Source organism: Glycine soja, chromosome 8 (assembly GCF_004193775.1).
Source record: "Glycine soja cultivar W05 chromosome 8, ASM419377v2, whole genome shotgun sequence".
NCBI classification, from domain to species: domain Eukaryota; kingdom Viridiplantae; phylum Streptophyta; class Magnoliopsida; order Fabales; family Fabaceae; genus Glycine; species Glycine soja.
This window is the reverse complement of record NC_041009.1, coordinates 46,262,663-46,333,297: the sequence shown is the minus strand read 5'-3', so window position 1 is coordinate 46,333,297 and position 70,635 is coordinate 46,262,663. Positions and strand designations below refer to the sequence as shown.

General features: G+C 32.8%; 8 protein-coding genes and 1 pseudogene across 11 annotated transcripts in view; 5 read left to right on the top strand and 4 right to left on the bottom strand.

Moving 5' to 3' along the window:
• Positions 1-1,998, top strand: part of LOC114423688 (U-box domain-containing protein 9-like) — a 3,579-nt gene extending 1,581 nt beyond the window's left edge. The window contains exon 2 of the mRNA XM_028390533.1: positions 628-1,998. Coding sequence (XP_028246334.1) covers positions 628-1,713 — 1,086 coding nt within the window. The 3' untranslated portion in view covers positions 1,714-1,998. The remainder of the gene's footprint in view (positions 1-627) is intronic.
• A 2,745-nt stretch (positions 1,999-4,743) lies between these two features.
• Positions 4,744-6,118, top strand: LOC114424241 (pentatricopeptide repeat-containing protein At1g74600, chloroplastic-like). Its single transcript, XM_028391087.1, has 2 exons — positions 4,744-5,500; positions 5,889-6,118. Exons 1-2 carry the CDS (start codon positions 4,744-4,746, stop codon positions 6,116-6,118), a joined length of 987 nt encoding a protein of 328 aa, XP_028246888.1.
• Positions 6,119-7,067: 949 nt separating this feature from the next.
• Positions 7,068-11,795, bottom strand: LOC114423686 (adenylylsulfatase HINT3). Of its 2 annotated transcripts, none has more exons than XM_028390529.1 (7): positions 11,354-11,795; positions 10,025-10,080; positions 9,187-9,244; positions 8,239-8,323; positions 7,803-7,858; positions 7,631-7,684; positions 7,068-7,538 (listed from the first exon to the last, which is right to left on the bottom strand). In XM_028390529.1, the coding sequence occupies exons 1-7, from the start codon at positions 11,549-11,551 to the stop codon at positions 7,404-7,406; spliced, it is 642 nt and encodes a 213-aa protein (XP_028246330.1). In that variant the 5' UTR covers positions 11,552-11,795; the 3' UTR covers positions 7,068-7,403. The 2 variants fall into 2 exon arrangements, with proteins under 2 accessions (XP_028246330.1, XP_028246331.1); XM_028390530.1 differs by having other exon boundaries at positions 8,257-8,323; positions 11,354-11,792.
• Positions 11,796-15,595: 3,800 nt separating this feature from the next.
• Positions 15,596-17,743, top strand: LOC114423684 (serine/threonine-protein kinase OXI1-like). The gene is made up of 2 exons (XM_028390526.1): positions 15,596-16,216; positions 16,755-17,743. The coding sequence occupies exons 1-2, from the start codon at positions 15,801-15,803 to the stop codon at positions 17,674-17,676; spliced, it is 1,338 nt and encodes a 445-aa protein (XP_028246327.1). The 5' UTR covers positions 15,596-15,800; the 3' UTR covers positions 17,677-17,743.
• Positions 17,744-24,519: 6,776 nt separating this feature from the next.
• Positions 24,520-26,993, top strand: LOC114423685 (cytochrome b561 and DOMON domain-containing protein At4g12980-like). Its single transcript, XM_028390528.1, has 3 exons — positions 24,520-25,282; positions 25,992-26,246; positions 26,480-26,993. The coding sequence occupies exons 1-3, from the start codon at positions 24,650-24,652 to the stop codon at positions 26,789-26,791; spliced, it is 1,200 nt and encodes a 399-aa protein (XP_028246329.1). The 5' UTR covers positions 24,520-24,649; the 3' UTR covers positions 26,792-26,993.
• A 6,987-nt stretch (positions 26,994-33,980) lies between these two features.
• LOC114423687 (ras-related protein RABA5b) lies at positions 33,981-37,657 on the bottom strand. 2 transcript variants are annotated; one of them, XM_028390532.1, is made up of 3 exons: positions 37,129-37,657; positions 36,980-37,035; positions 34,169-34,527 (listed from the first exon to the last, which is right to left on the bottom strand). In XM_028390532.1, the coding sequence occupies exons 1-3, from the start codon at positions 37,460-37,462 to the stop codon at positions 34,507-34,509; spliced, it is 411 nt and encodes a 136-aa protein (XP_028246333.1). In that variant the 5' UTR covers positions 37,463-37,657; the 3' UTR covers positions 34,169-34,506. The 2 variants fall into 2 exon arrangements, with proteins under 2 accessions (XP_028246332.1, XP_028246333.1); XM_028390531.1 differs by lacking the exon at positions 36,980-37,035 and having other exon boundaries at positions 33,981-34,527; positions 37,129-37,624.
• A 2,091-nt stretch (positions 37,658-39,748) lies between these two features.
• LOC114423683 (ubiquinone biosynthesis monooxygenase COQ6, mitochondrial) lies at positions 39,749-47,926 on the bottom strand. Its single transcript, XM_028390525.1, has 10 exons — positions 47,766-47,926; positions 47,533-47,644; positions 46,238-46,337; positions 45,725-45,868; positions 44,020-44,078; positions 42,297-42,364; positions 42,163-42,214; positions 41,478-41,651; positions 40,734-41,333; positions 39,749-40,188 (listed from the first exon to the last, which is right to left on the bottom strand). The coding sequence occupies exons 1-10, from the start codon at positions 47,771-47,773 to the stop codon at positions 39,973-39,975; spliced, it is 1,533 nt and encodes a 510-aa protein (XP_028246326.1). The 5' UTR covers positions 47,774-47,926; the 3' UTR covers positions 39,749-39,972.
• A 920-nt stretch (positions 47,927-48,846) lies between these two features.
• Positions 48,847-49,715, bottom strand: LOC114423584 (annotated as a pseudogene).
• A 12,253-nt stretch (positions 49,716-61,968) lies between these two features.
• On the top strand, positions 61,969-63,377 carry LOC114423681 (EPIDERMAL PATTERNING FACTOR-like protein 9). Of its 2 annotated transcripts, none has more exons than XM_028390522.1 (3): positions 61,969-62,437; positions 62,825-62,886; positions 62,983-63,271. In XM_028390522.1, exons 1-3 carry the CDS (start codon positions 62,152-62,154, stop codon positions 63,163-63,165), a joined length of 531 nt encoding a protein of 176 aa, XP_028246323.1. In that variant the 5' UTR covers positions 61,969-62,151; the 3' UTR covers positions 63,166-63,271. The 2 variants fall into 2 exon arrangements, with proteins under 2 accessions (XP_028246323.1, XP_028246324.1); XM_028390523.1 differs by lacking the exon at positions 61,969-62,437 and adding an exon at positions 62,444-62,679 and having other exon boundaries at positions 62,983-63,377.
• The last annotated feature ends 7,258 nt before the right edge of the window (positions 63,378-70,635 follow it).

The following is a 70,635-nucleotide window of genomic DNA, read 5'->3' as shown; positions in this document are numbered from 1 at the left end:
TTTATTTTGGAATTGTTTTACATTTGCTGTCAATGGAAGTTCAATGCCAAGTACTTTTTGTTTGATTTGCGGAATTTCTGTGATCTTCCCTCTATTTATGTTGTTAGCTTTACTGCATTCATGTTTCAAATGTATGTTTCAAGAAACAAAAAAGAGGAAAAAGAAAAAGGAAAAGGGCAATTTGATGATATGCCTATGATAGCCATTGTGGATGGAAAGAGAAAGAGTGGGGAGGTGAAAAAAGAATAATATTCTCTGTTCATAAATGTGATTCTTGTGAGTGAGTGAGTGGCGGTGGTGATTGTATCTTTGTGTAGAACTTTTGACTGGTTTTCTCAAAAGGGAATAATTAAATTCTAGTGTTCTTGGCCTTTTTCTTTTTCCAAATTAGTACAGTGATGTCTTCCACCACCGTGACTACCTTTTTTTTTCCCTTTCTTTCTGTCCTAAGCCTTTTTCTGTGCAATGATATTTCTGAATTCTGATTGGTTTTGAGTGAATCAGTGATGGTTTGGAACAAATTTGAGATTGTGCAGATATTTTCCCTGTCTAATTATGAACAATGATTCATTTTGTTTCCCTCTTTTGGTTGCTAATATGTAGCATCGTTTGGTGTCAATTATGCAGACATATGACAGACCTTTCATTCAAAAATGGCTAAATGCTGGAAATAGGACTTGCCCTCGGACACATCAAGTCCTTTCACACACTGTGCTTACACCAAATCATCTAATAAGGGAAATGATTGAGCAATGGTCTAAAAACCAGGGGATTGAATTGTCGAATACTGTTCAATATATTGATGAGGAAGGTTTAAACGAAGCCGACCGTGAGCATTTTCTTTGTTTGCTTAAGAAAATGTCATCAACACTTTCTGATCAGAAGACGGCTGCAAAAGAACTGCGCTTGCTGACAAAAAAGTATCCTTGTTTCCGGGTACTCTTCTGTGATTCTGCAGATGCCATTCCCCAATTGCTTAAGCCAATTTGTGGCAGTGATTCTTTTGGTAGTGTTCACCCTGATCTCCAAGAAGATGTAATCACAACACTCCTCAACATCTCTATTCATGATAACAACAAAAAGCTAGTGGCTGAAACTCCTATGGTAATTCCTCTCCTTATGAGAGCATTGAGATCCGGAACAATTGAAACGAGGAGCAATGCCGCAGCTGCGCTTTTCACTTTATCAGCTCTCGACTCAAACAAGGAACTCATAGGGAAATCTGGAGTTTTGAAGCCGTTAATTGACCTCTTGGAAGAAGGGCATCCCTTAGCCATGAAGGATGTTGCTTCAGCAATTTTTAACATATGTGTAATGCATGAGAACAAGGCAAGAGCCGAGAAGGACGGCGCAGTGAGGGTGATTTTGGCAAAGATAAATAAGCAGATTCATGTTGCTGAGTTACTAGCTATTCTTGCACTGCTTTCAAGTCACCAGAGGGCTGTTCATGACATGGGAGATCTTGGAGCTGTTCCTAGCTTGCTGAGGATCATCAGAGAGAGCTCATGCGAACGCAACAAGGAGAATTGTGTAGCAATCCTTCAAACCATTTGTCTGTATGATAGATCAAAGTTGAAGGAAATAAGGGAAGAGGAGAACAGCCACAAAACAATCTCTGAGCTAGCAAAGCATGGAACATCAAGGGCTAAGAGGAAAGCTAGTGGAATTCTTGAGAGATTGAATAGGGCTGTTAATATCACACACACTGCATAATGTCTCTTGAGCCCTCTCTCAAGGTACATTACATCGTATATTCTGCATTTGTCTCCAGAAACTCTAAGTTGTTTAAAGTTAAAATCAGTCAGAAATTCTGTCTCTTCACCAATTTTTGTACATTCTTTTTTCTTAACGAAGTCATTCTCATGTTCATCAGTTAGTGACCAAATAAAGTCATGTGCTCTGTCTCTAAATTATTCAAAATCTTCTACAGGACTCTCCAAGGATGTTTGGGCTTAAAACTTTTGGTTATGTTTATAATATATTATCTCTATTTTTACTTTGCTTAGTGTTATGGAGAAGATCATTAAGATAGAAAAAAACTAGTTTAGTGAAAGCCTTTATGGTTTCTTACTTTCATGGTATCACTGCATTGCACCTGTTTAACTAACCATGACAAATGCCAACTTGTACAATGCTTAATCAATCACGTTCCTTGCTAATAATGATGAATAGGGGGGAAAAAAGGATCACTGGCAATAACTAGTTTCATACTTCCAATTCTGGAAATTTGGTTAGATAGAATAATTTGTAAACCTATTTTATTTTATTTGTCAATGTAACAACACAATTCTATTATTTATTCATTTATTTCTTAGCTAATTCTCTCCTCCTGAGAGATTGAGCTTATCTATACTGGCTGATTGTTAATTTATTTAAAATAAACATTTTAAATGGATCTTAATATCTTAAGAGATTAATCCTAGGATACCGTGAATTAAAAAATGATTTAATTTTAAAAATAGTATAAATAATTTTTTTAGACCATAAGTATCCATCGTTGGTGGGATTTGTCTAAGAACATCAGTCTTAAATCAAATTGCAAATATCATAAGACAACTTGTTGTGATGACCACGAAATAAATCATGGCTGCTACGTAGGTAGGTGGCTGAAATTAGAAAGGTATCTCTTATTCCTCTTTCCATTGGTAATGGTTGTAAAAAGAATGGGAGGAAAGATCCATACGCAGCAAGCAACAAAGAAAAGGATAAAAATGTGAAAATGAATGGAAACAATATCACTTCACAAGTCACAAGGGACCAAATTTACTTAGAAAAACAGATTGAAAAAAACAAAATGATTGGAGAAAATATCACTTCACGACTCACAAGGAATCTATTTCTCTCTTGTTTCCATTTGGTCTTAGTTCATGTACAGGACATAATATAGAACTCATCCAATCAATGGGTACAGGAATAATTGACATTCCCTCACTTAAGTTCAAGTTAGATTTATGTGTGGATGTAAATTATACTATAAACCTGTTGCAGTCTTCGTCTTTATTTACGTGTTTTAAAAGGGCAATTCACCATTGAAATAGATTTGGAAGAAGCTCACGAGGAGGGAAAACAAGAAAAATGAAAAGAGAGAATATAATGTGGAGTTTAAAATTCAAAGGTAGAAGAGAAGTTTAATAAGAAATAAATTAGAGTGAGAATAAGATAAAATAAACATGATGAAGTTTGTGGAACGGGTTATGATGGATAAAGATTTTTTTACATGGGTACTGAGACTTTGGATTGGACAGATTTTCCGTGGAAGATAAATGTCATGTATGACTCATATTTTATGAGCGAATAGATGCTTGAGCAGAGAGTGTGCAGTATGGTACAGGAATGATAATATGATATTGCAATATGTATGTAGGTTTATATCATATATACTGATATAATCCTATTTGCTTATAAATAATAGAAATAATCCTTCTACTCCAAAGGATGTAAGCACTTAGTGAAATTAGTTAAATCTCGTGTCGGTGTGTGCATGTTGTTATTCTATTTTAGAATTTTGGTTATTATTATTATTATTAATAAATAATATATAAATTGTGGTATGAAAGAAAAGTTGTGCTAAATGTTGGATTAAGGTGGAATTGTATCTCTTTTATTTCAGGTAGTCAAAATGTTGATTCTCAATTTGCAATTCATTTATTATTGAATGAGGATTTCTTTTGTAGTATAAAGGCTTGATTTAATTTGGTGCTCAAATTATTTTAAATGATTTAATTTGGTCCTCAAATTTTAAAAAAATTAATTTGATTATCAATTTTTTAAAAAGTGAATTAATTTGATCTTTAAATTATTTTAAATGACTTAATTTGATTCTCAATTTCTTAAAATTTTGAAAATGAAATGGATTTATTTTTAAATAATTCAATTTAATTTTCAAAACCAAATTGATTCTTTTTTAAAAATTGTTAAATTAATTTGGTCCTTAACTTAATCCCGTATTAGGCACCCAAAGACCCATTCCCTTATTATTTTTTTTTTTTTTAACGTGGCTCATAACTTTCACTCATTGACTCCCTTTTTTAGCCCAATTTTATTTAATACCCATAGGTACTTTTATCATGCCACTTAACATTACCAAATTACTTAATTAAATATTCTATAATTTTGGATTAAGAGGTCAACCCATTCATTTGGGTCCGAATGCCCCTTTCCAAGGCATTCGAATTTAACTTTTAAGCCATGAAGTGAAATACCAATATTTAATTCTCTAATTAATCAAACTTTTTACCTTATATGGGTTGTTTGGCTTCAGATTTTTTTCCCCCACAAATGGTAAGGTGATTAACTATAAGTGGTGAGCAATGTTATGAAACCTGATTCAATTATTGGCCCGGTGGAAGTAGTGGTCAATAATCCAACCAGTGGACCATTAATTAATACAGTTTAATCTGATATATATTAAAAAATTCAAAATTATAGATGAACTCTTTACTGGATTTGTACTGCAAATCCACAGATATGATTGTTGCCGGCAAGCTGTTTGATACAACTGTTCTTCCAAATCTAGTTTCTTGGAACACCATGATATCTGGTTTTGACCATAATTAAATGTTTGAGAAGTCATTGGAGATGTTTTGTAGGATTCGTTTGCTTGGGGTTGAGCCTGATGAGTTTAGTTATGGGAGTGTTCTTTCGGCCTGCTGTGCTTTGCGAGCTCCAATATTTTGCAAACAAGTTTATTAACTTGTTATGAAAAAGGATTTTCTTTCCAATGGTTATGTTCAGACTCGAATAATGGATTTGTTTTCCAAAAATTGCAACTTCAAGGAGGCACTAAGGTTTTTCTATGATGCTTCAAGCAATAACGTGGCATGTTGGAATGCTATTATTTCGTTGGCAGTTAAAAGTGGAGAACGCTGGGTTGCTTTGAATCTGTTTCGTGGAATGTGCCATGCATCTCTAATGCCGGATAGTTATACATTTCCAAGCAATCTAACAGCATGTTGTGTGCTTAAAGAATTGCATATTGGGAGAGGAGTTCATGGGTGGGCAATCAAATGTGGTGCAACAGATGTCTTTGTGGAGACTGCTATTGTTGATTTATATGCAAAATTTGGATGTATGAGTGAAGCTTTTAGACAATCTTCCCAGATGCAAGTCCATAATGTGGTCTCCTGGACTGCTATAATTTCTGGGTTTGTCCAAGAGGATGATATTATTTTTGCACTAAAGCTTTTCAAAAATATGAGAGCAATAGGGCAGGAGATAAATAGCTATACTATGACTAGTGTACTTTCTGCATGTGCTAAACCAGGGATGATTAAGGAGGCAGGTGAAATTCATTCCTTGGTATTAAAATTAGGGTTGAATTTAGATGCTAAGGTTGGTGATGCTTTAGTCAACATGTATGCAAAAATAGGAGAAGTTGGACTATCTGAGTTAGCCTTTAGTGAGATGAAAAATATAAAGGATCAGAGCCTATGGGCAGCCAAGTTGTCCTCTTTCACACAGAACCAAAATTCTGAAAGGGCAGTTGAGTTATTCCTTGTGTGTAATGTTAGGACTTAGGACAAGGAGTGAAACCTGATGAGTATTGTATTAGTAGCATGTTAAGTATTATGAGCTGCTTAAGTCTAGGGTCACAGATACATGGTTATGCTTTGAAGTCTGGGTTAGTCACTGGTGTTTCCGTTGACAGTTCACTTTTAACAATGTAGTCAAAGTGTGGTTGTTTAGAAGAATCTTGTAAAGTTTTTCAGCAACTTCCTGCCAAAGACAACGTCTCATGGACCTCCATGATTTCTGGTTTTGCAGAGCATGGATGTGCAGATCGAGCTCTTTGACTATTTAAAGAAATGCAATATCAAGAAATTGTACCTGATACATTATCTTAATCTCAACTCTAACTGCATGTTCTAATCTTTGTTTCCTAAAGACAGGTAAGGAAATTCACGGTTATGCTTTCCAGTTGGGAATAGGAACAGACACAGTTGTTGGTGGTGCACTTGTAAACATGTATACAAAATGTGGAAACTTGAATTTGGCGAGTACAGTGTTTGATATGCTGCCCCAAAAAGATGTGTTTGCTTGCTCTTCCTTGGTCTTGGGATATGCCCAAAAGGATCTAATTGAAGAATCATTTTTGTTATTCCATGATATGCTCGACTAATGTAACAGTTGTTGGTGGTGCAGTTGAATATTGCCCCAAAAAGATGTGTCTGCTGTGCAACCCTGGAATCCCCTGCTACATAATGCCTCAAACAAAATATTGCAGCTTCTAATTAAGTGGCTGTGGTTGTAGTGTGGGCGCAGTCTAGGTACAAGAGGAAGACAGAGTCTTGGGAGAGTTCTTACCCAGGGAAAATCTTACAAAAGTTAATGTAATGTAATCTCCTGCTATTTTAACTCTCCTTTGTGGTGTTTAATGTAACTTATAGTGTGTTTGGATACCATCTAGAATCAATTCTAACCCCCCAAATCATGGTGAAAACCTGAAAAAATTGAAGCAACTATTTTTTGCTTTGGCAACGTGGTTTTGGAATTGATTTTGGAAAAATTGAAAGCTAATCCAAGCACGCACTTAATCTTCTTTCTTTTTTTAACTCTACGGGGGTTTTCTAGATTTATTGCTTCCTAACTTGTAGGTTGTAGCAATGACATGGGATAAGCCACCCGTGCATGCAAAAAAAAAAACACCCATGGATTTGCCAATACGACTTTCTTTCGACTCTTTACTACTGAATATCATCTCGTCTTTACCAAAAGACCTATCTATGTTACAACGTCGTTAATTCACTGATAAGTTGTGGGATATGTCTAGCATGTTTCTATTACACGTCACACACAAGAGTGAATTGCATGTGCAAGAATTTATTTGCAACATCTTTTCATCCTTTATTTTTACATGGTTCAATTACATATTGGCAGTTGAATAACGCAAGTTTTCTTCCAACAAATCTTATGTCACATTTCTTTGGAAGTAAATTGGGCAAATATGCTCCATAAGGAACACATAAAAAAAAAATAGTTCATTATGTGGGTGAAATTGATTGAAACTTACGTCTGTGCAGAGAAAAGCACGAATTTGGAAACTTTGATATCACAAATTCACAATTTTGAGCTTAAGAATATTGACATAGGGAATTATAGAAATGTATTCTTCTAGTAAAAATCCTTCTTTAAAATATATAACCGATAAATAAAATTTTTAACTGTACATATAGGCACATAAATAAAAGAGAAATTATGCATGTACATTCAAAATATCTGACATAACCCTCATATTCGATAATTGAGTAGTTGAGAATTTTCTGGTTGGGTTTAAAGCAATGGTTAATAAATCCCAACTACTCAATTTTTGAACTTGAGTGTTACATTAGATTATTTTTATTTGCATGTATGATTCCTCTAAATGAAAATATGAACTCATAAGTTACAACAGATCAATAATTCAACTAACTTTTACTTGAACAAAAACTTTCATTCTTGCTGTCCTGGCAAATGTCGGATGGCAATAACTGCTTCTGAATACGAGCTGCAAGCTGAGAAACTTTCTCATCCTCTAAATTAAGGCGTCGCCTTAGCAAACTCTAAAAACAAGGAATTTTATTATTGATTAGTACTCCCAAAACATAATTATATGTATCTCATATCAAACTTTGAAAAGGAAATGAAATATTACCTCAGAAGCCCATAAGCAATCATATGCTTTACGAGGAATTATGTGCATATGCGTCTGAAATGTACATTTTATGGCAAAATAAGCCACATTTCAGAATTAGCAGTGATGTAGAGGGAAAAATAAATGTATGATTCCATAAAAGTGCAAGTGACAGTATGATCTAAAATCTTACATGATATATTACTTGGCCTGCAGCTGCCCCATTGTTGACCAACAGGTTGAATGAACCTGCAGAGTTCAAAACATCCTATGAAACTACATTGCATGAGATATAATGTTATATAAAAGTATCAAAATAGTAGATGATCAAAAGAGCTGATATGAAAATGACAACATGCAGGGTAATTATAATTTTCTCCAAACAAACAACAATAACAAAAGCTTGATATCCTTCATTAAAATGGATAAACAACCAAAGATTCATAGAAACCACACAATGAATCAAGAATCTAGTAATGCACTGAAGTTAATGATTTTTCCTCATTGTTGCTAGAAAAGCCATAGTAAGGTATCCATAAGATATCTACAGGCAGGGTTTCAAATTTTATTTATTTTTAAATCTAAGCCATATAAGATAACAACACATAGCAGAGTTCAGGTAAATGTACAAGTATTGAAGTACATACTGCAGCCAGTAGCCTTCATGATTGCATTGCTAATGAAGGGCACTTTTGAACACATTGCAGCTACCACCTGTATCATAGCCAATCAAGCTAGGTAAATAAGAGCACTGATACATGTTTGACAAATGAAATAAATAAATCAATCAGGACACATGCCTTTAACTTAATAACTAGAGAGAGAACACCTAGCAAAACAACATAACAACCAATCATGTTTCAAGACAGGGACAGCACAAATTCATATTTGTAACGTGCAGCATTTTTGGGTAAATAAACAGGGACCATTGTTTCATATTTACAAAATATTTAAATTGATTAAACATGCAGGTACACCACTTTGCAGATCTTACTATTGCACTTTACAGTACAGAGCAACAAATTTAGCAGAGTTTTCAAGCTTGATGAAATTGAAAAGAAATGCTGAAACATTCATTAAATCAATAAGATATGAGCCTCCATTATTTGGTTTCTTTGTTCATCCCTCATCATCATGCCCTATTTATGCATTTTCTGTCTCATCACTAGGATCTTGTGTTTAAAATCAGACATCAGAGACAAATGAAGAAGATCCTATTGATGCAGATTATAAAGTACCACAAGGTTCACAATCATTTCAAAAGAAAAACCACCTCACTTCTCACAGTCACTACCTTAGGGATTAGAATTACAACTTAAACAAGTTATTTCACTGATTAAGTAGAGATACCAGCAAACATGCATGTTATTCTTTAACTTTAAACAATAATAAATATGCCTATCTTCATTTGCCTAATTATTGATAACACAAATAACATAAATCACAAGAACCTGCATAAAAGAAGTTCTCCTTATGGAGAAAGAATTTACTATCGACTTAAAATTATAGTGTAAAATCAGTAAAGAAGTTACAAAATAATAAATTCAATCTTCTTGTAACTATTGAAAATTACTTACTGATGGAGGAGTGGCATCCAGTGAAGGGAAATGAGATTTTGGGATAATGAGAGAGTGCCTAGTAAACACAATGTAGAAGTCAGAAGTAGATAAACAAAAAGCACACCATGCAGTATAGTTGAAAAAGCAAATGGAATTGGATTGTACACTTGTAGGCAAACATGATTACCATTTACCAAATCAAACAATATGCCATTGACAAACTATGAAATTATCCAACATTCATCATATTTAACCATGGCATTCAAAATGGATATTTCAGAATTCCTCTAAAAGACAAAAACTTTACTTCACTTTCCTCTTACTTTTCTACCAAATTAAATGGCACGGTTAAGAATATTTTGTTTTGAAATGTATCACTAGAAAAAGAAAAGGCAGTATGGCATTTTTGTAATTAACTTGAAATAAAAACTACCCATTTATTTACTCTTCTTCCCTTTTTTCTACCCATTTATAAAAACTATCCTACTCTGTTCTTCAAAATTTTGTTCATGATTCTATTCTCTTGGGATATTATTTTGCTTAATGAATTATTATGATAGATAGGCTTACCAGGCTAAGTAGTTTTTGTTTATAGTTTGTGTACCAGCCATGGCTTCAAATTGAGTTGTGACATGAAGGGAATGTAAGGCGAAAAATTACAGGCATCAAATATTAACTGATAGAAGCACTACTAAGTACTAACCTTCAATGTCACAACGCAACTACAAAACTGAAAATACATGTCTCTTATTCACTCCATGTATAACCATATGTTCATAAAATAGTGAAATAACGAAACACAATGCCTCACAATATACCTATATGGAATTGCACCTAGAGACATATGATACCTTACCCATGACTCAGTGGACTTGTATCCAATATGCAGAGGCACATGTCATCTTCATAAAGCTGTTAGTTTGACAAAATAGTAAGAAAAGCAGGGTCAAATTATGAGAAAACATGGATAAATTGTGTACCAATTACTAGAAAAGAGTAATGGCAAAAAATAAGTACAATGATTGAAAATACATACATATTTGGATGGAAGAACTACAAAGAGCATGATTCACAATTTCAACTAATTCCTGATGTCTAAGCATTAAAGCAGTAAAAGCTAAGGTAGTCTAGTCCTATAAAGTTACCACCATGCAAAACACCCAAGGAAGGGTTAAACCCATTATCCACCTCTGTAGACTGTAGTACGTAACCTTACCTTGCATTTGCAACCAGGTTAAATCCACAATTAAACCTCACCTCTAGGTCACATGTTGGCAAGGCTCCTTTTGCTCAAAGGCTCAAAGCATCAAGCCGACAATGGAAAAATCTAGTTTGATTGTGCAATGCTCAAAAAACTTTTGCTTGAGTGAGTACTTGTATTTCAAGTGTTTATACTTTTAATCTACAAAATTCCATCTCTAAATCCTTTTCATAATAGCTGTAAAATTTTCAAGTTCTTGAAGCAAGGTTTCAATTATTCCAATTCAATGATGACTCTCCCTCCCCCCCTCTATAATTTGTTGAACAAATCACACTTCAATATCAAACTCCAATCCATGATGACTCTCCAATCAACAAAATTTTGAAACATTACCACAACCCCTACTGGATTAACTGACCTTGTTCCATGTTTCCAATTTATAATCAATAATATTTCATTCCATCAATTAAGGCATCTATAATTGCATAGCATCTATAAAGCTTGCACCATCAGGCTTAGCTATTATTTTTCTAGCAACATAGTGTTACTGTTAACACACTCTATTTATTCTTGTTTTGACGACAACATGAGCCAGTAAATACATTTAGTGCTGCTCATGTAAGTTAAACCAACACATCACTGAGGGCAATTGGTTTAGCAGCTTTAGAAAAATGCAGAACCACCTACAAGTCTATAACATTTGCAGAAGAGAAAAAAATCATCACACTTACTATGCATCAATAATACAACACGTGCTCCAGCTTTTCTAGATCAATAACATCAAATTTCTCCTTAAACGATAATTATGTCAATGATTAAAATCAACTTAGTGCAAGGAAACGGTAACTCAGGATCATTTTAATCTCAAAAAACATTAACTCTGTAGGTTCCGAAAACCTTTCGTGCAACAAAATGAGGGTTTTATTGCCTAATACTAATCGTTGACCAATATTCCAAATTTTCTCCAAAAAAAAACTGGTGTACCTTGACAGCTGGTGATTGGTCACGGATAATCTTGCAGAAAACGCAATCGTTTTGCAAAGTGTGGTTTTGGGTATCAGAATCAGAAGCACAGGCCGAACCCGTAAGAGAAACCCGTGGACTAGAGGGAGGGTCCGGTAGTAAGCGGGTCGGGTTGAGGTGGGCGCACAAAACGGCAAGTCGTCTGGCTTCAACGGACATCGTAGCTTTCTGAATCAAAAAGGCTATCTATGTATGGTTTTGAGCGAGCGAAGGGGGCATTGCATGGTGGTGTTTGAGATTAAGATTAGGGAGAGGAAAATGCAACGATGAGTAAGTAATAGTATGATTCGTTGTTGGTTTTTGGAGTTTTGTGTTGAGTTGGTGTGCACGCACGGCTCGGCTTATCCACACGCGGGGACGATAGATGTGGTGTGGTGGGTGTATGGTCATTGGTCAACCATTCTTCCTCCTCCTATCTCGTTCAGTCCTAAGTCATATGTCAATGTCAATCATCACAATATTTTCTTAATTACCACTGTTAACCATTATTATTTAGGACAAAACTTATAAACACTTCATAAGTGATGTTCTCCTATAATAACATATCACATGCCAATGTTAAGTGAACAAATGGACAAATATGTTAGTTTATTTCCTTATTCTTATTTCTGTTGTCACCTATGTGAAAAGGGTGTCCATTTAGTTACCCATTCTCTCCCTAAATTTGCTTATCTTTTCTTTTTTATGATTTTGTAGAAAAAAAAATGTCAATTTACTTACCCAATCTTCCTCTAAAATTTGTTTCTCCTCTCTCCTTCATGTTGTGATAAAAAAAAAGGTGTCAATTTAGTTGCTTTTTGTTTAACTCATAGAATATTTAATCTTATCCACATTTTTAACACTCTAAAGGAAAAAGGGTCAAGACTAATAATGATTATGTATTTGAATTTTGATGGTACATATTTTCTTATTTTTTTAATTTGAAATCATTGAAAATTCCTCTATTTTTTCTTTTGCTATTCTGTTATTATTTTAAAGGTGCACGACAATGTAAATTATTATTATTTTTTCTCTTAGAATGCGAGTCTTTTTTTAATTAGATATTATTTGTCTAATAATGTGAGCAATTCTTATATACATCTTTTTTATTATATTTATTTAGTGATGTGTTCATGAAATTGTGAGTTGCAATTCATGAATGAAAAGTGTAGCATTCACAACTTGTTATGTTCAAATGAGTTTTGCTAAAATTAAATTACCATACCATCTTGTATTTACAACTTGTTGTATTTACAAATTGTGGTACTCCATTTAAAATCTGTTGTATTTAATATATTTTCTTATTCACAAATAAATTGAAGGATAACACTTATCATGAAGTGACTCAAGAAAATATAACCCCATATGTTGGCATGGAGTTCGATGCAGAAGAACATGCATATAGATTTTATAATATGTATGTTGGTTTCATTGGTTTTAGCATTAGAAAAAGATTGGGTAAACAAAAGCAAGTTGAATAAAGATGTTGTGATACCTTAGAAATTTGATTGTTTTAAGAAGAACTCGCAAAGATATCAGGACTAGATGTTTAGCACACATGGTCATTGGTTGAGTGTCAAGTGGAAAATATATGGTTACATCTTTTGTAAAATACCATAATTGTGAGCTTGCAACCCCCTAGAGCAAGCATAAATTACCATCATAGAGGAGGGTTCCTATTGCTGAAGTTGAAATGGTGAATTGATCTGGTATACGCCAAAAATTAATTTTTGAGTTAATGAGTCGACAAGTTGGAGGAAGAGAGAATGTTGGTAGCACTGCTAAAGATATTAGCAATCATTTGAGCTCTAAGAGGATGAAAGAAATGGAAGAACGTGAGGCATACACCTTATAGTTGGGTCACCCTTGAGAATCAAATGTCACAACCCATTATTCTTATGGTTGAGACTTGTGCAAGAGAACTCAGGTGTGTGAGCATCTGGGTTGTGCTCAAATCGAAGACCCTTCAAGAAATGAGTTCAAGAGAGGGGTGATATCAAATCGAAGACCCTTTCAGAACCACACAAGAGAACTCGAGTTGTATCAAGTAGAAGTAGGAGACAAAGCGACAATGATGCCAAGGTTTTCGAAATGGAAATTTGGGGAATATGAAGCCAAGGTTTTCAATTTTGGTTGGATTTGGAAATTGAAGACGAGAGAGAAATGGTGTTGAGCATAGGTGTGATAGAAATGAGGATAACAAAAAAGACTAAGGAGACTGTGTTTATCTGTTTGCTCACTTAACATAAGTGAAAAAAATAGTTCATGTGTTATGTTATCATAGAAGAACAACACAAACAATACATAAAGTATTGTTTATAAGTTTTGCCTTATTATTAAACGAATAGGGTGAAAGAATGTGAATTGTGAAGTAAATATAAGTATTATTGTAAAAAAAGAAATATAAGTATTTATTTTCTTTTAACTAAGTTTGTTTGCTAAATGAAATGTTAAATGACAATTAAATAATTTTTAGTGGGATAACTCATGTTCAATTCTTTTTTAATACACAATTTTTTTGAATTAATAACAATCACGTATTACGAGCAAAATTAAAACTAATTTATGATTGAATGGGTTAAAAGACACACCTAGTGTTGATAATGATGGAGACATAAAAGACATTTTTATCCTATTTTCCATTCTCAGTAACTTTTTTTTTTCTTATACATTGATGAGAGCATAATTTTTAGAATAAATTATATTGATCTCCCTTGAAGTTTAGACTTATTACATTTGATATCCCTCCATTTTTTTTTTACAGAAATCCCCCCTGATTTATTAGCTTTCATAGCACGGACTACCCCTCGCCTCAAAACTTCTTAACTCCGTTAACAGAAGCACACATGCTACTGGCACATGGGTTTTTGTTTTTTATTTTTTCTAGAAATGTCCCCATCCCCTTTCTTTATTTGCTCATGATTTTCAAGCACATGAAATGGAAGCCACCATCCAAAAATAGTCATCCCCTGTTAAACCTTGATTTGGAATTCACTTAAAGACTATTAACGAAATAAATTATAAGATAAATTTCAAAAATAGATCAAGATAGGCAATGAAGAACGTGAATAAAAACATATCAAGTTCAATACAATACAAATTCTTCAAAACTTGAAAGATTAAAAAAAAAAGTCATTTGCTCAACGTAAATTTCTTCAGTGGAATTACAAGAACAAATGAAATGTGAGACTAGTTTCTCAGTGAGTGTATTAGATGTTTTTATATATCTCATACTCCATGTGAATATCCACTTTTATCCAGTATCTTATTAAAAAAAAGTATTTTGAATTTTTTAAAAGAAAATAAAAAAGAAACAGAAAAAGAAAAAAATCGGAAAAAATGTGATAGGACTCACTCAACAAATGAAATGAGATGCAGTTACAACACAAAGTTTGTTATTAAACATATCATGGTGTAGTGGAAAATATGTTGGTCATATTCAACAAAGTGCCATAGTCATTAAGCTGAAATTTGTCTATAAAAGAGATGCCGCACTTCACAATGGAGGACGAAAAAAATTGGGAGAAGGCAGAGAAAGAGAAAAACGAAAAGAGAAAGAAAAACTAAGAATGGAGGAAGAAAAAAATTGGGAGAAGACAGAAAGAAAAAAACAAAAAGAGAAAGAAAAACTAGCAATCACAGAAGAAAAAACGATGTGTGGTGTTTAAGTGGGTTCATATTTCAACCAATCTTTCTAGCATTTTTATTGTTTTTGATAGATGTATGTTCTTTCTATCTTGTCCCTGCGAGTTATTTTCTTTTGATAATATCTTTCAATATAGGAAAAAAAATATTTGATGAGGACTTCGTGTTTTAATAAATTTATCCGTGCTCCTCGTCGTAACTCCGGTTGGGACACTCCATAGATAAACCAATAGCAGATTACAACGAAATAGGTACAGCAACAAGCCAATAAAAAAACTATTCGAGAACATTAAAATTTGAAAGACTACAAATCTAAGAACCCATAGAAGAATTGAAAAAAAAAAAAAACCCATGAAAAATGATTCATGCTCTCACAAATATATATTTGATTTTTAAGAAAAGGTATTTTAAGCAATGACGTTGTTCAGAAGTTCCTTTTTAACATTTTGGTCTCATGTTTGAATGTTTCCTTGTTTTGTGTAAACAATCTTCTTAAAATAGACTCGTGTGAGATTTTGAAGTTTGAACGTCCCCTCTAGATTCCCACGTAATCCTCAACTCTTCTAGAACCATGTCGTTGCGCAAAGTTCCCCACTTTCCACACCCAACGTCCCAATAGAATCCCGCCACGTCAGCAAGATCCCCAACAGAACCACACCCTATAAAACCCTCTCCAAAGAACAAATGACAAATCACAGCCGAAACGTGCGCCCGTGGCCCGAGACACCCGACGCCACCACCGCGGGGGGTTGGTTGCTTCTCTCCTCGAGGCACCCTGTCAACCATGTACGGCGGCGACAGCGACAACAGCGACGGCGGCAGCGATGACCGGCGCCGCGGCGACACGCTGGACTTCCGGAACCTGAAGGTGGTTTCCGCCGTGGGGCGCGGCGCGAAGGGAGTGGTGTTTCTGGCGCGGCCGTACGGCGCAGCGGCGGGTGGCGGGGAGTGGGTGGCGCTGAAGGTGGTGTCGAAGGCGCTTCTTAGAAAAAAGAACAAAAACGGCTATGGCGGGTGCAAGAGGGTGTCGTTCGAGAGGCACATACTGCGTCATTTGGATCACCCCCTTTTTCCGCGGTTCCGTGGGGCCTTCGAGACGGAGCAGCTCACGGGGTTCGCCATTGATTATTGCCACGGTGGAAATCTGCATTCTCTCAGGAAGAAGCAACCGGAGAAAACGTTCTCTGAAAAAAGCATAAGGTACCCCTTTTAATGCAAAAAACATATAATTCTTTTTAAAAAATTATGATGATAGCGTTATTTTTAAGTAGTCATGGTAATTTTAAAGGATATCTCAATATGTTATTATTCCCCACGTTGATTTTTTTTTTCTGGGACAAATTCTCTTCGAAGTGGTTGGATGCAAAAGAAAGACACTTTTCTCAGATTTCAAATCTTGATTAGACTCAGTCCAGTTTTTTATGTCTTTTTTTTTTAATTAATGAAGCTAATGATTTTGGAAAATATTGGGATTAGGGAGGAAAGGCTTAAAATTCAGATTAATATTTTGAAAAAAAAAGAAAATTTTAATTTTTTTCTTCCTTAATTTATTCTCACGTGCGGGGAAATTGGGAAAATGGAAAAAGTGTTATTATAGGTATTTATGTGTGATTATTTTTTTTATATGATTTGTATGTGCCAAATAGAACGAAATTTAGTCATTTTCCTCACTCTCAAGAACGGTGAAGTATGAATGATTATGATGATTTGATACAATTTTTTATTTTCCATGGTGAAGGTTTTACGCAGTGGAATTGGTTCTAGCATTGGAGTATTTGCACAACTTTGGAGTAGTGTATAGGGATTTAAAGCCAGAGAACATCATGATCCAAGAAACAGGTCACATAATGCTTGTGGATTTTGATCTCTCGAAGAAGCTAAAGCTAAAGTCAAACTCATCAAGTTGCAACTCGTCACCGAATTCTGACTCGTCATCAGAGAAGGAGAAGAGAAAGCGACAAATATCGCGGTTCAATTGTTTTTGTCACACAGGAATGTCCTTGTACGACTTGGATATTCCAAGTCAACTCGATACGATCCCGACACGTCAAAGCTTATCAGATTTGTTGGAGAAGTCAAACTCATTTGTGGGAACCGAGGATTACGTGGCACCCGAGGTTATTTTAGGTCAAGGACATGACTTTGGAGTTGATTGGTGGTCATTGGGAATTGTTTTGTATGAGATGCTTTATGGGGCGACGCCGTTTAAGGGCGCTAATAGGAAAGAAACGTTTCAACGAATTATAACCAAAGAGCCAGATTTGATGGGTGAAACGACGCCATTGAAGGACTTGATCATCAAGTTGCTTGAGAAAGATCCTAATCGTAGGATTGAGGTTGATGAGATCAAGAGTCATGATTTCTTTAAAGGCGTCAAGTGGGACACGGTGTTGGAAATTGCACGTCCACCATATATTCCTCAAAATGATCATGAAATCGAGGATTTGATAGGATTTTCGAAAAAAGATGTGGAATCTTTTGTTCATGGGATATTTTTCCCCAAGAATAAAAGGGAGAAAGATAAAACAAATGAAGGAGATAAAAATGGGAATACAATTGAAAGTCGAAAAGACGAGGATAATAATCACAATAATAAGAATGTGTGGGTTGACAAGTTGAATCAAGATTCCATTAAGGATGACAATTTTTTAGTTTTTTAATTTGATGATTTTTCCTTACATATTTTTGTTCATCCTACATGTAAGTAAATCTTATGTTTCGGTAAAACTTTGTTGCCTTCTCTCTCTTTTTCTATTGACAACAAGATGATATAATTAAACTAAAGTAGTTGACAAAATATTTAATCATAATCAACGTGCAAGTAGGGTTAGAGGCATATTCGACACAATGTTCACCATGTAAGATTCAATTTTTTGGGCATGTTTACCCAAGTGGTTCGCCAATGTTTTTTTATTTTTTTCATGTTAACATTATTTTGTGGAAGCGATCAAATTGTTAGTGTTGGTGTGGTAGATGACAATTGGTTTGATAGATTATAGATATATAGCATAGTTTATTTTAGTAGTTGAATAGACATAATGTGTGGTTGATTCAACGTTATGTTGCGTTGAAAATTCACGGTGGTCTTAAAGCTAATACAATGTGGTGAAAAAAAATGGGCGTCGATGATAGTGTTTCATCCAAACATGCTGATAACAAGTCAGTTGCCCCTGTAATTAATATGATAATCCTTTGATCTCTATCATTGAATTTTTGTTGTCTAAAATTGCAACCTGCTCTCCTTTCATACTGAAATCGCGATGAAGGTTGATGTGGGTAAAACAAAAATGAAAATTCTTGAGGTGGTCGTTGAAATTCAAATGTAACATTTTAAAAACTAAATAAAAAATTCAACCAATGGAACATCCTGTCATAATTGGTTAATAATTGACTGCGAGATTAATTGTGTATATCATATTACGTCAATATTATCATATAATTTTATTGGCATAAGATTAGAAAAAATGTTTCTCAAACATGTTATAACTATATATATTTTTGGGTTGAGATGACATATCTTTCATGAAATACTTTTATATGAGTCAGAAATAACTTTATATTATATGTAGCAAATTAAACTTTTTTTGATATCTAACGAATTAAAAAATATTAGAAACACATTCTCTCATATTTTTTTAACACACTCATGTTGATTGAAACTTAACGCAATCATTTTGAAAAGGATATTCAGCCAATAGTCCATACATTAATTGATAAAAACAAAATTATTTGATATAGCCAGCAACAGCAATGACTCATCTTCATGGCTGCGCAACCTGGCCAACGTTTGTTGGTAACAACAACATCCAACTGTGATGCACATTCTACAATCTCCTTTCTTTTCCTGGTAGACACATTGTATGCTATCTCAGCACAGTATGTTCTGATGTTTCATCAAGAAAATAAACAAAGTAAGGAACGTAACTTACCAACAAAGGGGTGATCAGAAATTTACATGGAAACTAAAACCAGTTACTACCTGTTGTGCATCACCAGAAGTTCCAGATCCTTAACATTGTGGACAACAAACTTCTTGAATCCAATTTTTCATCAATAAATTTGTATAGTGACGGGTCTTCTTGTCTATGAACCGTAACCAATTAATGTTTGGCATCAAAACTCATCCTTTGGACTTTCTTCTTACACGTGAATCAATACCCTTCGGCCTTTGCCAATTTGGCTGCGTACAACAATTAATAAAAGCAATATAGTCTACATATTATAATTCCGTGGAACCAATGATGCTCAAAATTAAATAATCGACTACCATATACAACATATATAGCAGCTAAATTTAAAGTCATTTTTGTAGGAAGATTACATCAAGAGGAAGCTAATGTCCTCGAACAAACAAAAGGACTATTGCACCAACTAGCAAATGAAATACGTACCACTAGATATTTTGGTATTGAAAACAATCCAAGACCAAGATAACCTCTTTAAAGACAGCAAAACAAGTGAGCTTCATCCTCTACCCCATGCGAACAAAACACACCTCCTCCATCGGGTATATTTACACCCCTATGCTTAAACCTGCACGAGTTGATAATCTACCATGAAGAAGTCTCCATGACATAGCCAACATCTTGGTAGGACACACTCTTCCAGAAAGATATAGACACACTATGTGTGTCTTCAGCTACCTGTACTTGATGTGAATACAGAATTTTTATACTGTGCTGCGCAGTAGAAAAATTTATACTTGATGTGAATTCAGTTTTCTCTTATAAAATAGAATTATAATGATATATGTTATTGGCAACAGAAGTTTATCCTACTATACCATTTACCCATAATAAGTGATTGCCATTATTTAACAATGGGAATTTTTTTGTCATATACGTATATTTGAAATTCAAGTTTTACCGAACCTTGAAAACATGCACCCATGAAAAATTCAACAAATAGAAAGGTATTCAATAGAAAAAAACGTAGAAAAGTTTTATTAAAAATTTTCTATTGTTACATGTAAATAAAAGAAAACAATTTCTATTATCAATTAAAATAATAAATTATTTGGAAAATTAAAATGTGTGTTATATATATATATATATATATATATATGTGCGCGCGCGCGCGCTAACATTATATCACGACTTTAAAATTTAATCTACACGGAAATTATCAACAAAAGTTTTTAATGTCTTAAATTAGAATTTTAAATATGATCGAATAATTAAACTATTAAAAAGTACTTGAGTATGAAATTGAACAACTTGTGTCTATAATTGCCTCATCAAAATGACTTTTGGTGTCTCATATATTACACGGGTAAGTATAATTTAAAAGAGAAAATAAGAAAACGTCTAAAATAATATTGATGGTGTTGATGTTTAATTGACAAAAATGTATTATTAATAAAATAAAATATATTGTATTAACTTGTTTGAAAATTTTCACTATAATAAGTCACAAAATATTTCATATAGATTGACTCATTTAAGTTTTTTTTTCTTACTTTATCCTGAAATTTTTTAAAAAATATTATTTCTTTAATTCAGTTTTCTTTTTTTTTAAAGGCAAATAAAATTTTATTAAGCTGGGCACGAAATGTAACCATAATTAAGCAGAAGCAGAATAGCGATTACATTAAGGAAGCTATAATGTCCCCACTAGACATTTTGGTATTGGAAACAATCCAAGACCAAGATAACCTCTGTAAAGATAGCAAAACAGTAGCCTCATCAAAATTTGCTCCATTAAAAACAATCTGATTCCTTAGATATATACCATAAACTCCTGCAGGTTGCATGCCAAATTACCTGTCGTAGACCATGCAAATATTTTTCTATGAAAAAGAACCCATGTTGAATAAAATGTTGGGATACTTGGTTATGTTGTACCATAGAGATTCCCAGCCACCGGTAAATTCCACACCAAACCTGATATGTCAGATTCATCCTCTGCCCCATCCAAATTAACAAAACACACATCCTCCATAAGGTATATATACTTTATCATCAAATCAGAAATACACAAAATATATGCACCATATGAAATTAATTATAATTAAATCCTTTGGTCTTTCGGCTGTCCGTCAATTATCTCAATATTTTTTTTTACATTGTTAGATGATTTTCAGACTGTATTTCGATCTGTAAATTTTGATTACAGAAATTCACAAAGAAGCAAGTATATATTTTTAGTTGTTCTTTCATATGGAATTTAAATTTAATTTCTTTTTTAAATTATTCAAACACTTATTGATCATTGATTAATAAATAAGCAAGTTTTACATACTTTGGCTAACCCCCACAATTATATTGCATCCTTAGAAACATTTAGTCATGATTTGATGAGAAGTAAATCTTTAGTTGTGGTGAACAACACGTTTTTGGTGTTTCAATTGACTTATCTCTCTTCTTCATCAATAGTAATATTATCCAAAGCTAATTTGAGTGGAAAAAAGCGAAACTTGAGATTCAGATGTTGTTTCTTGGTTTTTTTCCACAAGATTGTCCTCCACTAATACCCATAGAAGTTCCACTATTCAAGGTGGGGTTAAAATGACAGTGACTGAAACATAGGAAATTTATAGGGGAATGGGAGGATAGGAAATTGAAAATTAGCTATTGTTGGGTTATTTTGTGTGTTTGGTGTAAGTCAGGGATTTTTGGGAATTTGGATTAGTAGGAGATTGGTAGTTTTACATGAAATTTAATCAACGATTGGGATGGAATTGGTTTGAATCCATTGGATGAAAATAAATAAAAGAGGAAGTTGACGATTTGGGATCTGTGAGTAGAAAAATTGGATGAGATTGAACTGTAAGTGAGTAGAAGAATGAATGTGTAAAAAAAAATTGTTACTCATATTTATATACAACAGATTTTACCGTTTGAAATTGAACATTATTTTTCAGTCTTTTTTTACCGATTAAATATTAATATTATCGTGTATATTTAAGCACTCTAATTTTTCTCTCAATTATTATGTAAAATACTATCGATCGATGCAAATTGTCCAAGTGTCCTAAATATAATAATTATATTAATAAGAAATATAAAAAAATCACATTAAATATTATTTTATTTATATACAAATATATAATATAGTATTAAAAAATTCTAATAATGAGAGTAAATTTTGTATTTGTGAATAGTTAAAAATGACAAGAAAAGTATTATCCCTGGTTAGGAGGAAAAGAAAAAGGTGCTTCAGTCGTCCTCCAAATACGCTCTACGGAAGTGAGTTGTTGTTGACCAAATAACTTCAAAGATGTTAGTACGTCAGATGCACTTTTTTCTGTACCCGTTAGTTACACTTAACACACTCACAATTTTTTGTTTCATTCATTCACAGTTTCACACATTCGTCGTGTCTCATGAGTTTTCATTTTCTCTTGTTTTTATATTATTTTTTTTTTCGTTTTTCTTTTCAATAACAATACTTTTTGTTTAATAATAACTATAATTAATCGATTCAAAATTTAATTACACTTAAAATTCTCATTTCTCTCTAAAAATGTATTCTAAAATCAAACTTACTTATTTTTTCATAAATTCAATATATGTTATGCATATTAGAATGATAATACTGGTATTTAAGAAGAGAAGTTATATATCATTACTTCTGTAAATGGAACCAAAGCTTTTAAAATATAAATATGGTCACCTGTGGTCATCTAAAAAAAAGGAATTTGAAATCAAAACTGAAATTAGAAAATAAAAACAAAACATGAAATAAATGCATGGTCATCGAATTTGAATTTACTGTAATTAACCTTTCATGCATTCATGCATGCAGTTAATAACTCCATAAACTTTCAGAAAAAAAAATGAAGTTATTAGTAGTATTTATATTTTATTTAGGTAAATTAGTTTTAAAAAAAATACTACAAATGGTCGAATTTTTTATTTAATGGTTATAATACAATGCACTAACTGGCACTACAGTAACTATGGTCCCTCCCAGTCATATTGCATAAACGTCCTCGATCCCTTGAAGTAAACTCCACACATAAAGCCTTAACATTTACACAAGTATCATTATTTCCACATGTTGATCCTGCAGTGGCACCATGCACTAGTGACTATTGCATCAAGTATATATAGAAAATAAGGAAATAATAGCATTGATGGCACTTAAGAATACCAGTGACAAGAACCATTATTGAAATATCCACCAGGAATGTCTTTTCTCTACAAAAAAACTTCTTTATAACTAAAAAAATATAGGGTCCTCTTCTAACTGACTCAAGGATATTAATTATTATGAAATGTTCTTATTTTTAATTCTTTAATTTATGTCCTAAATAAAATAATTAGAATCCTATAGTCTAAAGTCTATTTATATAAAAAGGTCTAAAGTCTATTTATAAAGAAATGCACAGTTATGTTTTCTGAAGTTGCCCGTTTAATTTCTGTAAGTGTTGGTTTGTTTGAACTTTTTTAAAGATGATTGTTACTGATAAAAAAGAGTTGAAGACTTTTACTATGTGTGGATAAAAGATTATTATTACAACAATTTAAACTTTAATGTTTGAATATACTTTAAAAGATTACCAGGGTTGACGATGAAGTAAATCAATAAACTTAATGCTTTGATTAATTAACTCAATAAATTTAATGGATAATTAATTAAATGAATTGAATTTAAATTAGAAATTAAGTTCATTAATTAAATACCGCCAGATGCATGAATCAACTAGTCTCAGATTAAATAAATAAGTTTTGTCTCATATTTGAGTTTTGATTACGTATTTTAATCAAAAGTCTCATATTTGAGTTAATTATGCAATTAAATACTTAAAAGAGATTTTTGTCAATAGTTAGGCTCCAAGAAAACTCTTTCCAATAAAAAATGCATGTAGTCTAGAAAAAAAAAATAAGTTGAATTTAAAATATGTATAATTCAATTCGTTTAATTTATAAATTGGTTCGACATATATGTTTTGAATCAATTATATAATTATTTATACACACTTTAAAATAAAATATTTTTTTCTGAATATATTATTCAATCATAATTAATAAAAAAATTATATTACAATATAAAACTTTTTTTCCTGAAAATATATAAAACATATAATATCATAAATAATAGTGATTTATTTTTAATAAGATTTAAATCGTGCTAACATCCTACCAAAAAAAATCATATCAACGTCTTTTTATCTACTCCTTATGTTCCATAATATTTTTTTAAAAAAAATTAAACTTTCTTTTTATAATTTTTTAACCAGTACTCTTAATAAGAGCAATAGTGAGCAAAACTCTATTTATTATCTTTGGTAAAAGAAAAATATTAATGTCCAAACTAATTATTTTAAGTTGTTTCACACATAAAAATAATACTAATGAATGGAAAAAATATTAATTTTATGTCATCATTAATTTATTTATAAATTTTATAACTTAGAAGTAAAAAAAATAATTAATATTATATTAAAAAGGATAAAATGACAATAAAATTTATATGATAATTTTTTTTATATATGATAATTATAATGAGATGATAAATGGAGGAAGTATATATCAATTTTAATATATTTCCTCGGGTAGGAAATAGCGAGAAGATGGTAAAAAAAAAATAGCGAGAAGATAGATAGATATGCACTGTTATTAATTTCATCAACTCATCACCAAATTCACTTTGTTCCTTCCTACTTCTCTCTCTCTCTCGTCTTCACCAATGGCGTCGTCGTCACCACCACCTTCTCTGTTCTTCCTCCTCCTCCTCGCTCTCTTCGCCGCCACGGCATCCTGCCTCACCTGCACCACCCAAAAGCTCACCGACTCCAACAAAAAGCTCTTCTCCAACTGCCTGGACCTTCCCTCACTCGATTCCTTCCTCCACTGGACCCACGACCCCGCCAACGCCTCCCTCTCGGTGGCCTTCGTGGCGGCTCCGCCCAATCCCGGCGGCTGGGTGTCCTGGGGGATCAACCCCAGCGGCACCGGCATGGTGGGGGCGCAGGTGCTGGCCGCGTACAAGGCGGAGGGCACCGGTGCCGTCACCGTGAAAACGTTGGACCTTAAATCTTACTCTGCCATTGTTCCGGGGAAGCTGTCGTTGGACGTGTGGGACATGAGGGGGGAAGAGGTCAGGGGTGTGATTAGGATTTTCGCGACGGTTAAGGTTCCGGATAAGGCGGAGAGTGTTAACCAGGTGTGGCAGGTGGGGCCCTCGGTTACCGCGGGGAGGATTGACAGGCATGACTTTGCTCCCCCCAATATAAATGCCAAGGGCGTCCTTAGCTTCAACGGGTCGCAGAGTGGTGGTGGTGGTGGTGGTGCCGTCGACCCCGTTACCATGAAGAAAAATGTGAGTTTTTTTTTTCTTAATAGGGTGGGGTGTCCAGGTGAAATTCTAATTATGATAGGGAGAATAAGAATGAATGTGGGTTTTGTTTTAATTATGTGTTTGTGTTCGAAAAATGGGTGTGTGAGTGTTTTTTTTTTTCTCCTGGAGGGAGGGGAATGGGTTAATTTTCTCGTTTTGTTGAAGAAGAGTGGTGTTTTTTTGTTTATTATTGTTTTTTGAGATTTCCGAAAAAAAAAAGAATTTTTATTTTTCTGTGATTTTGGAAAATGGTTTTTTTTTGTTTAGTTGAAGGCGAGTGTGAGTTTTTGGTTTTTATGGTTTTTTGTGATTTCAGAAAGGAAAAAAATATCGTTTTGGTCCTGTTTTCTTTGACTTGTTTGCAGTTTCAATTAAAGAGTGAGTTTGTTTGTTTGCTGACTCTTTTTTTATTCTTTTTTAATATTTTTGGGTGCTGAAGAAATATGTTGATCTCATTTAAGTTATCAGATGAATTGAGATCTTTACAGGGAAAAAAAATAGTTTGATTTGTTTGAACGGAATCTGAAGAAGGGTTCAATTTTAAGTGAAATTGGATGGTTAAATCTAGAAAGGCTTTGTCTTTTGTTGGATGGAATTCGCTGACTATCATGTTCTTCTTGGAGGTTTTATGTGGAGGAACATTGAATTATTTAAGAGAATGTTAAATGTGATCGATTTTCTTGAATGGCAGATTCATGGAATTCTAAATACTGTGAGTTGGGGAGTTCTGTTTCCACTTGGAGTGATCATAGCAAGGTACATGAGAACTTTTCCTTCTGCAGATCCAGCGTGGTTCTATCTTCATGTTGGTTGCCAGGTATCGTCTTACGCCATTGGGGTTGCTGGCTGGGGAACTGGCATGAAACTTGGAAGCCAATCAGAGGGGATTCAATACAGTGCTCATCGCTATATTGGAATCTTCCTCTTTTCGTTTGCAACTCTACAGGTAAAAAAATAATGTCTAATATTCTTCAATTACAATCCATTAGTTTATGCACTCACATGACAAAGGGTTTACACTATCGTCTAATCACAAATTGTCATATATAGTAGTAAATTTGTTGAGCATGAAGTTTGAAAGGAAACTAAATTGTCATGTAATAACCTAAGTAGTGTTGATGGAAACTATGTTTGACAAGGATGTTGTCTATTGTATCCCTCCATGTTTTGATTTTGCAGATTTTCGCATTGTTCCTGAGGCCAGTGAAGGATCACAAGTATAGGTACATCTGGAACATCTATCACCACAGCATCGGATACAGCATAATTATCCTGGGAATCATCAACATCTTCAGGGGGTTTAGCATCTTGCATCCTGATCAGAAATGGAAATCAACTTACACTGCAGTGCTCATTGCACTTGGTGCAGTTGCCTTGTTCTTGGAAGTGATCACATGGATTGTTGTGTTGAAGAGAAAGTCTGGCAAGTCCACCAAAACCTATGATGGACACAACAATGGACAATCTAGGGAAGACCCCCTAACCATATAAAAATAAAGTGAACAAATTTGGCTTGAATGTGTTCTACTTCCCCTTTCCCTTCTTTCCCCCCCCTTTTTTTTCCTTCTATTTATATGACACATGATATCTTTGTATAATGCTTGCGTATAAAATATAAAATTTTCATTGTGTCTTTAAATAGGTTTAAGAAAATTTTTACCATTGGAAACTTATTCACATGAGGATTGGATTATGTTGTCTCTCCGTGCGGGTGTTTCTTTAATCCCCTTTTAGGTTTCAATTAATAATTGCAACAAACCTTTGTTCTCCGCCATTTGTCCATGCTCGTAGTATGGAAGCCAGTTTCCAATGTTAACACGCAAAATATTCTTTGATAGACAAGGATTTAATTCAATTCAATTTTATACTAAAATAACAATGAACTCAGAATTTGATTGATACCTTTTGAAAGTGTAGGGTGCAATTAGTAGCCATGCGAATTGCGAATCTTATCCAGCTAAGTTGGCAACAAAACTAGGCCACAAGGCAATCGCTATATATAATCATAATCAATCACTTAAATAGATTCCCAAAATATTGATCTCTTAGTCATATGTTGATGTAACAATTGAGCAGCGTGTGGTTGATGGAACAATTGAAAATAAAGTAAAGTGACATGTTCATTAATTGAAAAGGTAGCTATATATTAAAATTCAAATAATTATTATTGATTATAATTTATTATAAATTCAATTATAATTTTAATAGTTGATTTTTCGATCTATGAAGAGGTAAAATGCTTTTTTTATTAATATCAATAATTAGTTTCACAAAAAACATGTGGTTAAGATTGATTTGGAGATTCATTTTAATCACGTCATTTATAATTAATTACACCAAATTAATTCTATCCCTTTTTTAGATAAACTTTGCGGTTAAGATAATACAGATATAGATTTTAATCAAGTCTAGTGATTTAAATTAAATTTTATAAAAAAAAGTAATTTTTATCAAAATCTAAAATAAATGAGCAATAAGATTATTGGATGAATGCCACGTGGTTTTAGAACCTGGACCATATTCAATCTTGATTCATGTGTCAGTACCACAGACCATTTGATTTTTACAGTTACTTGAAGTTCATTCCTTGACATTCATCTGAACTAATACTAATAAATTACCTTAATTTGGGTTCAATTGGTAAAGCCATACTTACTTATATATGATAGTGGCTCCCACCATGCATGAATCAGATAACTCATGATGCTAATTAGACTAATCAGATAAGTCTCTGCAATAATTTCACATACTTTATTACGCTAATAAAGCATGCAAATATGGAGCAAATTAAAAAGCCACAGTTCTACTTCAAATTATCAACTAGTTCTTGAAAACTTTCTTTTAAATTGTCGGAAGTTATGAAGGTGGAAAGGCCTCATTGGCTAGGCTAGATTTTGAGGGAACCCTTTATTTGCTAATTGACCGCAAAAGTCGCACTTTTGCTTAACGTTATTTACCAAACCATTTTTTAATCACTTTTGGCTGATGAAAAATCTATGTTGGAGAACTAAATTGATTATATTTAGTGGAGCCTTTCATTTGAATTATATTTTTTGTTTACTAAATTTTAATTCAAAATCTTATTTAAGGAGATTGGATTTTAAATTTATTCCGGTTAACGATTTGTTCATAACTAACCATATTTTAATTGATATCAATTTGATTTCTTTAGTTCCCCTAAAGTTATGGTCCCTCCCGGACAGCAATGTTCGTAGGACCCTTATCCCCACAATTGCAACAATGCTTTATCTTTCTTTATTCATGCTTTTACTGCTTTCCCTATAATCATAATAACTTTGTTTTATGAGATTCCCATGCGATGTGATGCATAATGCATGCATGGACCTCATTCTCATTACTTGGAACTTAATTCGAAATAAACTGAAGAAAACTAATCACTACGTACCAAGATGGATTTCGATTAAATTTGAACAAAAATTTGTCAAAATCCCTTTTCTTTCTCTTCATTCTTCCCTATGAGAAGCGCAATGTTTCGTTGAACATCAGCTATGAATTTCTTACGATCATCTTCTTTAAAATAATCGTGTATATCTAAAGCTTTAGACATCTCATTATTGTTTGAGTTGCTTTTTTCATTTTTTATTATTTAACTTGGATAACTAGAATTAAATATATCCAAATAAAGATTCCTGGCGCGTATAAAAAATTAAATTAATAAAGTAAAGAGATATGGTAGTCATCTTATACTTGTTGTCTAGTCAACCCCACCCATATGATGAAAGTTTCTTGGTTTCGAAGAGTTTAATTTGTTATATATAGTATGTCCTAGCACATGGAAATTGGGCGTGCAAAACAGAGAACGAACACTATCTCCCTTTCAAGGTTGTGTTTTTAACTCCTTTAACTAGGAGGATCGCACTTAACCGTACTCAACACTTGCTAGGATTTCTTTGCTTCTAAAAATTGTCTTCTTTCCATGCCAAAATAAATAAATAAAAGAAGTGCGGCATGACCTTCCATTTTGGATCCCTTTGTTTTTTTTTGTGTGTGTGTAAATTGATCCCTTTGGTTTAATTAAATGAAAAGATATATTTGACATTTATTAAGGAACCAATTTTTTTTTTGTTAAAAATATTATTAATGTACTTATTGTAATTTTTAATGTATTTCCAATATAAATTTTGATAAAAATTTATTAGTGATTGTTTAAAAAATTTAGTAAGACTCATTTAAATTTTACTTAAAGAGACCATTAGGGAGCATTTGGTATATAAAATAAGTTTTTAATAAAAGAAGTTATATTATATGATCGTATGCTAACTTTTTTTTTTAACGAGTCATTGTTACATACAACAGAGTAAATCATATTGTATAAAATAATAATTCTAATAATTTATTAAACGAAAAAAATGCAAATAGAATGTAATTCATGACGTTACAGTAATGGTAGGATGATTGCATAAATAAAAATAAAAGTTATTCTTAGCTTGCTTATTTTATGAAATAAAAAAAATGGAATTATAAATTGCCACATTCATAGGTTTAAAGTCATACAAAATAATGCTACTTGCTAAAATGATTATATAAACAAAAGTTTTTTTAAATAGAAATAAAATTTTATATTCTTGCCAATAAAACAAAAATTCACTCATTTTAGACAATCATTTATTGTAATATTTTATTACGTGCTAAGTTTTGGTAATTTTGATTTTTGATGTAATCAGTTTTAGTAGGTGCTTGTTATAACGTGGATTTATACTACGTCTAATATTTAAAAATACATATAAATTTCTGTGTAGTTGTTTCTCAAAGACTCGGATCCATTTTAATTTAATATAGAAGTAAACATGTTGTAAATATTAGTATATGATAAATAATTTTTTTTTCAAATAACTACTTTCATTGATTATTTGATTTAAAATTATACATAAAAAAAAATTTATACGTATTTTTCTCAATAAACATTCCAAGGAAATAATTGGTAAAGGTGATTTTATATACAAATTTGATTAAATAAATGAAATGAAATTGAATGTATTCTGGTTCTAGAAGGGAGAAAATGGATAGTGACACCATTACTACGTCACTCTTCGCTCACTTTTGTTTGCTTCATTAATATTTATGTTTATCGAGATTCCTAAAACCAGACAGGATCGGCTGGTTGAACCGGCCTGAACCAGTGGCTGAACCGGCCTGAATCAGTTAACTATTTATAGTTACTTAGCATGCGCCCAAGAAGCTCTCTCTGCAATGCTTTAACATGGGTAAAAGCAAGACTCTTATTTATAAGAGCACTAATGCAATTCATCTAGCAGGTCACCGATGTGGGACTTCGGAATACGCATTGACAGAACCGTTGAGTGTTGGTTTTGTTTTATAAGCTGAGAGATATATTTTCACTTATTACACCAGCGATGTGGGACTTTGTATTTGGTAGTTGGCACGTGTTGAATATGTAGTGCATTTTTTAGGCCATTAGATAGCCAAGGAAATGCAACCTTTTAACTTTTGTTATACTAACTGTGCACTTGTGCGTTGAGCAGCAACCTCTGAATCTTTTTTTTTTTTCTTTCTAAGAATGAAATGTGGACCAAGCTTTCAAGTTGAACCATGCCATTCAGTACAAAGATTTTTTTTTTTCACTTTATGAGTAACTAATACTTTAGTTTTTAATTGAGTTGTTTTTTTTTTATTAATTTTAATTGTGTTATTTTAAATTTACGTTAGATTAATTACACAAACATATAAGTAACCTACTTACTGAGGATGCTTTATTAGTTTATTTTAAAATAATTATGTGTAATTTACTATTTATTATATAAATGAAAGTTTACAACTTTTATGTGTTGGATCACTGAACATTAAACTAATATTTTCACCCATTCAATGATGAATCCGATTTTAAAAACATTCGTGATGTTCATGGCTCAATTATTGTAACGTCTCTATTGAATGAGAGATTATAAATCAGACTCTTTCAATTTTTTAATATTTATGAGAAATAAAAAAAGAAGAAGAGGGAGAATATAAAATATAATCTGTAACAAAAAATACATAATATAAAAAATATGATAAAGAATAAATATTAATTTTATTTCCTAAATGATTTTTCATTTAATTATAGCAATATTTTTAATAATTTTTATTGACTTATTAATTTTATATTTAAGTAAAATGAGAACAGTGAATGCAATTATGATGATGAGAATTACAATTATTATACGTACGTAGGAGTACATAGATAGATATGAGTATTTTTTTTCAAATACATTTAAATGAATAGTATAGTAATTTTTAATCAGTAAATGAAAAATTGAAGTTTTTTGAAAATAGTTGTGTTTCTTTTTTTTTGTTTTATATCAGAGAGTAAGAGTGTATCCCATTTACTACCGTGAGACTAATCTCCTATCATGATGCATGATTGTCACTAAGAATTTTACACAAGAAAATCAAAGATGAGTTCTCACACATTAAATAGATACTTCTCACTAGCTTATGTGAATGGTGTCTTACATGCTCCAACCCTTTGGGTTGATAATAGTTGCATAAAGATGTTCAATCTTTTTAGTAGATATATAGATTAATTTAATTAGTTACAAGTTAATTACTCTTATAACCAATCATGTTACATAAAACACAATCTATTCATGTAAGAGTTTTGTTCTTTTGAACATTACTCCAATATTAATTAGTTTTACCTTTCTCCATCTTTCTCTTCCACTTCTCCATTTTTTCCATTTTTTCTATTTTTCATTTGCACTCATTCATTCATGACAAACATGAGATTTATCACTTTTAGTGTCAGCATGTGATGTGTTTACACGCACAATTTTTGCTTCTAGCATTCCTCTTCCAGCAGAAGCCGAAGCCTGGGCTCTCCTTCAAAGTCTCAAGTGGGCTCACCATATGCAGCTCCACAGCGTGGCATTTGAAACATATTGCAAAACGATTCATGATCATATATCATTTCTGGCATAAAGGATTTATCTGATCTTCATAGAATTCTAGCTAATTGTAAACATTATTTTCAAATTATAAAAAACTCCAGGGCGAGTTTAGTTCAGAAGCAAGCTAATCTTGTGGCTCATAAGCTATCTAGGGCATCAATATTTTATGTTGGCATCCATGATTTTGATTGTATTCTCACACATATTCACAATGTTATCCTTAATGAAATAAAATAATCTTGTTTTCCGTCAAAAATAAATAAATCCGTAAATGAATAATATAGTACGATACCCCATATTCTGCTTATTATCATCGTACTTGTGAAGATCCAGGTGTATAATGCATTGATTAGAGGTTGTGTTCATTGCTGTTAGCCTGTTACTCAGATCAAGCTTTGGTATATTATATGCACATGCTGAGGAACAATGTCATGCCTACCAGTTATTCCTTCTCATCTTTGATCAAGGCTTGCACTTTGTTGATGGATTCAGCTTTTGGCAAAGGTGTTCATGGGCATAATTGGAAACATGGGTTTGATTCTCAGGTGTTTGTGCAGACTACTACTTTGGTTGAGTTTTATTCAACTTTGGGTGATGTGGGTGGTTCAAGAGGGTGTTTGATGGTATGCTTGAAAGAGATGTTTTGCTTGGAAGACGATGATTTCGGCTCATGTTTGGGATGGGGATATGGCTTCTGCAGGTAGATTTTTTATGAGATGCCTGAAAAGAATATAGCTACATGGAAATGCCATGATTGATGGGTATGCAAAGTTAGGGAATAATGCTGAATTCGCTGAGTGTTTGTTTAACCAAATGCTTGCAAGGGATATTATTTCATGGACAACCATGATGAATTGCTACTCTCGGAACAAAAGATATCGTGATGTGTTAGCACCTTTTCATGATATGATCAGTAAAGGAATGATTTCTGATGCAGTGACTATTAGCACTGTCATTTCAGCTTGTGCTCATCTATGGATGCATTATGCATGGTTGACCTATTGAGCAAGGCTGGTTTACTCGAGGATGCTTTAGAGATGGTCTGAAACTTGACACTTGAACCTAATTCTTTTATTTGGGGTGCCTTATTGAATGGGTGTAAGCTTCACAAAAATATGAAACTAGGAAATAGCTCAGTGAAGTTCAGAATCTGATGACAGTGGACTTTACAGTCTCCTTGTTAACATAAACATGTATTCTGTAAATAGGTGGAGTGAGGTCGCAAAGATTCGAATAACCATGAGGGATCTGGGTGTAGAGAAGACATGTGCAGGGTCTAGCTGGGTTGAAATCAATAAGAGAATTCATCTATTTGCGGCTACTTATATATATCACTCTTCTTATAGTCAAGTTCACTTATTTCTAGCTGAACAAGATGACCAACTGAGGCTAGCAGGTTAGAACAAGGATGGATATTTTTATTATAAAAGAAGGGTTCAGATTATAATGCAATTTGTGCAGTGAAATAGATACAGGCAGGCACTTGGTAAATATGATACCCACCATGTAGTCAAATCACCCATTCTTTTTTTGTCAGATTCAATCTTGTTCCTTAAAACAATATCTCAACTAAAATATAAAAGAGTCGCCTGACTTCTGTAGTTAATGATAAATAATGCAATTTTTTTATGCAGTAATGACAAATAATACACTTTAATTTAACGTTTACCCAAACCCCTTTTCACGTCCCTTTGTTATTTTAATAATATGTGTATGAGACCATACCTATTAAGAAATTAAAAATAGAACTCCTACCCATCAAAAGCGCCAAATACGTGATAATGGAACATACTACTAAACATTCATGCAAGAGTCTAAACCATCTCCCCTTTCTTTTTCTTTTCCAAGAAAGGTGAAATAAGGGTCCCAAGCCCTTACAATTTAGAGGTTGAAATAAAAAAGAAAACAAAAAAAATAGTAACCGTCAAAACATGGGAAGATAGAGAGTAAAAAACAAAAATTTACTCTTGAAAGATCCAAAGAAGTATCCAATCTGAGTTTAGGTATAAGCTCATCGAGAACAACAAGAAGGACCTTGCTTTGATCCTGCACCATTAACTAGGCTTACTCGATTCACAGACAACTCAGCCTTATAAGAGTCAGAGTTCAAGACTTTACGGCTGATGTTGTTGTAAATTTCGCGGATAACAATCTCAAAAGCTGTTTGGACATTGGTAGCATCGAGTGCAGATGTCTCCATAAAGAACAAACCTTCTTCTTCTGCAAGACTTTTGCCCTCTTCTGTGCTCACCTCTCTAATATTCTCCAAGTCACATTTATTTCCCACCAACATTCTTGCTACGGTGCTATCATTTTGAGCTGCAGGTTAATTTAAGCAAGAATCAAACTCTCCATTCCAAAATAATAAGAATTGAAGTTCTTAAAGGCATGTAGCGGGATGATAATCATGACATAGCAAAAATAACAATGCAGGTTTTAAAAGTATATCTTTTCCATATGTTTTTTATTGACCCCAAAAGGACCAGCAGACCTAACTAGTCCAGGCAGTAAAAAACCCGCTTTTGTCCTCAAAAATGCAAGCACCATCATTTTGGCACTCGGGATTTTTTACTTCAGTTTAGTGTGTTAATAATGAAGTGTCATCAATTATGAAAAATATCATCAAATTAGTCTCTAAATAAGAGTTTCACTACACTCTTTACTCTTAATAAGACAAAGGGGCAACTTGATGACACGAATATTTTTGAGAATTAAGGTGATGAGCGATGACACTTATATATTTGGTGGGTGAACTCCTATTTGATTCTATATATGCCAAAGTTAAACATAATATGCTAAATTTGAGGCTGTGATGTATCTATATAATATCACAAGATAGGCTCTGAGTTCTGACAATGCGCAAAATATCCCAGAAATATGTCAGAAATATAACATTATTAAGCAGTTTATACAGTCCAGAGTAAAGAATATGCAAAAATAGCATTCCATCTTTACGGAATACGATCCTCTACAGCTGTAATATAAGTGTAGGGTCATTCAGTCCCATCTTTTGCTGTTTAAAATTTATAAACTTCATTTTGGTTTTATAATTTGATGCATAAAAAATATATTGTGATATAAGTGTAGGGTCATGCAGTCCCATCTTTTGCTGTTTAAAATTTATAAACTTCATTTTAGTTTTCTAATTTGATGTATATAAAATACTATTTTGGATGGTGAAGATTTGTACAGTTGAAATTTCAACTGCAGAGAATCAAATTCCCCATCTTTACAATAAAGTCAGGAATCAGGCAACAGTCATGATGCCTAGCAGCATTTAATCATGAAAAAAAAATACTTGTTTTTGTTGCTCGCTTTGGGAAAGCCATACAAATCCCTCATTTACCGCAACAATGATGAGAATTGAGAAGCAAGTGTTGATAATTCAAGGGAGCCATGCAACTTTGTACTAACACAAAGTGGGGTCATGGAACTTTTATCAAATATAGTACCCTAATATAATATTAAGGTCTTGACAGCAATTACGGGAATAAACAAATACCCAACGATCACAGTATCCCTGATTCTCTAATAAACAAATTCAACGGCATTATTAATATTCAATGATTTCCTTATTTCAGGCCACTAATGGGGAAAATTTCATTATTCCAATCTACGACATAGAGGAACCAAAATCAGGTGGATATCTTTCCAATTTCAAATTAATATATCCTATATCTAATTCCAAAAAAATAAATCCTGCATCATCCACATAGATGGCAAAGATAACATCTTACTACTAGGCAAATAAATCAGCTTCAACATCCTCATTCATAATATGCAACCGTTCCATCTAAATCCAAATTGGGTTGCAAAAATGGAACACATGTCAACCATGCAAGTAACAATGTCTAAACTCTAAACTGCTTCTTGAAATTGCAGAGAAAGGAAAGAAAAAAACGCAAACCCAACTCTAATATTTACACTCCATAATTTTTCTCCTTCCTAATCATTTCAAATGCCATATTTCCTTTTCCTCCAACAATAGCCCATTGAATTTAAAAAAAAAAAAAACTTAGAAACCAAACCTAACAAGCCAACATAAACAAAACCATTAGAGTCAGAACAAAAGGGGTCACCAAACCTAAAATACCATACCCACTTAAGAGTAAAAACAAAAAGTATCCCTCAAGCCCACATCCAAAATCCTCTGATCCAATACTATAACACCCATAACCAAAGACTACAAAAAACTACAAAGGGCATGCATAGAACGATAATTTAATCACATAATAACATCAATCATATTAGTCCCCAATCAACAGAAATTACAATTGCACTCCTCAAATCCTAAAATTAATCGCAAAACTGCCCTTAAATGGTCAATTTCTTCCAGTCAAATTAGTCCATGCCACAATTCTTAACTACACTGATACCACACAACGCACATTCAGGGAGGTCAAAAGTAATTTCCATAATTAGACACTACCACGACCGATCTTGCCATTTTTTTTATATAAAAAAGAAAGTTTAGGTGAGTCAGGCCTCAGGAACTCGTTTAGACAAGACAGGCCTAAAGTTCAATGGGTGCTTACAGAAGTATTACTCACCAACAACCTTCTGACATTGGCAAGGGAAATCAAAACCATATTTTTGTGAAACATGAGTCCGTTCCTTACCAATTCAACCAAGTACCAACTTTCTAAATACATCTGAATAGTATTATTTTATAACCAAAAGTTTAGCTGAGTTGGATCTCGAGAGCTCATAAAGGTCAAAACAGACCTTAAGGCTGTTCAAAGAGTGCTTACAGTTAGAGGTACTTAATTACCTCACATACGTCCTTTTGAGGTATGAACTGGACTAGGACCAAGCTTTGTAGGGAATCTGAATAGTAGAATTTACTAAAGAGATAAACAAACAACATCCAATTCAAAAAAAAAAAAAAAAAAAAGAAAAGAGTAAGAAAGTACTACTCACTAGTGAGTTCTTGGAGCCATCGCTTGATGCTGTCGAAGGTGCCCCTCCTGCTGATATCGTAAACAACGAGCGCACCAACAGCGCCTCTGTAGTAAGCAGAGGTGACAGCTCGAAACCTCTCTTGTCCCGCAGTGTCCCAGATCTGCGCCTTGATCTCTTTGCCGTCGATCTCGACGAGCTGCGTCTGGAACTCGACCCCAATGGTGGCCTTGGAGTTGCTATCGAACTCGTTCCGCGCGAACCGCGAGAGGAGGTTGGACTTCCCCACCGCGGAGTCCCCAATCAGCACTATCTTGAACAGGTACTCCTCGCCGCCTTCACCGTTCTCCGCCATTGGGATTCCGAGGGAGCGAGTGAGTGTGTGTGGGGGGGTGGGTTCTTAAACGGTGTAATGAAATCAAGAGTGGGTATCACGTTGGCGTGTGAAAGGAAGAAAAAGAGTTTGTGACTTTTGTGTTTGCGTGTGTGTGGATAGAAAGAAGAAGGACGTGAAGCGAGTAATGAGGATTTTTATTTATGGGTTTTGGGGCATGCCGCGTGATTGGTGGCGGGGTTTGGGGTTTTAGTCATTTTGGAGGGGAATTTTGTGTCTCAGGTTGTCCTTTCAAAACGAGGTCACACTTTGTAAATATTAACACAACGTTATCATTTTGAAGGGACAACAGAAAGATAATAAAGAAATTAATTGTGGAAATTTTTGTACAACTTCTTTATAATGTGTGTAAAACGGACTTCACCTGTTCACACAGTTTTATTGACAAAAAGATAAATAAATACTTTAAAAATTGAGGAAAAACAAAAGAAATTGGCTCTTTTTTTTCATATATTATTACCTTTTTTTCCTCTCCATGCTATGGATATGATTCGGTTCTTAACTGTATTCACTGGTGATTTTATTTTTCACAAATTTTTTTTCTTGATTTTGAAAACATGCTACATCTGGAGGAACAATTTCAAAATCTAAAATGCGATTCGAAAGGGCCTACAGCAAAAGTTGTCGAGAAGATAGACCTCTTTGATCACAACAAACTTAAAGAGAAGAAGAAAATGAAATTTTTGAAGTTAAATTTCATAGAATAATATAATGATGCTACAAGCAAAAAATGTATTAAGAAAACTGCAAGCATCCTTAGTAAAGTTGCTTGTAATAATTAAAATACTTTTACAGATTTTATGGTTGTTTGTAAAGTCGCTTAAATGTGACTTGTACTCTGAAAAGCTTAAAGTGTGCAAAATCAAGATACAAACCAGAAAATTGTCAAAATCATTTTACTCCTCTCCTCACTCTTCTTCTTTCTCTATATAAAAACACACGCACGTTGCTATTTTTATGAACATGGCATTTTCATAAATGCTTAATTTCATGTTAGGTCATGGGTTGATCAAAATAATAAGAACTTTTCTTTCTTTAATTAGGGGGCAAATGTCCAACCGAAACGCCAACGTTGCTTGGTTGCCGGGACGTAGAATTTAGATGGTGCAGCGAATATAGCCTAAAGGAGTGGTACACGACGAGTTAGAGATCAGTATTTGTCTGGGATATGCATAATAAAGGCACGACAATAATAGAAAACATTTTTCAAAACTTAAAAAAAAAAAACCCCGAAACTAGAACTACATTTGTGTGGTTTTTTAGAATTAAACAAAATTAGGCTAACACTCCGCTTAAGGTTTCATATAATTACAGATGACCCCCACTTTTTTTTTCTACACTATCTCTTTTAATTCTGAGCGCATTAAACAACACCTCCTACACGAAGGACGAAAGTAATGATTAAAAAAATAAAAAATATTTGTATAATTACATAACCTTAGGAAGTATTGCTGTAAAAGTATGCAAGAATAATTTTTTAATCATTGTATAATTATGCATACTATGTACAAAATTTCTTAGACCAACAACGATCAGTCTTTAATTCAATGAATTGAAAAATATCCGTGATTTCTAACCTAAAAACAATACAAAAATAATAATTCTTAGAGTTGATATTAACGTGGATCAAATACATAGTAATTCCTTAGCATTAAAAAAAAATCCGGTAACATGTTAATAAAGTGTTATTGTTGTTAATTATATCAAAGCTTTTTGTAAAAGACAATACCATTACAAATTTTTTTGAGACATTTTACAATTATATAGTAGTGCTATTATTCCTTTCTCATATACTTAGCATCAGTTTACGCGAAGAACCAAAATCACTCATTTTAGATTCGCATGGAATGACTAACGATCTACTTTAAGTAAAATTGACATTGCCATCAAAATATAGTATATTATTATGAAATTCGTGTAAAAACTATTTCAGTAAAAAAACAAATCGAATTGGTTTCGAACTATTTTAACCGGTTCAATTTTATATCCAAATAATCAAACTCATTTAAAAACTGATTGAAAACCAAATTGGTTTTAAAAAATTGATTCTAAACTGAACAAGTTTTTAACAAGATTTAAACTAGTTTTAAGAGCCGAATTGATTTTCAAATTAGTTTTTGAACTATTTTTTTCAAAAAAATAATATTTAAATAAAAATCAGTTCGGTTAACCGAACTGATTTTTTGTAAAAACAATTCAGTTAATCAAATTGATTTTATAAAATAGTGCACTCATTTTTTCTTCAACTACTTTGGGAAAAAAATCAATTCGATTTAGGTTCGGTTACAATCCGGTTCAATTCGAACCAGTTTTTTTTAACACCCCTAATTCAACATATGTAAACTTTCAAAGTTAATCAAGAGACTAATTAATCTCCAAAGTAAAGTGAATATATTAAATAAGTTAGGGAGTTGATATTCTCACCCTGCATTTTGTAGGTCCACTTCTTAACCTAAATGACATTTCTGTATTCAGAAGAAAATGGGCAATTTATGTTCCCCTGAAGCATAGGAAATGATACTTCTTTTGAGTGGTGATATATAGTTTGCCCCATGGAAGGCTGCAGCTCGCAGAATATTAAAAGGTCCAAAATCAATAGAATAGGCTTTTTGGACGCCATCAAGGATTGCCATCATCATAATATTTGCTGTTTTTCTCTCTGCTTCATACTTCTTTAACATATTTACCTGCAGAACAGCATGAACAAAGAAGAATCATATTACATTTATATGTATGTACAGATTAGTAGTCCAATTATATAGGATCAATTGACACCATATGCCAAAATTTGGCAAACTTACACCTTTAATAACTTTCTACAAATGTTAAATTTTATCAGTATAATCATGGGTTCATAATATTATCTGAATAATCTTATATACCAAATTTCAAAAACTTAGACATTCGTGGATATATATAATTTGATAATAGAAAATTACTTATATTTTATATACATATCTATGTTGAAATAAAATATAGTGGTGTGACAGTCTCGATTTTTAAATTTTGTGAAAAAAATTAAGTTCATAAAACTTAACATTTGTACAAAATTATTCACGTGTATATTTGCAAAGTTTGATACCAAATTCTATACCTATATAGTGTGTATGTGTTTGAGAGATAGAGAATCTAGGAAACCCTTTGGATTCCAACCAGCAAATGATCACAAAACCCAGGAACACACACTCCAATGCACACACACTCCAATGCACACACACATTACATAACATACCTCTCCAATATCAGTGCCCAAAGCAATCCCCTCTGCAATAATTCTTGAAAGAGAAAATGCATCTCCAAAACCCAAATTAACTCCTTGACCAGCAAGAGGATGGACTGTGTGGGCTGCATCCCCAATAAGAACCACACGTTTCAATGCATAGGAATTGGCATGCCTTAAAGACAAAGGAAACACCATCCTTTCAGATGCCAACCTTGTTACTTTTGGAGGAATTTCAAAGAATTCATTAGTTGATAGTGTTGCATCCGTTTTAAACCAAGAGAACACGTCTCGAGTTCCTGATAAGCTTGATGTAGGATGAGGTCCATGTCCATAATCTAAAGCATAATTCACATCCTTTAAAAACTCTTCCTCGGTAATTGACTTGCGGTTATTTGACTCTGTTGGGCTCATGGTCCAAACAATATTGCTAAACTTATCACCCATGGGTAAAAGAGCAATTGGACCTGTTGGTAGAAAACGTTGCCATGCACATTCATTTTCATAAGTATGCTCCACCGTGCAGATTATTGCATTCTGGGAGTAATTCCATCCAGTTGTTTTGATTCCTGCTAACTCCCTAACATGTGATTTTCCTCCATCAGCGCCAACCTTCAAAACAAGCATCTTTGTAAATAGACATTAAATTAGAACCATCAGAGGATTGCTAATTGGCCTCCAGCATGTAACATAGGCTACTGCCATCACATTTAAATTACACGTTTAAAGCAATGCAACATAACACATTTAAATTACCACCAACTTTGCATATATGCTACTGCCATCACTAAGCTGCAGTTCTGCACCATGACCTTGAGCAGATGGTGGTTCTTTGGATGTTGGATTCTCCTCCGCCATAGACATAGAGCTTGTATTCAAAGTCATTGAACTTAACCTCAAAGGATAGATTGTTGTCTTGAAATCAGAATCCTGTCAAGAAGTTTGCAGTTCTCGATGTAACGCAAGTATATGCCCCAGAATGACAAATTTTACTCAGATAATTAATGAGTTAAGCAAGGTTTTTAATGGAGAAAAATGGAAGCAGCCTAAACATAGCTAGACCTAGTGAGTAGTGACTTAATGATTTTGCCTTGGCATTAAAACATACTGAACCAGGTGAATTACATAAAATTTTAGAACATCCAAGGATATGAAAGTATTTCATCTCATTCACATTTAACACTAGTGTTAGCAAGCTTACTATTCAGAGCGTATTTTATTACTGAAAGACAAGTGAAAGCAGAATATTAAAACTTGAAACCTTCTAGCTCATGAATCAGTTATAAATGAACTAGGCCTACTTCAACCCCAAAAACTACTACAATTATGAATAATATAAAGAACCTCCAATTTAGAACATTGTCCAAGCGGCTAAATGTTTATAAAATTACTAGCCAAGTAATTACATATTGTGTATCAGACAGAAAATACAAATTTATACCTTTACACATGACAATAAGGCATTATGGAGCACTTTATTCTCTGCCACGCACCTAGTGATCAAGTTTTTCCAATTAGAAATGTGATAGATGTTTTGCAAAGATGTTTACTTCATGATGACATGTTCACACTTACCCTAGAAAGTCTTTATTTACATCTCTTGCATGATATCTAGCATACCCCAAACCAGTATAATCCCAGACCTGCAAAGAGATACAGAACAATTCATGAAATGTTGAATAATGGGATAAAAAGTGTAGTCAAAGAAAAATGTTAAAATATGTGATTATATGGTGGTGCAATAGAGGGCGAGCCCTGGTGCAACGGTAAAGTTGTGCCTTGGTGACTTGTTGGTCATGGGTTCGAATCCGGAAACAGCCTCTTTGCATATGCAAGGGTAAGGCTGCGTACAACATCCCTCCCCCATACCTTCGCATAGCGAAGAGCCTCTGGGCAATGGAGTACGAAGTTTTATATGGTGGTGCAATAGGCAACAATGGTGTGTTTATATGGCGGAATTTTGACCTTCCACCATCTGCCATTAAAAACACTGACTGTGATTCACAAATGTTAAAATCTGTGAGCAATTACTTTAACCAAATGCTTATAAAAAAATATAATAATAACCAAATGGTTCACAAGTTGTAGTTTTCATCACTTGAAATTCAGCCTTTGCACTTGATCTAGCAGCCCTAGATTGCTTCTTGCTTTTCCACAAAATCATATTCCCACTAGAACATAGTATCATGAAGTAGAGTGTCTATCCAAGAGAGTGCTAGCACAATCAGCATCTGTATGATCATCACAAATCTCCATATGCCCCTTATCTCCATATCGCAAGCCTCCCTCTCTCAAGAGCTCCTTTGAGTATTGAAGTATTCTAACATCAGCATCCTAGTGAGATTCACATGGAGAGTTAAGGAATTGGCTTACCCTGCTCATTGCAAGGGAGATATCTGGCCTTGGCACTGAGGTAATTTAACTTTCCAACTAACCTTCAATAATAAATATTATCTAAGCAACCATTCATTGGTTTTATCAAATATCATCTAAAAACAAAGTCATCTACTGGAAATTTTCAGGGCTGATGAGATCAGTATGAATGATTCTGGATCTTGTGACCCTGGACCCACCTTTGTTGTGAGAAGAAATACATGAAAAATGTTAATGCAGAGCAAGGTATTGCAGGAATTGACTGGACAGTTAATAGTTGCAGAGGTTAAGAAGAGGAATATTATTGTGAGTAGAGCTTTAACAGCCCTGCTGCTAGGAAAAAGGAAAAGACAACTAATGCAGGCCAACTTACAATAAGACTAATAACCCTAATATCATCTGTAATAATCTTAATCTTAAAATACGGTGGGCAGTTCCTTTTTGGTTATGCATGTTTTAAGCCAAACAAAACAAATAAATAAGGAGCTTACCAAGACACCAAAGGTAACACAGTATGCAAAGGCCAAAAATTGGAAAACAGCAAGCACCTGCTGAAGGGTACAAACCCTTCATGCACCTTGCCTTAGCATCTTTGGTGAAGTTGACATCAATGATTAAATTATAAAATGCACTATTTCACTTCCTTTATTTTGGACAGAATTATCCATCTGGCATGTCATCCATGGAGTAAGTAGGGCAAGTAAATTGCAAGACTTCATCATTGTTCAAAATACAAGTTGAGAACCTAGTCTATCAAACTAAATCCCAACTACTCACTCTCTCAAAACAGTAGACAAACAATCATATAAGTGATATACACATAATGGAAAAACATGTCTATTTTGCTCAAAAGCATGCATATTGAGCTATTCATGAAAGCAAAATTAATAACTAAAGTTAATGGGTGAGAGAGAAAAAAGGTTACCTGCATTGTATTAAAATAAGCATGTCTATTTTGCTCAACATATTTCCATGCACCAGCATCTGAAAATAGACAAAAGTATAGTCTCTACATAAAACATGTTTTCATCCTTATCATAAAAGCAAAAGTCCAAGTACCTTTGATGCTACAATTTCATTCATGTAACCTAAGCAGGGACTTTAAACACAATAAAAGCAAAATGACACCATGTTGAAGCAATGGCATTCACCCGTCCAATTAGTCATTATGTTTACTAATTACTTTTATTTTATGCTAAGTGAAACGGTACATGCAGAGAGACAGTCAGTGCAGAAAACTTGTGCTACAACTTCTTGAGCACACCAACTTTGAGGTCATGATAACTTGACAGTTATATAGATAAAAGTGAAACAATAGATTGTCCAACATAAGAGAATATATTGTGATTTGTGAGTGACATGAATAATCAGATTAGCATGTAGTTAAAACTGCATTGAGCCAAGAGTAAAGAAAGATACACAGCTAGAATATGTATTTTACATAAAAAAAATTATTGAGGGGAGACTCAATCCTCTCATATGCACATGGTTGTGTTTGAAAAAAAAAAAAGAAACAAAAGGACTGCTGTGCATCACTGAATTGAACTTTAATGAGGAACAGGAATGCCATTCAGATCTCTTAAGAGGTAGGAAACAATGCTTAGATTCCTACACGCCTTCAAGGTTTGACATATTTATGATTTCTGTGTTGAACATTGAATATTGTGTTTCATGACTAATTTAATTAGACTTAGACCTTGATGATTATTACTAATTACTATTCCTGATTTATGAGGGCGAGCCTTGGTGCAGCGGTAAAGTTGTGCCTTGGTGACTTGTTGGTCATGGGTTCGAATCCGGAAACAGCCTCTTTGCATATGCAAGGGTAAGGCTGCGTACAATATCCCTCCCCCATACCTTCGCATAGCGAAGAGCCTCCGGGCAATGGGGTACGAAGTTTTTTACTATTCCTGATTTATGCATGTAAGTGTGAGTCAAGTTTTTAATACATATTATTTGTTCCATTTTTTTTTAGTTGCCATAGTGACATGTACAAATAGGGCATTTTCTTTTAATAAGGTCCTCAGGTTTCAAAATCATTATGTTAAGTGATGTTATATTCTCTATAGCTGAACCAAGTTCCAATTACTACAAGTGCATTATTCACAATTAACATCTTTCTCTGTGTTCCCTTATGCTTTGAAGTGGTTTTTCATAGTTCACTATTTAGGTTTTTGAAAGAAAGAAGGAAAACATTTTTTGGAAATGTGCAGTTTATACAGCTCCTTTGTGTATTTATATTTGGCTAGTGGAACACCCTCATATTTGAGGATGTCCCTATTCCTGTAAACTTTAATTGGAAAGGATAATGATTGTGGCTTATCGTTGCAGTTCTGTTTATTGCTGTTTCAGGGGAGTTTCCATTTCTACTATGTAGAAGAACTTAGCAGCCATGTTATATTCTTGCTCTTTATTTTACATATATTCTTGCTCTTTATTTTACATATATTCTTGCTGTACCTTGTTTACTCTATATTGGATAATTACTCATCCTTCACAGTAGGACTTTCCTCCTTTTCTCTTGTAAAAGTTTGCCTTTTCTTCTAAAGAGACAACCCAAAAAAAGAGAATTTGAAATTGAAACCACAATGATAGTAATTAATGACTAACAAACCTTAAGGACTTGATACCTTGGAGAAAAGAAATAGAAGCAGGAGTTACTGTACTGACTCTTGGATCAGGGGGATCTTCCTTCTTGATGTGCAAGCTACTTCCAAGAGCTGGATTGCTATCAATAATTGCAACACTCAACTGCTTTGTCATTGGATTACTTGCTGGAATAAAAAAATATTAGCCAGATTAAGAGGTTATAACATTACTCTACAGCAGCAGCATCATAAATTAGGTAATTATTTGTGTTCATTGTATGCTTGTCTTAATGCATGTTCGGATAAAAGCTTATTATAAGGAAATAATCACTTTTGTTGACAGCTTCTAGGGAGTGGTTTTGAAAAAAGGAAAGGAAAAAAAAACGATTTTCCAGATAAAAGTGTTCCCAGACATCATGTTTTTTTTTTTACTATTTTCCACTCTCTCTCTCTCATTCATTTTTTAATACTTCCCTTCATCACCATTATCATGCTTAGCCCGCTTCATGACAAATTACAGAATACAAAGTACAGACATAAATAATTATTACCTACCCAAGAAACAAGATAAAGCCATGCCAACCATGCCTCCTCCAACAATAGCAATATCATATTGTGGAATAACTTTGCTAATAGCCTGCTTCTTCTCATGGTCCTGCAAATTTTCAAGAATATAATTTTGCAATTTTCATTCAATATAAACTAAAATAATATGAAAATGCACAGAGATGCAAGGTGTGGAAGAAGTGATGACACTAGACAAAGATTAAAAAAAAAGCTGGAAATGAGTAATCACAATCATCCCTTTAATCAATGTTACAAGAATAAACTACTGAAAGATAAAATAGAAGTAAAAACCAGAAATTAAAAATATGATGCTACAAGCCTATAATCCACCTCAAATCATTACAAGAAAAGGATTGTATCATCATGTCACATAGTATTCCCTTGGCTGTGGCTTGATTTAATCACAGAGCTTGTTCAAGGAAGTGAGGGCAAGTGGCGCAACACAGTAATGATTTCAGTCTTTGTTAAACTCATAGAGTTTGTTGATCATGGGGGTGAGGGCTAGTTGCCCAAGTTAAAAATGATTACAGTCTGTTCATGCATAGAGAAACTCATTTGAGGGAGTAACGGCCAGTTGTCCAACTTTGGTTTTTTGTTTTAGTTTGTTGTTGATATGGCTTCAAAAGTGTTGGAGCAAAAACAGTGGTTGAACAAGATAGTTGACTAGCATCACAGGTTGTAACCCCAAGAGCATGTATAACCTTGATTGATTAATCCAACCTAGTGAGTGCATGTCTGAATATAAATCCAAATGGCCATTTGCTCTGAGAAAATGGGGCAGCATATAGATTCTGAGTCTGAGGAACATTTGGAATTCCCAAAATCAATTCTACACTCTACTGTGAGCAGAATTTCCGAGAGAAGCACAATTTTTTAGCTTTTATGTTGGCGAGATAATTGATTCTAGGTAATGTTTTAAATATTGGTCGCGATTGTGTTGCAGTTTCGTCATGTTTGTCGTTATCACGGCAAATTGTGGCCGATGCGGTTTTATAACCTTGATTCTGGGTGTCGGATCCACAAATTATCTATATTTATACAACAATAGTGATACTACTACTTTATCATCCAAAAATAATCAATTCTTCCCAACAGACTTTTAAATATCATTCCCATATACAAATCGGCTAACTATCTCAAAATCAATGCTACCAATACCTACCCTGAGTTGGTTTGGCATTTTGTCCAATCCAATCCATACATAGGGACGAGTAATTAGTGCAGCAGAATTGAAAGATGAAAAGAAAAATAGAATTATTGAAATGAAATGTTTGTTTGCTTACATTGGAAACCTCTGGAATAGAGCAACCAGCAACTTTCACACCCTCAGTACTACAAAAAGACTTTCTTGGAACCTTGAGAGCACAGATATTTGAAACGGTCTTCTTTATCACTCTGTTATATCAGTCACACAGTTAAACCCAAAACATCCCCAGAGAGAGAGAGGATTTGAATGGAAAATTTGCGGCAAAGGGAATGAGAATGAAAACAGTGGAAAATGGAAAAACATGTTTACCGGTTCATTTTGTGAAGAGCGAAAGTGGAACCAGGAGCTGGAGCTGTGATAGCTTAGAAATGCTACAAGAAAGGGTTTGTTTTTGTTTTCTACGGCATTCGATTCCAAACCATGGGGGAGAGAGGAGCTATGCTGTGTGCTGAATACACGTCGACACACTGCAAATCACGTCAAAAGAAGACATGTGTATTGTGTTGTGTGAGGCTATTGCTATATTCACCTCTCTTTTCTACTTCTACACCCCACATGCCCTTGCTTTATCCTGCAAAGTGTAAATAGAAATTTCTATTGTGATTTTATTTTTTAAAATATATTGTTCATAACATAAGATTATTATTTATTAAATTTTTATTTTATTTTACTATTTGATTTTTCTAGATTTTTACATTTAATATTTATTATTAATTTGATTTCATTAAATGATGATGTAATTGACAAAATTAATGTGATTAATAAAATATCACGTCATTAGTTTCACAATGAAATAAAAGTTAGAATTTTAAGGAATTTATGTTTGATTGTTGTTTGTGATTATACTGAATCATATAATTTTATATGAATCCTATTAAATCTCATCAGCTTTACTACAGTGAATCCTATAATATTTCATATAATTTTAAACAACATGTACTTTAGTTTAAACAACACCATATATATAGTCGTTCGTCCACATGTATATGCTTTCGAACTTGTTCATAGTCATATATTTTTATATTTCAGCTGGCGATTCAATTTGCCAGCTTAATTGAACTACAATATCTTTAAGACCCAGTCACCCACGTTGCATTATTTGTTGCAAATTCAATACATTGCCAAAATCATACCTGTCAAATTACTGCTTAAAACCAAATACACCAACAAAGGATTAGAAGCACATTACTCATCATCACAGGATCCAGAGACTTTATACGTTTTCTTCGGAAACGTGATGTAATCCTGACTAGAAGTAGATTGTTTAATATAAGTTACGGAGATTTGAATGACGTCACTTTCAATAAAAAAAAGATAAGTGAGAGTAAACGTTACTTCTAGTGAAGGAAGATAAGTCAAGGTAGACGCAACAAATATTACTTTGACAAATCTAAATCAAAACGTGTCACACTTACATGGAAAACAGAAAAAATTGATGTCACTTGTCTACAGACATAACATAACAACTTTGATTAATACTAATCACTGAGACAAAGTCTTCTTATTGGTCGACGTATATTTTACTCTTTTTTTTTTTAGTTGCAAAGTTTTTTCAATTGCAGCTTCTATGTTCAAGGGGTGATAGCAATAGTTTCCACAAAAGGGTAATTTGATACCAGCCAAGCAAACCAAGAATGCCACTTTTGGCATAGCAGAAGAATAGCTTCTAATTAAGTATAAACGCTGATTTTTGCAGTATTTGAAGGTCCTGTTTTGTTAGAATCAAGAGGGAAGAAAAAAGGGTAGAGTTCATATATCTAACATAACAAGAACTGTATAACACTCTACACCCTTTACGATTGCTGCAAAAAATAGGAAAGTTGTTCATTGCAATAGCCAAACACTGATGATGAGCACATGATATCTCAAATAGGTCCTTAGTGCATTGCACCAAAGCATAAAGTGTCACAAATGGGGACAAGGCAGATTTTCCCTTCCCAAGCCCTTCCTCACTCGGCACCACGATAGAGCACATCAGAGCCCCAAGCTTTTTGTTAAAAGCATCAGGGTCACTCACATATTTTCAACGTTGAAATAGAATTATACCAAAAGATGTATCAACCTCACCAAAGAAACTCCTTTCACTATACCTTAAAAAGCAGTAATCGTACCAAATCCTAGCGCGTAGACTTTGTCTTGGTCTTCGCCATATGTGGTGACAACAAAGCCGGTGGAGGGAACTTTGAGGGATATTTTCATTGCCCTAAAGGGTCATCAGCTTTTGCACCCCAAGTGCATATACAGGAATAATATTAAGAATATGGTTTTGTATGCGGAATACATGATTTAATTTCCTTATGAAGAAAAACGAATGTGGGGTCATAGTGGAATTAATGTTGAATTTGAATCCTTCAGCAGACATTTCTGACATGCAAGCTTCCGCGCCCATACCATGATTGCCGGTGGAAGTAGCAGGAGTCAATATAATGAGTCCCGATCATGTTTCGTAGACTTTACGTAATAATGGAAAGTGATAACGATATTCGTTATATGATGCGATCAAGCTCATAATGTGTTTGGATGGATAGAATGTTCTTTAGAGAATATACTATGAAAATATCTACAAAGCTTCATGTCCACTTGAGTATTTGGGAGCTAGGGAAGCAGTGATCATAAATTACAAAAAAAATTAAAATACTGAAGTTTTCATTTTAATTGGTAGATTTTTTTTTCTCTATTATTTCCAAACATGCTAGAAGTATATTTTGACAGAAAGTATATATATACAAGATACTTGTACTTACCACTAAAAAATAGTATTAATGTAAACTTAGGTTTATAAGATTATTAGGATAGGGTTGTTATATATAATTTAAAATATTTTTAAATGATAAATATGTTGTTATACGTACAGAATTTACCATTAATTTATATTTATATCAACATCACTCTCTGCCAATGAAGAAAACTTCAAAAGATCGGAAAATAAATCAAGTTATACATTATCTATTATATAATTCATGCATTCATATTTGGTTTTAATGTTTTTTTTCTCTATAATTTAACGCTTTTTTTTCATTTTTATCCTTGTGTTTGTTTTGGTTTTTGAACTTAAAACATTGTATATAACATTTTTTATTGTTTAAAGTGTTATCTAAAACTTTTTAAGGACAAAAGTTAAAACAAACATATTTTGTAATGATTAAAATGATGATAATTTATTGTTTAAACATTCATATTTTATAAGAAAAATGATTATTTTAGTCACTAAATATGCAAAACAATGATAATTTAGGTTATATTTAGCAAAATTAGCAGAAAATCTAATTAGAAGCTAAAAGAATTAGTTTATTAAATTATAAGTATTTAGTAAAATTAGTTGTTGAAATAATTAAAAAATATAAAATGATATAAAAATAATAAAATCATGAAAGATAATGAAGTGATTTGATAACATATCAAGATCATGATCGACAAGACATCTTGATAAGTTTTTAATTTTTTTTTATTAGTTAAAAAACTTTTTTGGTTGTTGGGTAAGTCAATTTTTTTAATAATTTCTAACATTTTTTAAATATCACTTGAAATAACTGTTTTTAAACAACTAATTTTTAGTTTCATGCTTTTCTATATTTTCTTCTTTTTTTTTCTTAATATATTTATCAATTTTTTTATTATCTTTTTAAATAAATCATGATTTTAAAATAAAATAAGATTTTGAGTTTAAATTTTATGGATGAAAAAAATATTATTAAAATAAAAGAATCTTATTAAAAAATAATGATCAATCTCTATCAAAAATTAATTATTGATAAAAACAATAAATACTCTTACAAGATAAGATGATTAAAAAAAATCATGATTTTAAATACATTTCACGGATGTTCGGGAGAGAAACAAATCTTGTTTCATTGCCTTTTATCTTTGCAACCCAACCAAACCATAAAATTTCCAATTTGGTTCCCTTTCACTCTTCCCAATTAATTCCCTTCCAAATCATCCTAAATAAATGTTGATAAATATTTGTGTTTTAATTTAAAATTTATAAATATATTAATTCTATTTTATAAAATAAAATATTTATTTTAGATTTTCTTAAGATTTTGTTTTAATGAGTCAAACTAGTTTGTTATATTTGTTGTGACAACTGTAGGTTGGTTTTCCAACGGTCATATTTCTAACGGTCATATTTTGTTGTTGCAAAATGCCTATATATATCTCTTTCCTCTCTTCTAGAAATGACAGACTGAGAGCTCTGGTTTCTTTCTGCCAACAATTTATCTCTTTCTTTTCCTATACAAAACTTAATTTTTGTGAGAGCAAGAGCATTGGTGTTCATAAGGTTCGGGGATCCTTTCGCTGCACACGATCGGAACCAACGGGTTGTCGTATCTTGGGAGAGGAGCGCAATCAGAATTTCTTACCCGTGCAGTGGGGGCGTTTTCTCTCTAAGGATAGCGTTTACGCGCTTCAACCCAGGCTATATCTTTCTTCCCTTAATTTTTCTTTCTTGTGCTTATTGTATGTTATAATGAATTATTCGTGCGTTGTCAATTAAATTTAATTTGCTACTGCTATTTCGTTATTTAATTCAAGACTGTGCATCTTCTTCATATTTATTTTCCTTCATTTTGGTTTTATTTTTCCAACAGTCTTAGAGAGAAAAAGGTTTTATTTTTTCACTTTCTTCTTGCATAGTCTTTTTGCAGTAGCATCCTATTTTATCAAAATGTCCGCCATGGATATGATTAAGTCCCTTTCCAGTAAGCCTGAAAAATTTACGGGTGAAAATTTTTTCTGTTGGCAACAACAAATGAAATTCTGGCTTACTGAATTGGATTTATACTCTGTGATTTCTAAAAGAGAAATAAAAACTTCAACTTCCTCTACTGATATAGTTCAAACTGATGCAACCATTAAGCATGATGTTTCTGATAAAGATATTTTATGTCATGGACGCATTTTAAGTGCTTTGGCTGATAACATATATAAGATTTTTTGTCATACCAAAACTTCTGTTGAGTTATGGGAAGCACTTGAATTGAAATATGGATCTGCTGAAAAAGGTTTAAGTCGTTACTCTTGTGAAAAAATGATTGAGTTTCAAATGATTGATGGAAAATCTATTTCAGATCAGATCCATGAATTTGAAAACATTGTTTATGACATGAAATTGAAAGGAATTGTTTTGCCTGACATTATGCTTGTGGCTTTCATGATATCAAAATTGCCTCCTTCGTGGACTGATTTTGCTCGAAGCTTGAAACATAAACATGAAAGTTTTACCTTTGATGATTTGCTTGTCTGTCTTCGCATTGAGGATAAACATCGTTCATCTCAAAAACACTTGCAAAAATCTGATTCTCACTCTAAGGCCTATCTTGTTGAGAGCTCTAGCAAACCTTTCTCTAAGTCCTTCAAAAGGCATGGGTTTAACAAAAATAAATTTGGTAGAAAGCCTTCATTTTCTAAAAATAAGAACAATGCTTTTAATAACAACAATAAGCCTAAGGATAAAAATTCGGGGAATGAAATTTTTTGTTTTGTTTGTGGGCGAGCTAATCATTTGGCTAAGAATTGTTTTCAACGTCATCGCCAGCCCACGTCTTTCCCTAAACCGCAGGCTAATGTTGTTACCACCAGTGCTGTCTCTGATTCCCCATCTGACAGGTACCATGTCACTAGCCCTGAGTTAAATTGTGTTTTTAACTCAAATGATTGGTTCATAGACTCCGGGGCTAATGTTCATGTGTGTGCTGATAAAAAATTATTTTCTTTATATCAGGAATCAAGCACACGTACTGTGAGCATGGGGAATGGGAGTATGGCACATGTGTTAGGAGAAGGTCAAGTGAAGCTAGAGCTATCTTCGGGAAACTTTATTGTTTTAGATGGTGTCTATCATATTTCTGATATTAGGAAAAATTTAATAAGTACCTCTTTGTTAGTCCAACAAGGGTACAAGGTTGTCTTTGAATCCAATAGAGTTGTTATTACGAGACATGGTAATTTTATTGGTAAAGGCTACATTTGTGATGGTTTGTTTAAGTTAAATCTTATGTCTCATTCTATTAATAAAATATCCAATATTTCTTCTTTTGTTGCAAATGTTGAATGTTCTAATATATGGCATGCTAGACTTGGACATGTGAATTTGAATTCTATCAAAAGAATGATGTCTCTTAATCTTATTCCTAAGGCTTCCATTGATTTAAAACAAAAATGTGAAACATGTATTCAAGCAAAACAACCTAGAAAGAGTTTTACTACATGTATTGAAAAAGAAACTAACTTGCTTGAATTGGTTCATAGTGATGTATGTGATAGTAATGATGTGTTAACACGTGGTGGTAAGAGATATTTTATTACTTTTATTGATGATTTCTCCAAATATTGTTATGTGTATTTAGTTAATCACAAAAGTGAATTGTTTGATAAGTTCAAAGTATATAAAACAGAAGTAGAAAATCAATTAGAAAGAAAAATTAAAATTTTACGTTCCGATAGAGGTGGAGAATACACATCTTTAGACATGAGTAATTTTTGTGAAATGCATGGTATTATTCATGAAGTGACACCTCCGTATGCTCCTCAATCTAATGGTATTGCGGAAAGAAAGAATCGTACATTGCTTGATATGGTGAATGCTATGCTTGTAAGTTCTGGTTTACCAAGTAATATGTGGGGTGAAGCTTTGTATTCTGCATGTCATATTCTTAATAGAGTGCCTTATAAAAATTTTGAAAAAACCCCTTATGAGCTATGGAGAAAAGGAGAACCAAACCTGAAATATCTTAAAGTGTGGGGGTGTCTAGCAAAGGTAAACATTCCCATTAATAAGAAAAGGAAAATTGGACCAAAAACTGTTGATTGTGTTTTTGTTGGATACTCTATGCATAGTACTACTTATAGATTTTTGGTAGTTAATTCAGAAGTGTCTGAAATTTCTAATGGTACTATTATGGAATCTAGAGATGCTACTTTCTTTGAAAATATTTTTCCTTTGAAAAATAAATTGTCTAAATCTGTTTGTGATACTTCTTGTTCTAATTTGTCTACTTGTAGTAATACTAATAAGGACATTGTGTTTGAACCTAGGAGGAGTAAAAGATCTAAAAAAGTTAAGGATTTTGGTTCTGAATTTTGCTCTTTTTGCTTGAAGATGATCCTAAAACTTATGGTGAGGCCATGAGGTCTATTGATGCACCTTTTTGGAAAGAAGCTATTATTGATGAAATGAGTTCTCTTAAAAATAATAAAACTTGGTTTCTTACTGATCTTCCCCCTGGTTGTAAAAGTATAGGTTGTAAGTGGGTTTTTCGAAAGAAATTAAGAACTGATGGATCTATAGAAAAATTTAAGGCAAGGCTTGTTGTGATTGGGTGTAAACAAATAGAAGGTGTAGATTTCTTTGATACATATTCTCCTGTTTCTAAAGTTACTACCATTAGGGTCTTAATTGCACTTGCTTGTGTTTTTAATTTAGAAATTCATCAAATGGATGTAAAAACTGCCTTTTTAAATGGTGAATTAGAAGAAGAAATTTATATGAACCAACCTGAAGGCTTTGTAGAACAGGGGAAGGAAAAGAAAGTTTGCAAACTTGTTAAATCTTTATATGGTTTGAAACAAGCTCCAAAACAATGGCACGAAAAATTTGATCAAGTTGTTCTTTCGTATGGTTTTCAAATCAATAATACTGATAAATGTGTGTATGTGAAACAATTTGATGATAATGGATGTGTCATTTTATGTTTGTATGTGGATGACATATTGATATTTGGTAGTAATATGCAATTCATAAATGATGTGAAGTCTTTCTTGTCTAGAAATTTTGATATGAAGGACCTTGGTCCTGTAGATGTGATTTTGGGTATTAAGCTTATAAAGAAAAATGATGGCATGATTTTAACCCAATCACACTATGTTGAAAAGCTGTTGAAGAAGTTTAATTATTTTGATGTGAAACCTGTTTCTACTCCTTATGACTCATCCATCAAGCTAAAGAAAAATTTGGGTAAAGGAATTTCTTCACATAAATATTCTCAAATTATCGGTTCTTTGTTGCATTTGACAAACTTCTCTAGGCCTGACATTGCATATGCAGTTGGTAGATTAGGAAGGTATACTAATAATCCTGATCATTCTCATTGGATTGCATTAGAAAGAGTTTTTAGATACTTAAAAGGAACCATCAATTATGGCATTCATTATACATGTTTTCCTGCAGTAATTGAGGGGTTTAGTGATGCAAATTGGATTTCTGATTCTGATGAAACAAAATCAACAAGTGGTTATGTTTTTACTTTAGCTGGTGGTGCAGTATCATGGAAATCTGCTAAACAAACTATTATTTCACGTTCTACTATGGAAGCAGAAATTATTGCTTTAGATACTGCTACTAGTGAGGCTGAGTTTCTTAAAAATTTGTTATGTGATCTACCATTGTTGAATAAGCCTATACCTCCAATTCCAATGCATTGTGATAGTCAAGTTGCTATATCTAAAGTTACTAGCAAAAATTTTAATGAAAAAAGAAGACACTTAAGAGTGAGACATAAGTCTATCAGAAATTTGATTTCTCATGGTGTCATTTCTCTTGACTTTCTCAGGTCAGAAAATAATATTGCGGATCCGCTTACAAAAGGGTTGACGCGTCAACAAGTACTTGAGTCGTCGAGGGGAATGGGATTAAAGCCCATTATTTAGTTACAACAATGGACACCCGTCTCCGTGTGATTGGTGATCCCATGAATGGAGTTCAACGGGTAACAACGAAATTGTTTGTTGACTAAAGTACACCAAAATGAAATTTGACGGAGCTGTTCCGTTTCTCATTCCTATGACGAGGTGTATTATAAATTGTGGCAATATTAAGGTTGAGGTATTTATATATGTGTATTTTTGATAAAAAAAAAAAACAAAACAAAATACCTCTTAATGAACCCGATGACAATTATTGTAGGGGTGAGGGTCACAACTCACTCTTTGAGGATTCACCTAGTGAGTGTGGTGGTGGGGCCGCCACTGTGAGATATGGGCTAATCTCTAAAGGACACTCACGAAACAAGATACAAGCGCAAGGCCGTGTAACGCGCTACCACTGATTAGAACCTAATTGAACGCCAATATTGTAGGGGTTGTGTACTAAAGTCCGGTTAAAGAATATGTAGTTCAAGACAATCAAGTCACTACATTTTTCTCGGATGGAAGTTCATAAACACTAGGTATAAGGCTCAAACCCGGAAGGTTCCTTATACCGAAATACAATATCACATGCTCTTTCTCTTATGTTTTTATACAAATTATCTTTTAGAAAATATACTTTAAAATTTTAAATTATGTGGGGGAATGTTGATAAATATTTGTGTTTTAATTTAAAATTTATAAATATATTAATTCTATTTTATAAAATAAAATATTTATTTTAGATTTTCTTAAGATTTTGTTTTAATGAGTCAAACTAGTTTGTTATATTTGTTGTGACAACTGTAGGTTGGTTTTCCAACGGTCATATTTCTAACGGTCATATTTTGTTGTTGCAAAATGCCTATATATATCTCTTTCCTCTCTTCTAGAAATGACAGACTGAGAGCTCTGGTTTCTTTCTGCCAACAATTTATCTCTTTCTTTTCCTATACAAAACTTAATTTTTGTGAGAGCAAGAGCATTGGTGTTCATAAGGTTCGGGGATCCTTTCGCTGCACACGATCGGAACCAACGGGTTGTCGTATCTTGGGAGAGGAGCGCAATCAGAATTTCTTACCCGTGCAGTGGGGGCGTTTTCTCTCTAAGGATAGCGTTTACGCGCTTCAACCCAGGCTATATCTTTCTTCCCTTAATTTTTCTTTCTTGTGCTTATTGTATGTTATAATGAATTATTCGTGCGTTGTCAATTAAATTTAATTTGCTACTGCTATTTCGTTATTTAATTCAAGACTGTGCATCTTCTTCATATTTATTTTCCTTCATTTTGGTTTTATTTTTCCAACAATAAACACTGTAAAAACGTATGAATATGGTCAAATGTGTAACAGTATTTTGCCGTAAAAGTCTTTTGAGCTATCCAAACTAGTTTAATTTTAATCCAAACTAATTTAAAAGTTATTCTTGAGATTGAGAGTGATACTATTCATGCTAGCCCTTTTTTTAGACAACCAAAATTTTAACAAAATAACAGTACTTACACAAACATCTTACACTATTCTCACGAAAATTATATTCTTTGTCTCTTTTTATTATGATTAAATGGTTAATTATATTTGTGCATATACTTTAACTTTCGTCTCTCTTCCTCTCCTTTTCTTTTTTATATTTCTCTTTTTTCATCACATAGTTTATTACATTCTTTTCACTTTCTCTCTCTTTTTTCCTATCTATTTTAACATTTTCCAGATAAAAATTGTGATAGAAGCATTACTCATCAGTAAATATTACAACCAAGAACCATTTCCCTATATACAAAACCCTTTTCTTGCTAGTACAAGGGTAAATTCCGGTAGGTGTTGTGTTCAAATTCTGCCTCACTTTAACACTGTTTATACTTTATAATGCTAGTTGAACATTATTGCAATCTAAACATAACGCAAAATAATTATTGAAAGTATAAAATTGTATTGTAATATCTGACCAATTAATGATAATAAAACGTCAGCCTAACAAATTAAATGAAAGATACTTGCAAGCTGCAACTAGTCAAAGTGTATACCAATTAAATGAAAGCTTACAAGTTGGAGAGATCCTGGTGCACACTGACAGTTCTTTAGTCATTTCATTTCAAACCTTCCTTTCATCATTTCAATCTGTTCCTGTGTACCAATTAAATGAAAGCTTACAAGTTGGAGATATCCTTGTGCACAATGAGTTTTTTCATCATTTCAAACTTTTCTTTCATCATTTCAGGCTGTTCCTGTTCTTCTTCAGTAGAGTAAGTTCATATTGTCATGTCCTGTAGCACTCTTGCATTCTGCATGATGTATTCTTTTGTTAATGATATGCACAAAAAGAAAAAATAATAATGTAAAAATGTCAGCTTCTATTTTCCAAAATGAATCCAGATTGGTGCCTCCCACCGCTGCAGCAGTGCAATTCTCTCTTTGCAGAGCACTTTGTTCATCAGGTTTAACTTTAGTCTTCACCAACACCAGCAATAACCGTACACCCCCATTCACACAAAACCCAGTAGATTAATTAATTAATAAAAGGAAAACTCTATTATTTTACTATCCACTCAACCTCACAGAGAACAACAACAAAAAAACACAGAGCATCCAACTTCAACTACTTCCTCATGAATTAAACACCCGTGTATTAGTATTAGTAATAAAAATAAATAAATTAAGCAATTTTCATTTCATCTAGTAATATTTGTTTTTGGTTCAATCCTGGCACCTTTGGCCAGGAGTAATTCTTAAAGGTATGAAAAATTATTTAAGAACTAATTAATCTCTCTCAATAAACGCTTATTCATATACAAGGACCCTGAAAATTGAATTCTTAACAAAGACTTAAGGGATGAAGATTATTTATGAACTATGTTATTTCATATTAATAATTTTATAAAACCAAAAGGTAAGAAAAATAAAAAGGATAAAAAGCATTAAATCCCCTTAAATTTGACTACACCCTAAACTTTTAATATTGCCCCATTAATCTTTAAACATGATCTCTTTCACAAATAAACACAATGAACTTTATATTTATTATGTTTGGTATTAAAAACATTAACTTTTTTTAATAGACACTTTAAACTTTAATTTCATTTTGATTAATTTTTAAAATTTAACATTTTTACGGATAGCTTTTTTTAAAGTTATTTATCATCTTAAATGTTAATCATTCATTTGATCTGTTACAAATCATTTTTTCACATTTAAATATATAGTAAGGAATATGAATTTAGAAAATATATATATAAAAAGGGGAAATAATAACATTGACCAAGAGAGTTTTTATTTGATTTTTTAATTCTAAATTTTATTATATTTTAATATTTGGAAAAGTGATTTATAGAAACAAAACTAATAAATAGTTGAGATTAAACAAATAAACAGATTTTTTTTCTTAGTAATTTACCTCCAATTTAATATAAGAGATTATTTAGGGATCGGATAAATTTTAAGAATTAATTGAGATGAAATTGAAATTTAGGTGTCTATCTACAAAGAGGTAAAGTTTAGGATTGATGAAATGAAATGAAAGCTTATAATGTCTATTAGCAAAAATAGATACATTTTAAAGATCAATTAAGATAAAATTAAATTTTAAGATATCTATTTATAAAAGAAATAAAGTTTAAGGGGCTCAATACTTTTTTTTCCAAATAAAATGTTTTGACTTTAGAATATTCATGACGATGTCTACAGTGGACCATGAAGGTAAGTGATCTTTGGTGGATCACTATTATCAGCCTTCAGATTAATTTAGGTGTATAATTTTATCGTGCACCTTCTCACATCAAATCTCGATCTTCCTTCCTTCTTCTCCGTACTCTCCCTCCCGCTGTCTTCCACGACCACTCTCCGACAAGCGCTGCCGTCACCGGTGATCTCTTCGGCGCCGACAACGTAACCCCCCGCGAGCTCTTCAAGCCACCACAAAGATCAGTCGGGAACCACCGCACCACTACCAAGCTCCGCCACCACCATCACGAGATCTACCAGAACCCACCACAAGATTTGTCGGAACACACCGCACCGCCAGATCTTCTTCACTAGCCACGCGAACCGCCAACGCAGGTATGTTTCCAAGAAGAGCACCGTTAAAACCCATGGCGGTTGACGGTGACGCCGACGAAGGTCCGTGCGGCGGACGATTCGTCAAAGAGCATTGCACCTCTCAAATTCTTCCCCGATGATCCTCTTTCCCTCAATCTCATCATTGTTGTTATTTATTTTAGCTTTTCAATTTCTTTTTGCTTTCAAATTTTGATCCATTCTTATCGCCGATGTTGATTGTGATTACGGTTGTTTTAATTTCAGTAGTTTGATTCGTTCGATTTTGAATTCTATGGTCGCGCTTTGTTGTTTGAGAAGGAGGGAAAAAAAAAAGGAGGGAGGGAAGGTGTTTTCGCTCTATCGCCGGAAGTTGCCTCCGACAACAATGACCGGCGGCGAATTATTTTGTGGCGGCAGAACAGACGGGGAGGGTGGTTTGAGAGAGAAAGAAGAAATGAAGAGGGTAAGATAGAGAAAGAAGGAAAAATAATCTAGTGTAGTAGGTGTATCACATGGTTGTGTGGGTGAGATGAATCCTATGGTCGATAAACGTGGTCCACAACAAATCACTTGTAAAAGTGGACACGCTAGTCTTGGTCAGAATTCATTGGTTTCTTGCTCATCCAGGATACAATACAACAAACCAAGAACACAATGTTAAGCATTCTAATCCAAGGTGTTAAAGAAACCAAAAGAAAATGTGTGGATATTGTAGAACACAAATTTGGAAAAGGCTCCAATTGATAATGATTACAACCTTAACTTATAATAATAGAATTTTTTATTTATTAAGATCTATAAAAAAAAATGAGGGTGATTAATCCCGAGATGAAGCAACAGAAGCAAACAAAAAAACAATTTGCCACAGACTCTGCTGATGCTAAAGCTAGAGTGAGATGAAGAAGAGGGGTGTAGTTTAGTGATATTGAAGAAGGTGGTATCTAGAAAAAGAAGCTCTGGTCTACAGTGAAAAGAGACTGAGGATGATGAGTTTATACTTTTTGTCCTGTTAAATTGCGAGCGTAAGGGATTTTACCTTTAGTTGGGGAAGCTGAGTCTACAAAATGTACTTGGCCTCCCTAGGGCTCTATTACTTGATAATAAAAGATAAATGTTAAATAGTATTCTTTAAATATTAGTTAATAAATTTTAAAAAAATATTTTCTTCATTTATATATATATATATATATATATATGATATTTAATTAATTAATTCATCAAAATTTAAAAAAATAGTTAATTTAGTTTATTTTAATAAATTTATCTTAAATTTTTAATTTTTTAAAAACTATTCTATTAACTAATATTCTTAAAAAATAAACATCATTTTAAACTTTATTCTTATAAATAAGAACAGAAAAAATAATATTTTTATTTGAATATTTAAAATTGTATTATTCATGATATCTTTTTATGTTCTTACGTGATTTTCATAATAAATTTTTTTTATTTTTTTAATCAATATCCTAAAAATACAAATGCCAGCAACACCTAGATAAAAAATTAAAAGTTTCTTGAAATTTCAGAAAGTCAGTAGTACAAAGTGAATTAAGATATAGCAACATAAAATTCAGAACCATCATTTCATAAGCAAGTATTTCAAGAAACTTAATGAGAGTTGGTTTATTGAGAATTGGGGCAATTGATTTTTAATGTTTAAAACATGACACAAGATTCAACTTACAACACCCCCTCTATCGACCACATTAAATGACACTTATGAAGTTTGAAAGAATTGTCGTCCATGTGATTTTGTACATTTATTGAAGATCTTTTCAATGGAATCTGAAGGGACATCCAAAAGAGAGAGAACCCTGGATGATGCACGTTGGGTAGTAGTTGACATGTCTTCACATTATTGCTATGGCCATTCCAAATGATTCTTTTGCATGGAAACACCACTTTTGCTTTAGGCAAGAGGTCAAACCAATCACTATCTTCACTATGGCCAGGCTAACTAGGATATGGGCACTCTTGTAATTCTAGTTGGGTCTAGAAATTCCATTCCACCATGAGTTAGCATTCTGTACCTCTTGATCATGCTCCTCTGTCTCACTGCACATTTTGGCAGTCTATTATCTCTTATGGTCATTAATTCACCACAACACCGTTATCTCTCTCTCTCTCTCTCTCCTTCAACCCTTCCACTCATCTTTATCCTTTCCACAAACTCATATTTATCCCTTAAATACATTCACCATCAACACTCTTACCTTCAAAGTTGTTATTGCAACACAAAAGTGGAAAGAATGAGAGACACAAAACTACCTGAAGTAGTATTCTTGCTACTCTTCACCTTAATTCTTGCATCTAAATTTACGCAAGGTCATCGTCATGTCACACTCTTCTACATGAATTCTTCATTTCATATGAGTTCCATTCAATTCTCACCTTATTTTCACCTAGTTTCTTCTACTCTCTCTCCTTTTATGATTTTGGATCTTCTTCTCATACTAAAGAATCCTACTTTCACTTCTATGTCATTGTGGAGCTTCTTCAATTAATGGTTTTCTTCATATTGAGTATTCACAGGATTTTAAAGAAAATCACTTTTCTAATTTTGCCAGGTGCTACCATTCATTTGTATTTTTTATTAAACTTTGTAGAGGAACAATCTAGGCTCAGTTTCCCTATGTTGATGAATTTTATTTCCATTAGTTTCTTGAGATTGCATTTTTTGTGTATCCTAAATTTGCCACTCTATTGTTGCAGGAATTAGAACAGAAGAATCGGTATCTCAATCCCCTCAACCCCAAAGAGAACCAAGTTTGGAGGTGAGCCGAACACATGAATCAACAATTTCATTTGAATTTATGGGTAGATTTTTCATTTGCACTTTAACTTTATGCATTGAACATGTGGAATCTCAGGATGGCAATGAGGCATGGAAAATGAGGAATTCTAGGAGACTAATGATTGGATCCACTGCACCAACTTGTACGTACAATGAATGTAGAGGTTGTAAGTATAAATGCAGAGCTGAGCAAGTGCCTGTAGAGGGAAATGACCCAATTAATAGCCCATACCACTACAGATGTGTTTGTCATAGATGATATATGATAGTCCATAATGAATTCTATAGCATAATGTAACTTTTGAGTTCTAGTAGACATGAGTTTATCTCCTGTAAGTCACTGCCAAGAGAACTTCAATTCCTTATTCTAGCTAGCAGTTGTGAGTGCCTGTGCTAAAAGGTGCAAAAATTTTGCATTTGCTATGTTGTCATTCAATTAATAATAAGAAGAAGCCTATTTGCTGTGTTTCATTTTGGTATTTTTACTATTCCCTAAGTTATCACTGGTTGAGTGATTCTCTATATTAACCCTGTGCCATTTTTGCTCCGCATACTGTTAAACTGAATTTTGTTGTTGTATAATGTTAACCTGATGCAGCCAAAGTCATTGTCAAAGTTATTAGAATCTTTGACGTGTCTCAATTGGCTCATTGTGTGTGTAAGGAATGCCATTTAATTTCACGCGTGCACATACTTTCTCACCCCACCATTTTTGTTTTGGAGGAAATCTTGTGTTTAACCTAGTTAAACATAAAATGCTCAAGAAAACGAGTATGGCACTGTTTGGATAATTTTTTTCATAAATGCTTCTTAGAAGAAGAAAATAAGATGATAAAATAAACTAAACTTATCGTATAAGCTAAAATCAACCAACGCACTAGTGACTTTTATAGAAGTTTTTCTCATTTAATTTCTCCGAAAGGTAAGGTATGCAAGCTGAATTTAGCTTATGCAGAAGCTCAACGCATCTTTTTTATTTTCTTTCTCCTATACGTGTTTATGAATAAGTTTATTTAAACATGACCTAAGTAACAAGCACAAACATAGGTAAGTACTTGTTATGTAGGAACCATTGTACACTAACTTATAGGTCAAGATTGAAGCTAAACTTGTAAACATTGTTTTGGTTGATATTTGACATTGCCACTAACTAGTATATAATGCAACCTGCAGCTTATACACAAAATATGGTCAGATATATTACTATAGCAAGCCTATTCCTAGCTTGCTGTGTATGTAATTACCCGTAGAATTTTAAAATGCTCAAGGAGACTATGTAACAAGCACAAGCATAGTTTAATATTCGTTATGCTAAGAAGAACCATTGTACGCAAATTGATGGCCACAAGTGACAATGTGAAAAGCTGTATGTGTAGCCAATTTCAGATTCTCAATATAGAAAAAAAGAGTGAGCTATCGCTGCAAGTTGGCACATGAAAGTGGTCCCAAATATTAAGCATAAGAAACCAAGAGCTCACATGGGTAATTTGTTTGAACTCCATTCAATTGCACAAAGTGGCAAAACTAAATTTGAAAAATGCAGAACATGCATATATGCAGGGAGGTCCCATACACTGTGTAAAAGCAAGCTAGCCCCTTCAGACGTAAATATGTTGTCATGTGCTTGGCTTCATCTTACCAGTTAGTTACACAGAATCAAGAGTACTTTTGACAATCTTCATAATCAGTGTATTCAATCTAATCATTTCACTGCACATTCCTGATATAGATACACAGGCATTTTATTCATTCAAGATATGTTTAAACAAATTGTGTAAATAAATTGCTCTGGCCCCTGATTGATTTTTTTATCCAAATTTTGAACTTACCACAAATGATATATAGCATTTGCTTGCTCATTATGGTAATAAGTAGTATTTCTCAGTGGCCGTATTTGAATAAAAAACTAATTTGGATCGCAGACTTAAAAGTAGTACTTCCAGCTTAAGATAGCCAATAATCTGAAGACTTAGGTAGCATTTGTTAAAATAAGTACAATTGGACGGAAAATTATATATGAATTTTTGCTATATGTTTTGTTATTTAGAAACAGAAATAAGACTGCAAGAATAATACAAATTGAGTTCACTAAAAAGATAGAACCAAAATTCTCAAACAAACAAAATAAAAAAGATAGAACCAAAGACAAAAAGAAAATGTATAACATTCAGAATATGGACATTAAGGCTCTCTTTGGATAGATTTCTTATTAAATCTTATAAGAAAAGACAGTAAAAAGGTAAAATAAACTAGGTCTTTTTCATAAGTTAAAACTAGGTTATGCATAAGTTAAAATTAGCTTTTAGAGAAGTTAAACCAGATAACTTCTAAGTATTTATTGAGAAGTTTATCCAAACATGACCATAAGTGCAAAACATCTCCTAAATTCTCATGCTTATAATTTATCAGAAAACACAATGTGAATGCTAACTATGAGAAGGAAAAGAACAGTGAAATTGGCTGAAAGAGTGTGATATTATTAATGACCCACTATCAGGCATCTGAAATGTGGAAACCATAGCCACGTAACTGAAACTCGTCAGCAAGTGTCAATCGGAGCAGAATGCAAATGTATGTAAGACAATAAAAATTGCTTCGACCAGTCAAAAAAAAAATTCCATCTACATGGTTGGAGAAATGTTAAACCAGCTAAAGTTATAAAAACTAGCTGTCTTGTCACCAAAAAGTAGAATAATGCTGAGATTGTTCATGTCACTGGAAGACACAACCAATGACAAGATAGCTCCTATTATTTTCACCTGATAGAAGCATGCATGGTGTTAATTGTTTTGGCCCTTCTCTTTGTCTCTCTTTAAATCACGAGGATGAGAATCGTGATGAAGAGTGGTTGTGGTGTCATGTGGAAGTGACACAATCCTAAAGGAATAGAATTATTGACTCTGCATGATGATTGATGCATATGTGAACGAAAGGCTGAGATGCTTAAGTTTCTTATAGACCAAGTAAGGTTTTAAATTGCGGTTCATGTTACAATTGCAATTGCTGCAGCAATGTTGTGTGTGGTTTTAGAAGTTTCACAAATACATCTAGATTTCAAATTTTCAATGACGACCCCTTAAGCAGCAACAAGTAACAACCACGAAGGACGATATTAGCATGTCTTGAATTTTATATCTAGAATCTTTGGTTGTATAACAAGGATTTGGAATGCTGGTATCTTGGTCGAGTTATAAATTTGGTTTGATGATAAAATACAATAAAGTGACTCAGTTTTATCAAATTGGTTTGGTGCTGATGATATTGGATTTTCTATGCTAAATAGTAATCATGGGACAGTAACACTAATTTAGAAGGATTAATTGCTCAGTTAACTTGATAAAAATAAATTAAAAATGGTCATAGGCCGAAACCAATGAAAACATTGAAATTAACAACTAATAGGCCCTTCTTAAAAAAAAAAAAAAAACTAACAGGTCAAAATTAGGCCCTAGAACAAACAGGTGCGGCTTAAGGACTTGAGAGGCCTAAAACAAATTTAAGAATGAGATCTTTTATTTACTCATAAAATAGTTTATTGAAAATTATCATTGTTTTATTGAAAATTAATTTTTCGAGTTTTTTGTGATGTAAAATCATCAATTAAATTGTCGTAATTAATTTTATTTAACATTTCTTTTTCAATAGACAATAATGTCAATCTGTTTTTGGCTTTTACTTGATATTGACACACTAGAAAAAAAGAAATGCCAATTGTTCAGGTGAGAAGACAGAGAAGTATGAGAGAGAGTGAGAAAAGAAGACAGAATTTGGATTGAATAGGAAAAGAATAAAGAGAATAGAAATAAAAGAAAAGTTTTTGAGTTTCTTTAGCTATTAACTATTAAATCCCTTTTTTCTAAATAAAGTTATGATATTGGTGAAGAGTTGTTACTCATTAGTTGTTACCTACAGTACTAATAAAAAGATTAACAGATACTTATAATATTTTAATTAAAATTTATTTTTAAATATAATTTTACAATAAATTTTTTTTAGGCATATTAGTACTAAAAAAAATTAGGACATTTTTTTGGGGACCTAAAGTCTTGGGATGCTTGGGCCCTAAGTCCGGCCCCGGAAACAAACAGGATAGTAGGGATGGCAAGTAACATACTCTACAATTGGTAAACGTATTTCTCTTTTCCAATTACTGAATGTACTCCCCAAATTACACTATAAGAACTAAGAAGCTTGCTCCTTACAACATATTATTCACCAATGCAATCTTTTCAGGTGCAGTAATTAATTAGACTTTGTAGAAATAGCTACTTGACGATAAATTATTAGGCAGTCGGACAATCACATGACTCATAGTTCCAATCAATTTTTACATGACACACTTAATGAAATATTATTAATTATTTTTCCATAATCTTAGATAGTCACCTGACGTGGCAATGAGGTCTGGATTCGTGTTAAAGTGGACAAGTTCAACTTTGTTGGAATAATTTTCTAAGAAACTGCCAATGGCGGAAATAGGCCACTGAGCAACACAGGTGCGTGTGAACGCCTTGTTTGTCTCTGTATGGCTTTGCATGGTGAAGTTAACTTCAATGGAATCCATAGGTCAGAAACTCTGTTTTGATTTTCGTTTTAAACGATGGTATATTATGTTAGATGCATGATATGATAGCCTATTTTTATGCATAATTAATGTATTATTTGAGGGAGTATCGCATTTTATCTGTAATCTTGCTCTATATGTTAAATCCTATCAAATTAAAGTATATGTTTTCCGGTCAAAAATAAACATACACACGTAATGGTAAATTATCAGCTCCTGCAGCACATCACACGCGACAAAACAGCTCAAAGAAAATATTGAACAAAACAAGAGGTGCATGTTGTTGGGTGAGAGTAGTGGTGGAAAATTTGTAAGTTATTATGTTGATTAAAAGTAATAAAGCTATTTTGCCAAAGAAAAGAGTTTCCAACCAAATGGTCAGAGCAAGAAAGAAAAAAAAAATGAAGAAAAAAGTATCAATAAGGAAAGGTGCAAAACAAGAAATGTTTGAACAAGTGAAAAATTAAATAGTTATTAAAAAATACGTACGTTTAGCAATTAGATGGGTACATTTAGTAATTGTCGGTACATCAATTATTTCTTCACGTAATAGCAAAGCAACTATGTATTGCTTCTGATTTTAAAATTAGTCACCGTTGTTTTAGGATGATATCCAAACACATACCGAGACAGCATGACAAAAAACTTGAGAAACAGGGAAGAATGTAATCATTAGAAAGCTAATTAAATTATATGGGTTAGATGCATCTTAATTTAGACAAATTGTATTTGGTTTCTAAGTAAGATTCTCTGTATAAATACCATGCAAAGTTCATGTTCATTAATTACATACCACTTAAAATACTTATTTAGACTATCTTTTTCTAACTACAATAATCTGAAGAAAAAAAAAACAGAGTCACTTGAAGGGCAGAAAACATGTTTATTTCAACAGAAAACTTGGCCACAATTTTGGTCAAGTATTGTGGCTCCACTTCGGTTATTTATTATATATTCAATTTTACATACTGTTTTACTTACTTTTTCTTTGCTGTTTTATTACTCTTCATATTTGATTTCCACGTGTTATAGTACTTCTGATTAATTATGATAAATAAAATGCATCCTAATTCATTCTGGTTGCAAAAAAGAGCCAAATGTAGTTTTCCTCGTTAACATGTTTTTGTGTCATGTTGTTTTAGCTCGTTCTGGAATTTATTGAAGTGGGATACATTTCCTTGGTAGTTCTCATGATTTTGAAGTACATTTACTAATTTGTTTTTGTCGTTTGTTAATGATCGAGCTTCTTGTGAAGCTTGACAGATTCTCATATATGGAAGATAATCAAGATATGAGTAATTGCAAATGCCTTTAGAGCTGTCAATAGAGCCAAAAAAAGCTTACGGGTCAAAAAGTTCATAGGGCTAAAAAGCTCATAATACCCTTTGCGTTAGGATCAACCCACGAGCCTAACTTTTTACAAAAATATTTAAGCAATTGTTATTTACACCTCCTAACTTTACTAATATAATTTCCTTTTATATTTTTTTTTCCAAAAATATTCTTTTTTTAACTACTTTATAGAATGTTAAAATCCTGACACATTTTGAAAAATACTTTTCAGAAGTGTAAAAATGATAACATTCCGGAAAATACCTTTTAGAAGTGTTAAAAAATTAACTTATTCCAAAAATTACTTTTGGGATGTATTAAAAATTTTATATTTTGGAAAGTACTTTCAGAAATTCAATTTAAAAAGAAGAAAAAAAATATCAATTGTCTTTAAGTTGTTTTGCGTTCACTTTGCTCAATCTTTTTAAAAGAATTCCGAGGGGGAAAAAATTATGAGACTTTAGAAGATGTAGAAATATGAAACCCATAGATACATGGACAATACAATCACAATAATAACAAATATTATAAGAGTAGTGTTGTGTTTTTCATCAAAATCATGTTTACTCATCTTTCTTCTCATCTTACATATTTTTACTCATCTTTTATTTGTTTCTAGAATTTAACAATCATGGTGTATGGGAAAGAAATAAATCTTGATTTCTTGATTATACATGGACTTGTTATAATATCTGTATAATGCGTAATTAAAAATGTCCATTAAATATGTATACATTAAGAATTTATCAACTCAGGTCAGAAACACATCCACACCCGGAATCTATCAATCCATGCCAGAAACACGTTCACAATATTCATCATGAGCAAATCTATAACCTTGACATCAGAATTTCCAACCTTGCATAAAATGCCAAAGAAAAACTTGGTAAATATATACAGTATATTTTGAAAAGTACTTTCAGGAATCAACAAATTGTCGTTCTTGTATAAGAGGAATAAAGAATTAATATATTAATCTCATTATATTGGCATATTATGCTTTCTCCACTATATTAAAATATATTATCTAATACACCATATCAGAATATTATTTAACCCTCAAAGTTGGCAGTTACAAGATATAAACTATGCCAGACGAAGCTAGAGTGGATTATTAATTAATACAAGTAATCATTTAAAAACGATAAGCTCAAATGATTGTAGATGAGGTAATAGATCAAGTCTTTAATCAAATCTTATGCTTACCCAAAGAAGCATTTGCTAAACAAACATATTTAAAAGAATATTTGGATCTTCTTAGATATATATCAATAAATAATATGAAAAATATGAAGATATGAAACAAAGAGACACAAATTAACTATAGTATAATTTATCAATATTTATGTAGAGTCCATTAATTTAATTTTTGTGTCTTTTTCTCTTGTAATATGGTATTATCATATCTGGTCAACAACAAAAAATATTACATATCTGAAGCATACCACACTATTATTTTTAAATGATTACCATTTTAACCCAAAAATGATTTGAATCACGCCATTAGATTGATTCAATTAAAATTTAAGAATGGTTTGATTGAAAATGAATCAAGCTAGGGACAGATCCAAACTAAATTTAAATTTCTTAAAACATTATATCAAACATTACTATATGTCTATAAGATATGTGTTTTTTCTCTAGTAATAATATACTATTTGTATTTTAATCTTTTAAAATACTTTTTTTAAAAATAGTCCATGTAATAATTCACTTTTTTACTTAGTTGTCATTAATTTCGATTTTAGTCCGTTATAATGACATATTATTTTATGATTTCTAGTTTAGTCCTTTTAAATATTTTTATTTGTATTTTAATTTTTTTTAATATAC

What these genes read in the sequence shown, in the direction of transcription:
- LOC114424241 (XM_028391087.1), top strand. Translation starts at nt 4,744, where the DNA reads ATGGATTTGTTTTCCAAAAATTGCAACTTCAAGGAGGCACTAAGGTTT. An exon ending in AGTTGAGTTATTCCTTGTGT is followed by an intron (nt 5,501 to 5,888) that starts GTAATGTTAGGA and finishes TCCTAAAGACAG; the next exon opens with GTAAGGAAATTCACGGTTAT.
- LOC114423686 (XM_028390529.1), bottom strand. Translation starts at nt 11,551, where the DNA reads ATGTCCGTTGAAGCCAGACGACTTGCCGTTTTGTGCGCCCACCTCAAC. An exon ending in TGGATGCCACTCCTCCATCA is followed by an intron (nt 8,324 to 9,186) that starts GTAAGTAATTTT and finishes GCTATGATACAG; the next exon opens with GTGGTAGCTGCAATGTGTTC. An exon ending in CAGGCCAAGTAATATATCAT is followed by an intron (nt 7,685 to 7,802) that starts GTAAGATTTTAG and finishes TGTACATTTCAG; the next exon opens with ACGCATATGCACATAATTCC.
- LOC114423685 (XM_028390528.1), top strand. Translation starts at nt 24,650, where the DNA reads ATGGCGTCGTCGTCACCACCACCTTCTCTGTTCTTCCTCCTCCTCCTC. An exon ending in CCGTTACCATGAAGAAAAAT is followed by an intron (nt 25,283 to 25,991) that starts GTGAGTTTTTTT and finishes CTTGAATGGCAG; the next exon opens with ATTCATGGAATTCTAAATAC. An exon ending in TTTCGTTTGCAACTCTACAG is followed by an intron (nt 26,247 to 26,479) that starts GTAAAAAAATAA and finishes TTGATTTTGCAG; the next exon opens with ATTTTCGCATTGTTCCTGAG.
- LOC114423687 (XM_028390531.1), bottom strand. Translation starts at nt 37,462, where the DNA reads ATGGCGGAGAACGGTGAAGGCGGCGAGGAGTACCTGTTCAAGATAGTG. An exon ending in ATGGCTCCAAGAACTCACTA is followed by an intron (nt 34,528 to 37,128) that starts GTGAGTAGTACT and finishes ATTAACCTGCAG; the next exon opens with CTCAAAATGATAGCACCGTA.
- LOC114423681 (XM_028390522.1), top strand. Translation starts at nt 62,152, where the DNA reads ATGCTCCTCTGTCTCACTGCACATTTTGGCAGTCTATTATCTCTTATG. An exon ending in TGCATCTAAATTTACGCAAG is followed by an intron (nt 62,438 to 62,824) that starts GTCATCGTCATG and finishes CTATTGTTGCAG; the next exon opens with GAATTAGAACAGAAGAATCG. An exon ending in AAAGAGAACCAAGTTTGGAG is followed by an intron (nt 62,887 to 62,982) that starts GTGAGCCGAACA and finishes GTGGAATCTCAG; the next exon opens with GATGGCAATGAGGCATGGAA.
- LOC114423683 (XM_028390525.1), bottom strand. An exon ending in GGCTTTATCTTGTTTCTTGG is followed by an intron (nt 45,869 to 46,237) that starts GTAGGTAATAAT and finishes TTTTTATTCCAG; the next exon opens with CAAGTAATCCAATGACAAAG. An exon ending in CTTATTTTAATACAATGCAG is followed by an intron (nt 42,365 to 44,019) that starts GTAACCTTTTTT and finishes ATCTCTTTGCAG; the next exon opens with GTCTGGGATTATACTGGTTT.
- LOC114423684 (XM_028390526.1), top strand. Translation starts at nt 15,801, where the DNA reads ATGTACGGCGGCGACAGCGACAACAGCGACGGCGGCAGCGATGACCGG. An exon ending in TTCTCTGAAAAAAGCATAAG is followed by an intron (nt 16,217 to 16,754) that starts GTACCCCTTTTA and finishes TCCATGGTGAAG; the next exon opens with GTTTTACGCAGTGGAATTGG.